The 69,701-nt window shown below is 48.2% G+C and overlaps 2 protein-coding genes across 4 annotated transcripts; one reads left to right on the top strand and one right to left on the bottom strand.

Annotated features, from left to right (window-relative positions):
- Positions 1-6,844: 6,844 nt before the first annotated feature.
- MTRR (5-methyltetrahydrofolate-homocysteine methyltransferase reductase) lies at positions 6,845-33,696 on the bottom strand. 2 transcript variants are annotated; one of them, XM_064160714.1, is made up of 15 exons: positions 33,539-33,694; positions 31,555-31,727; positions 28,898-29,051; positions 26,899-27,016; positions 25,418-25,748; positions 24,608-24,730; positions 22,457-22,610; positions 20,673-20,761; positions 17,571-17,751; positions 16,790-16,832; positions 13,402-13,588; positions 10,716-10,834; positions 8,763-8,855; positions 8,495-8,674; positions 6,845-7,160 (listed from the first exon to the last, which is right to left on the bottom strand). In XM_064160714.1, exons 2-15 carry the CDS (start codon positions 31,696-31,698, stop codon positions 7,016-7,018), a joined length of 2,061 nt encoding a protein of 686 aa, XP_064016784.1. In that variant the 5' UTR covers positions 31,699-31,727; positions 33,539-33,694; the 3' UTR covers positions 6,845-7,015. The 2 variants fall into 2 exon arrangements, with proteins under 2 accessions (XP_064016784.1, XP_064016785.1); XM_064160715.1 differs by having other exon boundaries at positions 7,077-7,160; positions 8,626-8,674; positions 33,539-33,696.
- A 182-nt stretch (positions 33,697-33,878) lies between these two features.
- On the top strand, positions 33,879-43,861 carry FASTKD3 (FAST kinase domains 3). Of its 2 annotated transcripts, none has more exons than XM_064160812.1 (7): positions 33,879-34,167; positions 35,220-36,680; positions 38,012-38,097; positions 39,038-39,200; positions 40,671-40,740; positions 41,466-41,580; positions 43,594-43,861. In XM_064160812.1, the coding sequence occupies exons 2-7, from the start codon at positions 35,249-35,251 to the stop codon at positions 43,705-43,707; spliced, it is 1,980 nt and encodes a 659-aa protein (XP_064016882.1). In that variant the 5' UTR covers positions 33,879-34,167; positions 35,220-35,248; the 3' UTR covers positions 43,708-43,861. The 2 variants fall into 2 exon arrangements, with proteins under 2 accessions (XP_064016882.1, XP_064016883.1); XM_064160813.1 differs by having other exon boundaries at positions 33,879-34,155.
- The last annotated feature ends 25,840 nt before the right edge of the window (positions 43,862-69,701 follow it).

A 69,701-nucleotide genomic window follows, 5' to 3' on the forward strand; every position in this document is an offset into this window, starting at 1 on the left:
CGACCAGAGTTTGTGGCACTGGAAATATTTCACTTTCAAATTGTGCAGACCTTACTCATAGTTATCAACACCCCCATATAAATGATCGACCTTGCAAGCCCACGGGGATGGTTTTGAGCTTCACTCTGTTGTCACAACCTGTCAGGCAGCCAGTTGTTAGGGAGCAGATCAAAGCCATGCAGTTGGGTGGATTTGAAGGTCTCAGGGCTGAAAACTATGAAATAATAAAAAAAAAATGGTAACTGCTGCAGCTGGAGTTATTGAGAGTAGAATTTGCCATCATTCTGAAGCACAAGGTGAAAATAGAGAATGTAATGACATGATAAATGTGCCTGATCGTATCTGTGACAGTCTTTTGATCTTCAAAAGCCTGGAGGGCTGGAGTTTTGCTGATAAAGCTTGCTGTAATTGCTTCGTGTCATTCACGTGGCCTCTAAGAGCTGAGCAGGCTGCAGGTGATATTTTGATGTGTGCTGGTTTGAAGCTAGCTGGAATGTTTTGATGAGAAGAATTAGACTACAGGCTGTGAAAGAGGAAACAAGGGTGATGTCTACTTCACTCATAGGCTTGCTGAGAGGTATAAGAGCAAGAATCCAAACATAGATAAGGGAGTTGCTCTTTGTCTGGGCTCTGGGCTGCATTTCTCTCTAACCTCACTCTCCATCTCTCTGATTAATCTACTTTGCTTCCTAACCCCCCTGGCTGACCTCTATTTTTCCTTGGGGCACAGAGCAACATCTGGGGTAAGGTAGGGGAGTGGGAGAAGGTGGAAGGGTGGTTGGGAGCCCCTCCTGGGGACTCAGGTTTCTGGGAGGGCTGCTGTGTTTCTGTATCACCTTTTACCTTGTCTATCTCTGTCTATAACTGTATCTACTGTAAATATCTGCTTGGATATTGAGCTAAGCTGCAAACAGAAGCTTCATTCAATTCCCAGAGCTGGCTGAGTGTAGTCTGGGTGCTTTCCAAAGTGTGTATGTGGGGGGCACACCCAAACCATCACAATGTGGAAAACTGAAGCTTCTGGGCCTTCTGATCACCTTTGCATCCAAAACCACAGGGGAAAAAAAAATGTGCTTCAACCACTACAAACACAAGCATAGATAACACAGAGTTACTCTCTGGCTTTTGGACTGCATGCACTTCTCTAACCTGCCTGACTAATCCATCTGCTTTCTAACCCCCCTGGCCTTCCCTTCAAAATCACCTTGCACATAAGGCAAAGTCTGGGATAAGTTAAAGGAGTGGGAAGAAGCTGGAAGGGTGGTTGGGAGCCCCTCCTGGGGACTCTGGTTTCTGGGAGGGCTGTTGTGTTTCTGTATTACCTTTTTAACTTGTATATTTCTGTCTATAGCTCCAGATCTTCATAGATGATCTGGATGAGGGCATGGAGTCAGTCATCAGCAAGTTTGCAGATGACACCAAGCTGGGGGCAGATGTGGCTGGGTTGGAGGGCAGAAGGGCTCTGCAGCAGGACCTTGACTGCCTGCACAGATGGGCAGAGTCCAAGGGGATGGCTTCAATAGCTCCAAGTGCAGGGTGCTGCACTTTGGCCACAGCAACCCCATGCAGAGATACAGGCTGGGGTCGGAGTGGCTGAGAGCAGCCAGACAGAGAGGGATCTGGGGGTGCTGATTGATACCTGCCTGAAGATGAGCCAGCAGTGTGCCCAGGTGGCCAAGAGAGCCAGTGGCATCCTGGCCTGCATCAGGAATGGTGTGGCCAGCAGGAGCAGGGAGGTCATTCTGCCCCTGTACTCTGCACTGCTTAGACCACACCTTGAGTGCTGTGTTCAGTTCTGGGCCCCCCAGTTTAGGAGGGACATTGAGATGCTTGAGCGTGTCCAGAGAAGGGCAACGAGGCTGGGGAGAGGCCTTGAGCACAGCCCTACGAGGAGAGGCTGAGGGAGCTGGGATTGGTTAGCCTGGAGAAGAGGAGGCTCAGGGGAGACCTCATTGCTGTCTACAACTACCTGAGGGGAGGTTGTGGCCAGGAGGAGGTTGCTCTCTTCTCTCAGGTGGCCAGCACCAGAACAAGAGGACACAGCCTCAGGCTGTGCCAGGGGAGATTTAGGCTGGAGGTGAGGAGAAAGTTCTTCCCTGAGAGAGTCATTGGACACTGGAATGGGCTGCCCGGGGAGGTGGTGGAGTCGCCGTCCCTGGAGCTGTTCAAGGCAGGACTGGACGTGGCACTTGGTGCCATGGTCTGGCCTTGAGCTCTGTGGTAAAGGGTTGGACTTGATGATCTGTGAGGTCTCTTCCAACCTTGGTGACACTGTGATACTGTCAATACCTGCTTGTATCTTGTGCTAAGCTGTAAACATAAAGCTTCATTCTTTAATTTCCAGCTCAGCTGAGTCTAGTCTGGGTGGTCATCAGCTCTCACCCTAGTTCTTAAGTGTGGGGGTCAGGTTACACTCAAACCATCACACTGTGAGATGGAAACCTACAAGAAGTACTGTCTTGAGGAGTGTTATTGTCACTGTAGAGCAAAGAAAAACGAACTTACAGTCCTCCAGTAAATGCTAACACATGTTTTCTCTGACTAGACGAGGGAGGAATGAGCAAGCACAGCAGCACTGCTGTTGTTTACTCCCAGCAGCAGTGGTAGCCAGTTTTTAGGGCACAAATAAGAGCTGATTAAACAAGCACTCACTGGGAAAATATGGAGTCTGGAAACAATCATTCATGTGGACAAAAAAAAATGATTCCTGTGTTCATCTTAAGACAGGTTTTAGTAAGTTTTACAGACTCTGCTGCCATGGAGGTCACTTCTTTTAGTAGTGGTGTGATAGTTCTGGCTGAAAAAAGTGTGTGTGCAGTAACTGTTTGTGCCTGTTAAAGGAATGTGGTTTAACTAATTGGAATTCTCAAAAGGTGAGGGCTGATTCTGCCCCTCTGCTCTGCTCTGCTGAGACCCCACCGGGAGTACTGCAGCCAGTTCTGGAGCCCCTGGGACAAGAGGGATGTGGGGATGCTGGAGTGTGTTCAGAGCAGGGCCAGGAGGATGCTCAGAGGGCTGCAGCAGCTCTGCTGTGAGCACAGACTGAAAGAGTTGGGGCTGTGCAGGCTGGAGAAGAGGAGGCTCCCAGGTGACCTTCTTGTGGCCTGCCAGGATCTGAAGGGGGATACAAAAAAGCTGGGGAGGGACTTTTGAGGCTGTCAGGGAGTGCCAGGAGTGGGGGGAATGGAGCAAAGCTGGAGGTGGGGAGAGTCAGAGTGGAGGTGAGGGGGAAATTGTTGAGCATGAGAGTGGTGAGAGGCTGGAATGGGTTGCCCAGGGAGGTGGTTGAGGCCCCATGGCTGGAGATGTTTAAAGCCAGCCTGGATGAGCCTGCTCTAGGGTAGGGTGTCCCTGGGCATGGCAGGGGGGTTGGAACTGGCTGCTCCTTGTGGTCCCTTCCAACCCTGATTCTGTGATTCTATGAAATGGACATTTCAGATAGGCATAAAAGAAGTTTGTGTCCAAGCATAAATCCTAATAATATTCATTTTGGTTTAAACTATTCCTGTGGCTTCAAATTTATCTCTGAGTTCCATGTCCCACACAGCTGGTAAAAGGAGAGACTGTGCATGGCTCCTCCTGTCAGTTCAGTGGGTGTTCTTCTCCATGCTGTGGCTTTCAACTCCTGTCAATGCAAGTATCTGCTTGCAACACTCAGGGTGCTGCCTTAAATCCTTGTGTTTCACCCCTCCTTGCTCAGCCTCCTGCTACAGATGTCAGAAACTCAGTCAAGACTTCTCCTCTGGAAGTCCTCAGCTACATAGAATTGGAGGTGTCCCAATGATACCCACATGTGATTTGACAGTGGTACACATCACATGCTCCAACAACTGTTTTACTACCTCCTTCAATGGCAAAAAAAAACCAAAACAAAACAAAATAACTCTTCAGGAATGAAAACACTGAAAAGTAGAATCTTGCATGAATCAAATGTTGTTTTTTTCCTAGCCCATGAACTCTCAAGAAAGAATTTGACAGCTTTCATAGTGACCTTCAACTATGACAGCTTGAAACCTTGGACATTACACTGCCAAGAGTTGCCAGCCTTAAATCATTTGTAAGTGCTTTTGGTGTTTATTGTACCATGACATTGGGCTCAGAACCTCCTTCAGGAGCCACAAGTCCTGTCCTGTCAATGTTGGCAGCTGCACTAAGTGCTGCTGCTGCTGCAAATTCTTCACTGCTTTCCAACAGTCTAATCCAGGTGGGTGGTTGTCAGCTCTCTACATGGTGCTGCCAGCCAGGGAGGAATATAAAACTAACCTGAGCATTTGGTTCTGGCCTCATGTGGCCAGAATTGATTTGTGCCTGAAACTTCTTAAGCCTGTGTATTTGACACACTTCAGTGTTTGGGATCATCTGCTAAACAGATGTAAAGATATCTTTAGGTTTAGGGAGAACATGAAACCAGTGTTAAGTTGTGCCAGGGGAGGTCTAGGGTGGATATTAGGAGGAAGTTGTTGTCAGAGAGAGTGATTGGCATTGGAATGGGCTGCCCAGGGAGGTGGTGGAGGCACTGTCACTGGAGGTGTTGAAGCAAAACCTGGCTGAGGCACTTAGTGCCATGGTCTGGCTGATTGGACAGGGCTGGGTGCTAGGTTGGACTGGCTGACCTTGGAGGTCTCTTCCAACCTGGTTGATTCTATGATTCTATGACTTAACACTTTTTCTGTCCTACCTCTTTGTACTCCAAATGGCCCTTTTTAGAAAGAAGACCAAATACTTCAACAATTTCCTTTTCAACTGTTTGATTTTTGCAGTGGACCATCATATGTAAAGACAGATTCTTTCAAAATACTGTTGACTGGCCAGGGCTGGGTGCTAGGTTGGACTGGATGATCCTGGAGGTCTCTTCCAACCTGCTTGATTCTATTCTGTTCTATGATTCTATCTTCAACTGAAAAAAAGATACTAAACACTTTTTCAGATTAATAAACCAAGTACTGTTTCTCCAGCAATCAAATTCAACCCAAGTGGTGAGTTTGCTCAAGAATTTCACCACATTCTGGAGATAGGGATGTGGAGATGCTGGAGTGTGTCCAGAGCAGGGCCAGGAGGATGCTCAGAGGCTGCAGCAGCTCTGCTGTGAGCACAGACTGAAAGAGTTGGGGCTGTTTGGTCTGGAGAAGAGGAGGCTCCCAGGTGACCTTCTTGTGGCCTTCCAGGGTCTGAAGGGAGACTACAAAAAATCTGTGGAGAGACTTTTTAGGCTATCAGGGAGTGCCAGGAGTGGGGGGAATGCAGCAAAGCTGGAGGTGGGGAGATTGAGAGTGGAGGTGAGGAGGAAGTTGTTGAGCATGAGAGCAGTGAGAGGCTGGAATGGGTTGCCCAGGGAAGTGATTGAAGCCCCATGGCTGGAGGTGTTTAAGGCCAGGCTGGCTGAGGCTGTGTGCAGCCTGCTCTAGGGTAGGGTGTCCCTGGGCATGGCAGGGGGGTTGGAACTGGCTGCTCCTTGTGGTCCCTTCCAACCCTGATTCTGTGATTCTATGAAATGGACATTTCAGATAGACATAAAAGAAGTTTGTGTCCAAGCATAAATCCTAATAATATTTAGTTTGGTTTAAACTACTCCTGTGGCTTCAAGTTTGTCTCTGAGTTCCATGTCCCACACAGCTGGTAAAAGGAGAGACTGTGCAACATGACTCCTCCTGTCAGTTCAGTGGGTGTTCTTCTCCATGCTGGGGCTTTCAACTCCTGTCAATGCAAGTATCTGCTTGCAACACTCAGTGTGCTGCCTTAAATCCTTGTGTTTTACCCCTCCTTGCTCAGCCTCCTGCTACAGATGTCAGAAACTCAGTCAAGACTTCTCCTCTGGAAGTCCTCAGCTACATAGAATTGGAGGAGTCCCAATGGTACCCACATGTGATTTGACAGTGGTACACATCACATGCTCCAACAACTGTTTTGCTTTCCTTTTAGTACCCCCCACAGCTGGGGGGAGGTAGGAACTCCATGATCCTCGTGGTCCCTTCCAACCCTGACTGATCCTATGACATCCTGCAGTAAACTTTCTGTGCCACATTCTGAACATTGATTCATTTTGGCAGTCACTGCCCGTGTGGAAGCTGAAAGAGAGGCAAAGCCTCTGAGGAAGCATGGAGGAAGTGTTGAAATAAATTTTGGCCAGTCAGTAATGCATTTGATGATGCAGAAATCAGTGTGCAACATATTTACTCTGTGTAAATGTGTTATGTGTTACAGAAAAAAGTACAAGTTGTAAGCATACAATTATACAAATGCCTATGTTATTACTTTCTCCATTACACCAATCTTAAAATGAGAGTAGCAAGGCACTGAGAGAGTCCATTTGTAACATCATTAAACTCTCACACACTTCAAAGGGCAGCCTCATTTGTTGCTGTTTAAAAGGTTTCATGTTCCTCCTTGAAATGTCAATTAAGAAAGCTAAGATTTGGGTGACTATTTCAACAACAACTTTCAGCTAAAAAGGTGTGTGAAACAAAATCCATTGTGTTACAAAGGCATAGGAAAGGTTAACTGAGTGCTGTGTCCAGTTCTGGGCCCCTCAATTCAAGAGAGATGTTGAGGTGCTGGAAGGTGTCCAGAGAAGGGCAACAAAGCTGGTGAGGGGCCTGGAACACAAACCCTATGAGGAGAGGCTGAGGGAGCTGGGGGTGTGCAGCCTGCAGAAGAGGAGGCTCAGGGCTGACTTCACTGCTGTCTACAACTACCTGAAGGGAGGCTATAGCCAGGTGGGGTTGGGCTCTTCTGCCAGGCAACCAGCAACAGAAGAAGGGGACACAGTCTCAAGCTGTGCCAGGGGAGGTCTAGGCTGGATGTTAGGAGGAAGTTGTTGGCAGAGAGAGTGATTGGCATTGGAATGGGCTGCCCAGGGAGGTGGTGGAGTTGCCATTACTGGAGGTGTTGAGGCAAAGCCTGGCTGAGGCACTTAGTGCCATGGTCTGGTTGCTTGGCCAGGGCTGGATGCTAAGTTGGACTGGATGATGTTGGAGGTCTCTTCCAACCTGCTTGATTCTGTGACTCTGTGAACTATTCAGCTCCAAACATCCTGCAAATATCGTTTAGCTTCTCGAAGCGCAGCCAGGCTTTTCATTGCTTCTAATTTGTCAGCTTCCATTTCCATGCTTAAAACGTCCACTACAGCATCACTTACACCATCAGCCATGTGCTTCTTATCCCTAAAAAAGAAGAAAAAGAGAAGGGTAATGCATAGTTATGCATTTTTGTTTTCAAAAGCTGCAAAAGAAAGATAATACTGGAAAAGAGGCTCTCAAAAACCAACCCAAACAAGAACACAGCTCATAGATTTGATGTCAAGATTCTCACTTGAGTTTTCACTTAGCTCTGCAATAACAGTAACCAGAGTTTAATTAAATACTAAAAAAGAAAAGATCTATTAAGTGATTAAAGCAATCAGTGGATCTGAGTGGTTGCAAGTGGTTAGCTGTGGTTATACTGCCAAGATGTTGTTAGGAAGAATGAACAGGCAGCTGCTTTGAGCATCATACTGGCACTTCCTTTCAGACAGCTCTAAGTATTCTTAAAGCATCAAACTTCAGAGAATCAACCAGGTTGGAAGAGACCTCCAAGCTCATCCAGTCCAACCTAGCACCCAGACCTGGCCAATCAACCAGACCATGGCACTAAGTGCCTCAGCCAGGCTTTGCTTCAACACCCCCAGGCACAGCAACTCCACCACCTCCCTGGGCAGCCCATTCCAATGCCAATCACTCTCTCTGCCAACAACTTCCTCCTAACATCCAGCCTAGACCTCCCCCACAACTTGAGGCTATGTCCCCTTCTTCTGTTGCTGGTTGTCTGGCAGAAGAGGCCAACCCCATCTGGCTGTAGCCTCCCTTCAGGTAGTTGTAGACAGCAATGAGGTCCCCCCTGAGCCTCCTCTTCTGCAGGCTGCACACCCCCAGCTCCCTCAGCCTCTCCTTACAGGGCTGTGCTCCAGGACCCTCCCCAGCCTTGCTGCCCTTCTCTGGACACCTTCCAGTATCTCAACATCTCTCTTGAACAGAGGAGCTCAGAACTGGACACAGCACTCAAGGTGTGGCCTGAGCAGTGTTGAGTACAGGGGAAGAACCTCCCTTGTCCTACTGGCCACACTGTTTTTGATACAGGCCAGGATGCTATTGGCTTTCTTGGCCACCTGGGCACACTGCTGCCTCATCTTCAGCTACTCTCTTCCAGCACCCCTAGGTCTTTTTCTGCCTGGCTTCTCTCCAGCCACTCTGTCCCCATCCTGTAGCACTGCTTGGGGTGCAGAACTCTGCACTTAGCCTTGTTCAATCTCATCCCCTTGGCCTCTGCCCACCCATCCAGCCTGTCAAATTCCCTCTGCAGGGCTCTCCTACCCTCCAACAGCTCCACACCTGCTCCTAGCTTGGTGTCATCTGCAAACTCACTGATGCTGGACTCAATCCCCTCTTCCAGATCATCAATAAAGATACTGAACAGGACTGATAACTCTCTTTCTGAGACAGCCCATCTCCATTCTACTCACCCACATACATAGAAGTAACCTCTCTCTTTCAGCAGGACTCTGGCAACATCCTTAGCATAAAGCCTAATGACATCTTGCACATATTTAGGTGGAGCCACTTCTGCAGCTGAAGATTCTCTCGAGAAACAAACCTTAAGATGAGTTAAGGTGCCATTTTCAAGAAAACATCTCAGCTCCTCCCTGCAAGGCAACAAAAACTGTTAGCAATGTCTCAGAGATAAGCACTGCCTCAGGCAGATACAAAATGCATGCCAAAGAGTGAACTTGCTTGAACAAATAGTCTCGATCCTGATGCCGACACCCAAAAAACAGCCACGTCTCTCCAAATTCCCAATCAGTGTGTTCTTCCCTGAGCTTCTGCCTACAGAGATTAAAAAAAAACAACCCAATAAATTCAATCCTGTTTTGCACTTTGGCCACAACAACCCCAAGCAGCGCTACAGGCTGGGGACTGAGTGGCTGGAGAGCAGCCAGGAGGAAAGGGACCTGGGGGTACTGATAGACAGTAAGCTGAAGATGAGGCAGCAGTGTGCCCAGGTGGCCAAGAGAGCCAATGGCATCCTGGCCTGCATCAGAAACAGTGTGGCCAGTAGGACAAGGGAGGTTATTCTTCCCCTGTACTCAGCACTGCTCAGGCCACACCTTGAGTGCTGTGTCCAGTTCTGGGCCCCTCAATTCAAGAAAGATGTTGAGGTGCTGGAACATGTCCAGAGAAGGGCAACAAAGCTGGTGAGAGGCCTGGAGCACAAATCCTATGAGGAGAGGCTGAGGGAGCTGGGCCTGTTTAGCCTGGAGAAGAGGAGGTTCAGAGGTGATCTTATTACTGTCTACAACTACCTGAAGGGACATTGTAGCCAGGTGAGGGGTGGCCTCTTCTCCCAGGCAACCAGCAATAGAACAAGGGGACACAGTCTCAAGTTGTGCCAGGGTAGGTATAGGCTGGATATTAGGAAGAAGTTCTTCACAGAGAGAGTGATTGGCATTGGAATGGGCTGCCCAGGGAGGTGGTGGAGGCACTGTCCTTGGGGGTCTTCAAGAAAAGACTGGCTGAGGCACTTAGTGCCATGGTTTAGTTGACTGGATAGGGCTGGGTGATAGGTTGGACTGGATGATCTTGGAGGTCTCTTCCAACCTGGTTGATTCTATGATTCTATGATTCTACCAAAAGCAGAACCTAAAATGCCTAAAGTTAATTCTCATTTGAATGATTGGTTTCATGGAACCCCTGGATTGGCAGAAATGTGAAGCAACTTAATGTAAACTACAGTCAAATCCTCCTTATCTGATTTAGTTGAATACTCATTTTTGGCCCAGGGGAAAATGAATCAAGATGAAATGAGGATTTTTGCTACATTGGAATGGTAAAGACTGACACTTTCAAACTGCATGAAACAATCCTGACTGCTGAATAAGGAATCAAAGAATCATAGGATTATAGAGTCAAGTGAGTTGGAAGAGACACACCTGCTTTATTGCTTCTTTGCTGTAGATTGTGCTTTAAATAACTTCATACTCAAAACTATTCATAGAATCATAGAATCAGTCAGGTTGGAAGAGACCTCCAAGATCATCCAGTCCAATCTAGCACCCAGCCCTTGCCAATCAACCAGACCATGGCACTAAGTGCCTCATCCAGGCTTTGCTTCAACACCTCCAGGGACGGCAACGCCACCACCTCCCTGGGCAGCCCATTCCAATGCCAATCACTCTCTCTGACAACAACTTCCTCCTGACATCCAGCCTAGACCTCCCCTGGCACAACTTGAGACTGTGTCCCCTTGTTCTGTTGCTGCTTGCCTGGCAGAAGAGACCAACCCCACCTGGCTACAGCCTCCTTTCAGGTAGATGTAGACAGCAATGAGGTCTGCCCTGAGCCTCCTCTTCTCCAGGCTGCACACCCCCAGCTCCCTCTGCCTCTCCTCATAGGGTTTGTGTTCCAGGCCTTTCCCCAGCAACAGAGATAAAGGATCTGATTTCTTATTACTGTTCCTACAGTTCACCCAATTCCTCATGTATCCACCATAGAGATTCAATGCAGTCAAATGAAAGTGTAAGTTTTATTGATGTAATTGAAAAGCAATGCTCACTAGAAATTAGCAAGGCTGTTTCAGCACACTACTGTCAGAAAAAGCAAAATGGGAAATACAAAACTAAACTGCACTTGTATGCAAAGCCCAATGCTGCACTTTTTTCAACATAAAAAGGCTGCTTAACCACATACCTGTGCTGTAGGAAACCAATAAATGGTGCAATTCCTGTTCCTGGACCAACCATCATGAGTGGGACAGATGGGTCTTCAGGTAAGTGGAAAGCATTGTTTGGACGAGCAAAAATAGTTACCTGAGATAAAATCAGAGTACAATCCAAAAAAGCTTCAATTAGAACCTTAGTGATCTAAGATAAAATTAGAATACAATCCAATAATTAGAATTATTAAAGTTAGAACCCAATCCAATCTTAGTTATCTAAGATAAAATTAGAATACAATCCAATAATTAGAATTATTAAAGTTAGAATCCAATCCAATCTTAGTTATCTAAGATAAAACTAGAGTACAATCCAATAATTAGAATTATTAAAGTTAGAATCCAATCCAACCTTAGTTATCTAAGATAAAATTAGAACACAATCCAATAATTACAATTATTAGAGTTAGAATCCAATCCAACCTTAGTTATCTAAGATAAAATCAGAATACAATCCAATAATTAGAATTATTAAAGTTAGAATCCAATCCAACCTTAGTTATCTAAGATAAAATTAGAGTACAATCCAATAATTAGAATTATTAAAGTTAGAATCCAATCCAGTCTTAGTTATCCGAGATAAAATTAGAGTACAATCCAATAAAGCACCAATTAGAATCTTATATATCTAAGATAAAATTAGAATCCAATCCAGTCTTAGTTATCTGAGATAAAATTAGAATGCAATCCAATAATTAGTTATTAAAGATAAAATCCAATCCAACCTTAGTTATCTAAGATAAAATCAGAATACAATCCATAAAAAGCTTGAATCAGAATCTCAGTTATCTAAGAAAAAATTAGAGTACAATCCAATAATTGGAATTATTAGAGTTAGAACACAATCCAATCTTAGTTATCTAAGATAAAATTAGAACACAATCCAATAAAGCTTCAATTAGAACCTTAGTTATCTAAGATAAAATCAGAATACAATCCAATAATTAGAATTATTAAAGTTAGAATCCAATCCAATCCAATCTTAGTTATCTAAGATAAAATTAGAGTACAATCCAATAATTAGAGTTATTTAAGTTAGAATCCAATCCAATCTTAGTTATCTGATATAAAATTAGACTACAATCCAATAATTAGAATGATTAAAGTTAGAATCCAGTCCAATCTTAGCTATCAAAGATAAAACCAGAATGCAAGCCAATAAAGCATGAATTAGAATCTCAGTTATCTAAGACAAAATTAAATTACAATCCAATAATTAGAATTATTAAAATTAGAATTCAATCCAATCTTAGTGATCTAAGATAAAATTAGAATCCAATACAATAATTAGAATTATTAAAGTTAGAATCCAATCCAATCTTAATTATCTAAGATAAAATTAGACTACAATCCAAAAAAGCTTGAATTAGAATCTTAGTTATCTAAGATAAAATTAGAGTACAGTCCAATAATTAGAATTATTAAAATTAGAATCAAATCTAATCTCAGTTATCTAAAGTTAGAATACAATCCAACAAAAGCATGAGAGTCTTAGATATCTAAGATAAAATTAGAATCCAATCCAATAAAGCATCAATTAGAACCTTAGTTATCTAAGATAAAATTAGAGTACATTCCAATAAAGCATCAATTAGAACCATATTATCTAAGATAAAATTAGAGTACAATCCAGTAAAGCATCAATTAGAACCTTAGTTATCTACATAAAATTAGAATGCAAGCCAATAATTAGAATTATTAAAATTAGAACACAATCCAATCTTAGTTATCTAAAATAAAGTTAGAATAATATCCAATAAAGTATGAATTAGAATCTTAGTTATCCAAGATAAAATTAGAGTACAATCCAATAAAGCATCAGTTAGAATCTTAGTTATCTACATAAAATTAGAATACAATCCAATAATTAGAACTATTAAAATTAGAATACAATCCAATCTTAGTTATCTAAGATAAAATTATAATACAATCCAATAATTAGAATTATTAGAGTTAGAACACAATCCAACCTTAGTTATCTAAGATAAAATTAGAGTACAATCCAATAATTAGAATTATTAAAGTTAGAATCCAATCCAATCTTAGTTATCTAAGACAAAATTAGAGTACAATTCAATAATTAGAGTTAAGTCAGAATCCAATCCAATCTTAGTTATCTGAGATAAAATTAGAATACAATCCAATAATTAGAGTTATTAAAGTTAGAATCCAATCCAGTCTTAGTTATCTGAGATAAAATGAGAATACAATCCAATAATTAGAGTTATTAAAGTTAGAATCCAATCCAATCTTAGTTATCTGAGATAAAATTAGAATACAATCCAACAATTAGAGTTATTAAAGTTAGAATCCAATCCAATCTTAGTTATCTGAGATAAAATTAGAATACAATCCAATAAAGTATGAATTAGAATCTCAGTTATCTAAGATAAAATTAGAATACAATCCAATAATTACAATTATTAGAGTTAGAACACAATCCAACCTCAGTTATCTAAGACAAAATTAGACTACAATCCAATAATTAGAATTATTAAAGTTAGAATTCAGTCCAATCTTAGCTATAAAGTAAGGTCAAACTAGAGGATGAATGTGTTTCTTGCCAAAATACCTGCATCAGAGCAGAGAAGAAAGAAACCTGCAGCTGTTTCAAACGTGCCTAAGTTTAACAGTTAAAGAATTTAGAGCTAATAGCCATACCTTTTCAGTTGAACAGCTTCCTCCTTTTGTATCCACAGTGTCTTTATTGGGGTGCAGTAGAGGTGCCACTAACTCAGCAAGCCACCCTGTACATACTCCCTTCCTTGAGACGCGTCTAGTGGGACAGACAGGGAACTCCACAATATTAAAGACAAACCACAGCTTTCCTGGCCAATACAAGTTTGAACTGCAAAGAGAAGAGCATAAAAAACCCTCACAAGATCTGAGAAATGGCTGTAGAATCTTACAGCAGGCCCATTTGCAGCCAAAAGCAACTCAATTGCATCAAGATGCTGCCCAGGGAGGTGGTGGAGTTGCCATCCCTGGAGGTGTTGAAGCAAAGCCTGGCTGAGGCACTTAGTGCCATGGTCTAGCTGACTGGACAGGGCTGGGTGCTAGGCTGGACTGGCTGAGCTTGGAGGTCTCTTCCAACCTGCTTGATTCTATGATTCTCAGAATTCATCTGACTGTGATACTGATAGGTAATTAGGAAACATCTTGAGGTTGGACTCCGTGGTCAGTGGTCACAGCAGAGACCCCAAATTCAATTCCTACCAGATTCACAAATGTGTGAGCTTGTTCTTGAGACTCTGTAAGAGTCTAAATCATCTCTCCCTTGTTCATCAACCACGATAAATATTGCCATCATCTTCTGCCAGGCAACCAGCAACAGAACAAGGGGACACGGCCTCAGGTTGTGCCAGGGGAGGTCTAGGCTGGATGTTAGGAGGAAGTTGTTGGCAGAGAGAGTGATTGGCATTGGAATGGGCTGCCCAGGGAGGTGGTGGAGTTGCCTTCCCTGGAGGTGTCGAAGCAAAGCCTGGATGAGGCACTTAGTGCCATGGTCTGGTTTATTGGACAGGGCTGGGTGCTGGGTTGGACTGGATGATGTTGAAGGTCTCTTCCAACCTGTTTGATTCTATGACTCTATGGTCATCTCTCCCTTGTTAATCAACAAAGACAAGAATTGCCTTTGTTACCCTCCCGGGCTCAGCCAAGGTGCCTGGCTGGCCGAATGCTCAGGTATGCAAACCAACAGAGGGACAGTGCCTTTCTGGACTTCCCAGACCTCAGCCTGGCTTGCATGCCCAGACTGTGCATGCCTTACATCAGCTACCCCAAAGAGAGAAGGCTTCTGTGTATAGAATCATAGAATCAACCAGGTTGGAAGAGACCTCCAAGATCATCCAGGCCAACCTATCACCCAGCCCTATCCAGTCAACCAGACCATGGCACTAAGTGCCTCAGCCAGGCTTTGCTTGAACACCTCCAGGGACGGTGCCTCCACCACCTCCCTGGGCAGCCCATTCCAATGGGAAATCACTCTCTCTGTGAAGAACTTCTTCCTAATATCCAGCCTATAACTACCCTGGCACAACTTGAGACTGTGTCCCCTTGTTCTATTGCTGGTTGCCTGGGAGAAGAGGCCACCCCCCACCTGGCTACAATGCCCCTTCTTGGAGTATGGAGAGGTAAGCAGCGCAGGAAGGGGGCAGATGCTGTCCCCGCCCGGTGCTGCCACCAGACCCCTGTGAATGGAGGAATAGACAGGAAGATTTCCATGGGGAGCTGCACCTGGACATCAAGCTGAAAAACTGTATAAAAAGACAGGAGCAATGCCTGCCAAAGTGTGCACCTCCACCAGAGCACCTCCAGATGAGCAGCTCCACTGGAGGAACAACTCCCACAGAAGAACTCCAGAAGGAACTCTGAGGAACTCCACAGAACATCTCTGGGCCACACATGTGTCTCTCTCTGTGCTAGTTTGAAGCTAGCTAGAATGTTTTGGTGAGAAGAATTAGATTACAGGATGAGAAAGGAAAACAAGGGTGGTGTCTACTTCGCTCATAGGCTTGCTGAGATGGATAAGAACAGGAAATAAAAACATAGATAACCACTCTTCTGCTGCTGGTGAGCTCTGAGCTGCATCTTACTCTCTAACCTCACCCTCTGTTTTGCTTTGGCTAATCCACTTTGCTTCCTAACCCCCTGGCCAAACCTCCATTCTTCCCTGGGACTGGGGTAAGGTTGAGAAGGGCAGGGGGAAGATGAAGGGGTGGTTGAGAGCCCCTCCTGGGGACTCAGGTTTCTGGGAGGGCTGTTGTGTTTTTGTATTACCTTTTACCTTGTCTATTTCTGTCTATAACTACATCTACTGTAAATATCTGCTTGTGTATTGTGCCAGCTGTAAATATAAAGCATCATTCCACTTCCAGAGCTGGCTGAGTCTAGTCTAGGTGATTTCCAAAGTGTGGGGGGGGCAGGGAAAACCCAAACCATCACACTCTCTCTCCCCCTCCCCATTTTTGGCTGCTGGTAATATAATGCCTGCTCTTTTCCTTCCCTGTTTCTTCACTTTTTCTCCGTTGTTCCCTCTCTCTTTCTGTCTTCTCTTTGTTTTGTTCAACTTTATCCTTTAATAAATAGTTCTGTGGTGCTATCTGGTCTCAAAACTTTAACCTGCCAGATATCTGCTGGGCCTTTAATATAGCAGAGAAGAGGCAGTCTAGAAGGTCCTTAGAGTGCGTGGAGGACAACTTCTGCCACGTCAGCCTACCAGGGGTGCAGCCCTGCTTGCCCTGCTGCTTGCACCTTAACTTCACAACACAGAAATATCTAAGAACAAATTTTGCTCCTCTGAACAGAGATATTGTTAATTTCTGTTCTCCAGGCCTTGACAGACACTACTGGGCTTGCCAGACACCCAACAAAACCACCTCTTTGAAACAGTCAAACTGTGATTCACAGTATCACAGTATCATCAAGGTTGGAAGAGACCTCACAGATCATCAAGTCCAACCCTTTACCACAGAGCTCAAGGCCAGACCATGGCACCAAGTGCCACGTCCAGTCCTGCCTTGAACAGCTCCAGGGACGGCGACTCCACCACCTCCCCGGGCAGCCCATTCCAGTGTCCAATGACTCTCTCAGGGAAGAACTTTCTCCTCACCTCCAGCCTAAATCTCCCCTGGCACAGCTTGAGGATGTGTCCTCTTGTTCTGGTGCTGGCCACTTGAGAGAAGAGAGCAACCTCCTCCTGGCCACAACCTCCCCTCAGGTAGTTGCAGACAGCAATGAGGTCTCCCCTGAGCCTCCTCTTCTCCAGGCTAACCAATCCCAGCTCCCTCAGCCTCTCCTCGTAGGGCTGTGCTCAAGGCCTCTCCCCAGCCTCGTTGCCCTTCTCTGGACACGCTCAAGCATCTCAATGTCCCTCCTAAACTGGGGGGCCCAGTGCTGAACACAGTACTCAAGGTGTGGTCTAACCATGGGGAAAAGTCATTTTTTTCCTCAGGTTTTAGCACTCATTTCTCTCTTTCTATTGTAACACACACACAAGGACAAAACGTACTTAAATTAGTAAGGAGATATAATTGGAGTCTTTCATTACCTTGATGCTGAATAGGATCTGGCTTGTAATTTAGGAAGATGCTCTGAAGAAAGAAAAAAGGCATGTTACAAAATCCTGACTGATTATTGGGTTCACCACAATGAAAATGAAACCAGCATGAGTGTTACCAGTACAAACAGATCACTGCTCATGTTAACCTGTCCTGGAAGGCTAATAGGCCTGTTAGATGTCCTGCCTTGCCCCACCCTTCTGCTGATGGGGGAAACAAGGGTGGGAGGAAAACAAAAGTTTGGGCCATTATGTCCCCTCCCAAAGTGATAAACAGGTACCCACAGGTGTTTAAGTACTTGTTGGTGTCTTGCCCAACAAAGGGTGAGCAAGCCCTGGGGTCACCTAATATGGTCAGTTTAGCAAATGCCATTTTGATAGGTGAATCTCTGTGGCCAGAGGAGCCTTTGCACTCAGGCAAGTAATGTAAATTGAGCTGAGTTGCAGAATGACCTCCTTGGTCCTGCTGGCCACACCATTCCTGATGCAGGCCAGGATGCCACTGGCTCTCTTGGCCACCTGGGCACATTGCTGGCTCATGTTCAGGTGGGTATCAATCAGCACCCCCCGATCTCTTTCTCTTTGGCTGCTCTCCAGCCACTATGACCCCAGCCTGTATCTCTGCATGGGGTTGTTGTGGCCAAAGTGCAGCACCCTGCACTTGGAGCTATTGAACCCCATCCCCTTGGACTCTGCCCATCTGTCCAGGCGGTCAAGGTCCTGCTGCAGAGCCCTTCTGCCAAACCCAATTAAACCTAAATCAATCATTTACCAATTAACAGGTTAAGTGAAGGCTTGCAGCTTGGAAAAGCATGCAGCAGATCCAGCAAGCAAACGTTAGAATCTCTGATAAAGCGTGTGTAATCCGAGGCTCCCTGTCTGCTGCACAGCTCTTGAAGCCTCCTTTTTTCTCCTGCATCACTGGTACACTCAACAAGAGCTCGTAAAAATGCCTGCAGGGAAGAAAAGAAGAGGGAAGGGTAAACAAGTTTGGCCATTTGGGAAAATAGTCATAGAATCATAGAATCAACCAGCTTGGAAAAGACCTCCAAGGTGAAGGTGGGCCCCACCTATCCAGCCTGGCCAGGTCCCTCTGCAAGGCTCTCCTACCTTCCAACAGCTCCACACTTGCTCCTAGCTTGGTGCCATCTGCAGACTTACTGAGATGGACTCAATCCCCTCGTCCAGATCATCAATAAAGATGTTGAAAAGGACTGGGTGGAAAAAAAAATGGTTTGTTTGAAGAGAGGAAGCAGTCACCTGAGAGGTTAATGAAAAATACAATTTCTTTCCTAATGCTCAGTTTTGCCTACTGTGTAATATCAACAATTTTCTTTTCCTCTTTGGCTACTGTTCTGATGTCTGGGACCAGCCAGCAGGCCAAAAAAACCCACTTTGCCAGAATGAGGAGACAAATAAACATGAACAGCTAATTTCCTCAAAAATTCCACATTTATGAGTCTTCTGATTGATGGATTTGCACTAATTTAACAGCTCCACAAGGCAAATTAATTCAAGAGAGAAAAGCATTTGCTAAGTACCAGAAGCCAGGATAAGAATCATATATGGGATTAAAAGGCAAAAGTATGGTATTTAATGATTCATTTAAATCATAGAATCATAGAATCAACCAGGTTGGAAGAGACCTCCAAGATCATCCAGTCCAACCTAGCACCCAGCCCTAGCCAATCAACCAGACCATGGCACTAAGTGCCTCAGCCAGGCTTTGCTTCAACACCTCCAGGGACAGCAACTCCACCACCTCCCTGGGCAGCCCATTCCAATGCCAATCACTCTCTCTGACAACAACTTCCTCCTAACATCCAGCCTAGACCTACCCTACCACAACTTGAGACTCTGTCCCCGTGTTCTGTTGCTGCTTGCCTGGCAGAAGAGCCCAACCCCACCTGGCTACAGCCTCCCTTCAGGTAGTTGTAGACAGCAATGAGGTCACCCCTGAGAGTGTCATGGTGGCTTACTCTATATGTACTCTACTATGTTGTCATGATGGTTTACTCTATGCTTTATGCCAACACAATATTATTGCCATCATTTCAAGGGACAATTAAATTGAGCATGGTAAGATAAAGTAAAAAAGCAGATGCAAACAGCTACAAGTTTTGTTCCAAAAGAAAGGTGGAAATAGCCACAGTGCATTAAAAGTCACCCAAATCAGATGTGCAATCAGATGATAAATTCTACCAAAAGAGTACTTGAAAAGTAATTGGAGTGTGCTCAAACACTGAGCTTTCAGAGCAGCCAGGCAGAAAGGGACCTGGAGTGCTGGTTGATAGTAGGCTGAAGATGAGGCAGCAGTGTGCCCAGGAGGCCAGGAGAGCCAATGGCATCCTGGCCTGCATCAGGAACAGTGTGGCCAGCAGGACAAGGGAGGTTCTTCTGCCCCTGTACTCAGCACTGGTCAGACCACACCTTGAGTACTGTGTCCAGTTCTGGGCTCCTCAATTCAAGAGAGATGTTGAGGTGCTGGAAGGTGTCCAGAGAAGGGCAACAAAGCTGGTGAGGGGCCTGGAGCACAGCCCTGTGAGGAGAGGCTGAGGGAGCTGGGGGTGTGCAGCCTGCAGAAGAGAAGGCTCAGGGAGGGGCCTACTGCTGTCTACAACTACCTGAAGGGAAGCTGTAGCCAGGTGGGGTTGGGCTCTGCTGCCAGGCAAGCAGCAACGGAACAAGGGGACACAGTCTCAAGTTGTGGTGGGGTAGGTCTAGGCTGGATGTTAGGAGGAAGTTGTTGGCAGAGAGAGTGATTGGCATTGGAATGGGCTGCCAAGGGAGGTGGTGGAGTCACTGTCCCTGGAGGTGTTGAAGCCAAGCCTGGATGAGGCACTTAGTGCCATGCTCTAATTGAGTGGATAGGGCTGGGTGCTAGGTTGGGCTGGCTGACCTTGAAGGTCTCTTCCAATCTGGTTGATCCTATGAATAGTTTTGAGCATGGAGTTACGTAAAGCACACTCTACACTGAAGAAGCAATAAAGCAAGTATGTTCTGAAAACAGGATTGGGCAATACAGGACACAGCCAGCACTCTTTGCCCTTTCTTATGGCTGAGTGAAAAAAGATTGCAGTATTTCATAGTTTGCCAGATAAAATAAACAAAGTGAAATTTGTCAGAATAAAGAACAAACAGCAGCAGACAAACTGACAGCCCTTACTCACCAAGAAACGTGGTATCACAGTATCACAGTATCAGCAAGGTTGGAAGAGACCTCACAGATCATCAAGTCCAACCCTTTACCACAGAGCTCAAGGCCAGACCATGGCACCAAGTGCCACGTCCAGTCCTGCCTTGAACAGCTCCAGGGACGGCGACTCCACCACCTCCCCGGGCAGCCCATTCCAGTGTCCAATGACTCTCTCAGGGAAGAACTTTCTCCTCACCTCCAGCCTAAATTTCCCCTGGCACAGCCTGAGGCTGTGTCCTCTTGTTCTGGTGCTGGCCACCTGAGAGAAGAGAGCAACCTCCTCCTGGCCACAACCTCCCCTCAGGTAGTTGTAGACAGCAATGAGGTCTCCCCTGAGCCTCCTCTTCTCCAGGCTAACCAATCCCAGCTCCCTCAGCCTCTCCTCGTAGGGCTGTGCTCAAGGCCTCTCCCCAGCCTCGTCGCCCTTCTCTGGACACACTCAAGCATCTCAATGTCTCTCCTAAACTGGGGGGCCCAGAACTGAACACAGCACTCAAGGTGTGGTCTAACCAGTGCAGAGTAGAGGGGCAGAATGACCTCCCTGCTCCTGCTGGCCACACCATTCCTGATGCAGGCCAGGATGCCACTGGCTCTCTTGGCCACAATGCAAGAACAGATCTGTCCGTGGCCATACAGGATAGAATTACTAAGGCTTTAAGAGAAGAAATACATATACACCTTTTTGGGAACGGCTCTTATTTCCAGACACCAGGTTAGAATGAATTTCAGAGTGCTTCTTTCAGGGATGTGTTGTGGATGAGTTGCTCCTGGTTAAGTGAGAGAAAAAAAACAACAAAACCAGTTAACAAAACAAATGCATGTGTTAACATCCAAAAGTGGTATCACAGAGTGCTTGTTCCTTCATGATATGTAAGAAGGCTAAACTGCAAGCGATTCTGAAGGTTTGAGACCCATCTGGTTAGTGGAAACTATAAATTAAAACACCAAGACAGTTTTCCAATTGAAGTATCAAGGACAATTTTCATGTGAAAACTCCAAACTTAGCAGGAAAGAAAATCATAGAATCATTGAATCGAGCAGATTGGAAGAGAGCACCAAGCTCATCCAGTCCAACCTAGCACCCAGCCCTAGCCAGTCAACCAGACCATGGCACTAAGTGCCTCAGCCAGGCTTTTCTCCAACACCTCCAGGGACGGTGCCTCCACCACCTGCCTGGGCAGCCCATTCCAATGCAAATCACTCTCTCTGTGAAGAACTTCCTCCTAACATCCAGCCTAGACCTACCCCAGCAGAACTTGAGACTGTGTCCCCTTGTTCTGCTGCTGGTTGTCTCCAGAGAAGAGGCCACCCCTCACCTGGCTACAATGTCCCTTCAGGTAGTTGTAGACAGCAACGAGGTCACCCCTGAGCCTCCTCTTCCCCAGGCTAAACAATCCCACCTCCCTCTTGTTAGGAGATAAGAAATACATAACTAATGTATCCTAGCAATTAGTGTGCAATCCTAACGTAGTCCTAACGTAAATGGATGCAACTAATCAGAGTCTAACATGATTTGTAACCCTGTTATGTAGCCTTCTGATAGAAAGCATATAAGCCCATGCTTGGGTGTAATAAAGTAGAACTTGCTTCTATCAAGCAAGTTGTGGTTGTTTAGCCTGGAGAAGAGGAAGCTCAGGAGTGACATCATTGCTGTCTACAACTACCTGAAGGGACACTGTAGCCAGGTGGGGGGTGGTCTCTTCTCCCAGGCAACCAGCAGTAGAACAAGGGGACACAGTCTCAAGTTGTGCCAGGGAAGGTCTAGGCTGGATGTTAGGAGGAAGTTGTTGTCAGAGAGAGTGATTGGCATTGGAATGGGCTGCCCAGGGAGGTGGTGGAGTCTCCATCCCTGGAGGTGTTCAAGCAAAGCCTGGATGAGGCACTTAGTGCCATGGTCTGGTTGACTGCATAGGGCTGGGTGCTAGGTTGGTCTGGATGAGCTTGGAGGTCTCTTCCAACCTGGTTGATTCTATGTTTCTATGATTGTATGATTCTATGATTCTAACCTTTCTCCCCATCTCTTACCCTATTACCAATGGTAACTGGCCTGTGGCAGCCAGATATGCTGACATCCCATCTATCCCTTCATGGAATTAGCTAGGGTGCAGGTAAGGCTTCCAGCATGGGTTTAGGAAGGGCAGGTCCTGCCTGACCAACCTAATCTTCCTTTTAAGATCATGTCACCTGCCTGGTGCATGTGGAGCATGCTGTGGCTGGAGTCTACCTGGACTTCAGCAAAGCCTTTGACACTGCCTGCCACAACAAGCTGCTGGCCAAGCCAACTCACTCATCTATGACAAACCCAGCAGCAGTATTCTGTGTCCTCTCTTTTTTAATGTATTTCTGTAACTTCTGACATGCCTCCAAGAAATCACAGCTGCATCCCAAACAATAAAAATGTTCAAAACTATGTATACCACCTACTATAGAAAGGAGTTCACAACCAGTGCCCCACACCATACCTTTCTTTTTAGTGCCCTGCTTCACTTTTACAGAAACAAAGCACTCTCCTTTTTCAGAAAGTCCCAAGATATGAAGAAGTTCTTCCACTTCATTGGCACTGTTGGGACATATGATACAGAAAGCATCTCCAGGCTGGTAGTCAAAGACTGTATCCTGTTTTAAAAGAGGAGATTGTTTCTATTAAGTTGCATCACAAAACCAAGGCCAACAGCATCCCCACTCCTCACAACAATCTTCCTACTGTAACAGCCACATGAAGCCACAATTTTATGACTGTGTCCTAGCCCTTCACTGTTTCTTTTCAGGTTTAACCTCACATCTTTCTTTATCTGGTTTAAATGTTTAGGCACTTTTTAGTAAGAACTGCTGAGCAGTCTACACAGAAGGAAAACAAACACATGCTGAGAGGATGATCTTCCCTGAATAAACTGAACTAGTCTTTACACCTAGGATTACAGGGTTGACAGTTTGAGCAACATATTAGCAACTCAGAGCAAATGAATGTGTGATGGTTTGGGTGTTCCCTGCCCTCCCACACTTTGGAAATCACCCAGACTACACTCAGCCAGCTCAGGAAATATGAATGAAGCTTATAGATCATAGAATCATAGAATCATAGAATCAAGCAGGTTGGAAGAGACCTCCAAGATCATCCAGTCCAACCTAGCACCCAGCCCTATCCAATCAACCAGACCATGGCACTAAGTGCCTTATCCAGTCTTTTCTTGAAGACCCCCAGGGACGGTGCCTCCACCACCTCCCTGGGCAGCCCATTCCAATGCCAATCACTCTCTCTGTGAAGAACTTCTTCCTAACATCCAGCCTATACCTACCCTGGCACAACTTGAGACTGTGTCCCCTTGTTCTATTGCTGCTTGCCTGGCAGAAGAGGCCACCCCCCACCTGGCTACAATGCCCCTTCAGGTAGTTGTAGACAGTAATAAGATGACCCCTGAGCCTCCTCTTCTCCAGGCTAAACACCCCCAGCTCCCTCAACCTCTCCTCATAGGATTTGTGCTCCAGGCCCCTCACCAGCTTTGTTGCCCTTCTCTGGACATGTTCCAGCACCTCAACATCTTTCTTGAATTGAGTGGCCCAGAACTGGACACAGTACTCAAGGTGTGGCCTGACCAGTGCTGAGTACAGGGCAAGAATAACCTCCCTTGTCCTACTGGCCACACTGTTCCTGATGCAGGCCAGGATGCCATTGGCTCTCTTGGCCACCTGGGCACACTATATATATATATATATTCATATATTTACAGCTTAGCTCAATATCCAAGCAGATACTTACAGTAGATACAGTTACAGACAGAGATAGACAAGGTAAAAGGAAATACAGAAACACAGCAGCCCTCCCAGAAACCTGAGTCCCCAGGAGGGGCTCCCAACCACCCTTCCACCTTCTCCCACCCCTCAACCTTACCCCAGATGTTGCCTTGTGCCTCACAGAAAAATGGAGGCTTGGCCAGGGGGGTTAGGAAGCAGGTGGATTAATCAGAGAGATGGAGGGTGAAGTTAGAGAGAAATGCTGCTCAAAGCCCAGGCTGTGCCTGAACTCTCAAATGCCTTATCTATGTTTACACTCCTGTTCTTACACGTCAGCAAGCCTATGAGTGAAACAGACAGCACCACTCTTTCTCAGCCTGTGATCTAATCCTTCTCACCAAAACACTTTAGCTAGCTTCAAACTGGCACAGAATGGCAGTGGCAGAAACAGTGCTCAAGAGCTAATGATTCTTCTGACTTCATTACACTTGCCACAAGAAACAGTCTGAGCTTACACTTTCTGAATACCCCCCAAATGGTATACTTACAACCTGGAAGGCTGTCAGTTTCCAGTATTCCCTGTCTGACATTCTCCCATGCAAATTCCCTTTGACACAATGTCCACAAAATGACAAACACATTCATTTGACACTTCATTTCTGGTTTGATTTCCATGGAGTCCTATCTTTCAGTAAGCAAAACAAACTTTGCTGCTACAAAACACGATCAGCCTAAGCTGACATTCTTCGGTATAAGGAACTTTTCTTTTCTTTTCTGACCAGTCAAATAAATATTCTTTCCCCAAGTTATGGTATGTAACACACAGGATATCACTCTTTACTTTGACCTGCTAGAGTAAAAGCCTGATGGCACTAACTTACAGCAATATCAAGCTCTAAGAGCAACGCTGTTTTTATGGCATCTTCTCTGGTGAGCTGAACTGCTTTTGTAACTGGCACTTCAAAGGTTGATCCCTCTGAAATCAGTGAGGATGGATGTGGATTCTGAAAGAGAGGACACAAAAACTCACAGTAAGAATGAAAATCAGCTTACTATGACACATAGGGATTAGCACTGGTACCATTGTTTGGAAACAAACTCAATAAGGGAGAAGATGAATCACAGAATCACAGAACTCACCAGGTTGGAAGAAACTTTCAAGCTCATCCAGTTCAACCTATCACCCAGCCCTATCCAGTCAACCAGACCATGGCACTAGCCCTATCCAGTCAACCAGACCATGGCACTAAGTGCCTCATCCAGATAACCTCTGCTAAGGCAAGCTCCTGGCAAAGTTGGCAGTTCATGGCTTGGACAGATTCACTCTAATATGGGTCAAGAACTGGCTGGAAGGCTGGGTCCAGAGAGTGGTGGTGAATGGTGCCACATCCAGTTGGCAGCTGGCACTGGTGGTGTGCCCCAGGGATCAGTGCTGGGCACAGTCCTGTTCAACATCTTTACTGATGATCTGGACAAGGGGACTGAATCCAGCCTCAGCAGGTTTGTAGATGACACCAGACTAGGTGCAGGTGTAGATCTGTGGGAGGGTAGGAGAGGCCTGCAGGGGGACCTAGACAGGCTGGATGGGTGGGCAGAGGCCAATGGGATGAGATTCAACAAGGCTAAGTTCAGGGTTCTACACTTTGGCCACAACAACCACAGAAGGTCATCATTCAAAGTAAAGTTCTTACCTCACCGTGGGCGTCCTGAAACTGCACCTCTATATATTCTGGTGGCAAGGCAGGCACATTAAGTGCAGACTGAGAGACAGGAGGGACAGAATGAACAAGTGAAGGTTCACTGTCTGTAGTTGGAGCCACAACAGAACTCCTCACACCTTCATCTTCTATTTTCAAGCTCTCTACTTCGGAGCTTAAGTGCGTTTCAGGCGGGGCCGCAGAGAGAGGGCTAGAAACAGCATCCACAACACTGCTCATGCCTCCCTTTTCTTTCTGCAGTAGAAATGCCTCCTTGAGAGCAAGCCAAAGTCCATCAATCCAAGGATCAACCACTAATTCCAAACTGGGAAGGGATAAAAACCAAACAAACAAGGAGAAAGGAATGGATGAATGATTGTGACTTGCTGGGCTGTACATTTACAAGTAACGAAAAGAACACCACAGCTACAAAGAGTAAGCTACAAAGAGTAAGAAAGTTCCATTTTTAACACAGAGCTGCAGCTGTTTGTTAAAACTCTATTTTCATTTAGTATTACTGCAGAGTAAGTTTATGGAGTCTAAAGTATCACAGTATCACAGTATCCCCAAGGTTGGAAGAGACCTCACAGATCATCAAGTCCAACCCTTTACCACAGAGCTCAAGGCCAGACCATGGCACCAAGTGCCACGTCCAGTCCTGCCTTGAACAGCTCCAGGGACGGCGACTCCACCACCTCCCCGGGCAGCCCATTCCAGTGTCCAATGACTCTCTCAGGGAAGAACTTTCTCCTCACCTCCAGCCCAAATTTCCCCTGGTGTAGCTTGAGGCTGTGTCCTCTTGTTCTGGTGCTGGCCACCTGAGAGAAGAGAGCAACCTCCTCCTGGCCACAACCTCCCCTCAGGTAGTTGTAGACAGCAATAAGGTCTGCCCTGAGCCTCCTCTTCTCCAGGCTAACCAATCCCAGCTCCCTCAGCCTCTCCTCGTAGGGCTGTGCTCAAGGCCTCTCCCCAGCCTCGTTGCCCTTCTCTGGACACTCTCAAGCATCTCAGTGTCCCTCCTAAACTGGGGGGCCCAGAACTGAACACAGCACTCAAGGTGTGGTCTAACCGGTGCAGAGTACAGGGGCAGAATGACCTCCCTGCTCCTGCTGGCCACACCATTCCTGATGCAGGCCAGGATGCCACTGGCTCTCTTGGCCACCTGGGCACACTGCTGGCTCATGTTCAGGTGGGTATCAATCAGCACCCCCAGATCCCTCTCTGTCTGGCTGCTCTCCAGCCACTCCAACCCCAGCCTGTATCTCTGCATGGGGTTGTTGTGGCCAAAGTGCAGCACCCTGCACTTGGAGCTATTGAACCCCATCCCCCTGGACTCTGCCCATCTGTCCAGGCGGTCAAGGTCCCTGTGAGGTGCTGACTACTCAGATTCCACTGATTTCAAAGAGTTCAAAACTGTATCCAATTTCTGATGGAATCACGGCAAGAAGTAACATCCAAACTCTTTCAGCTCTTACCCTACACAGTCATCTGCTAAGCCTGTGTTATAGAAGCGCTGGGCACCAAGCTCTTGGAGTCGTTGGTCTACTGTCTTCCCACCATTACAAAAGAATGTGTACTCAGAGTCTCCCAGACCTAACAAATTCAAGGAAAGAGGAATCAGGTCAGACACCCTCCCAGGCTCCACACACTGCTGCAAAGACAACACAGGATTGTGATGGTTTGGGTGTTACCTGCCCCCCATACACTTAAGAAAATCACCCAGACTAGACTCAGTCGCTGGAAATTGAAGGAATGAAGCTTTGTATTTACAGCTTAGCACAAGATACAGGCAGAGAGTTACAATATCTACAGCTAAAGACAGAAATAGACAAGCTAAAAAGGTAATACAGAAACACAACAGCCCTCCCAGAAACCAGTCCCCAGGAGGGGCTCTCCACCAGCCTTCCACCCTCTCCGCACCCCTCTACCTTACCCCAGAGTTTGCCTTACATTCAAGTTAAGCTTGGAGTTTCAGCCAGGGGAGTTAGGAAGCAGATGGATTAGTTAGCAAGTTAGGGAGAGAAGTGCCTGCAGCCAGAGCCCAGAGAAAGACTCCCTTATCTGTGTTTATGTTGTTTTTATCATAGGATGTTAGGGGTTGGAAGGGACCCAAAAGAGATCATTGAGTCCAACGCCCCTACCAGAGCAGGAATATCATCATTATCCATCTCAGCAAGCCTATGAGTGAAGCAGACACCACCACTGTTTCCTTTTCACAGCCTATCATCTAATTCTTCTCACCAAAATATCCTATCTAGGCTCAAACTAGCACAAGGGTTTTCTTGCAGGCAAACAGAAGAACCTGATACACCAAAGTGTGTATTACCAGGACACTTCTATGACCTACCAAAAAAATGCTGTTTGTTCCAAAGCAGAGCTGAAAAAGTGGTTCCCCCTTCACTTTGCTTTCAGAATCATAGAATCATAGAATCAACCAGATTGGAAATGACTTCCAAGATCATCCAATCCAACCTGTCACCCAGTCCTATCCAATCACCTAGTTGATGGCACTAAGTGTCCCATCCAGCAGTGGTCAAGCCACACCTTGAGTGCTGTGTCCTGTTCTGGGCTCCTCAATTCTATGCTGCTAGAGATGAAACATAGCATCTCTTGCAATCTTTGCTTATGTTTTCTCATAACACTACTATTTTATTAAACTTGAAATGCTGGGAGATAAACTGAAGCCTGTAGGGAGCAGTCAAAGGAGTTTAGCTTGCTTCTAATGGCAGAAAGCAGACTAAGGAGTGACTTAATAGCAGCCTACTTGAGGCAAAACCTTCTTGGTAGAAGACTATACAACAGGAGGCAAAATCCACTGAGTGCAACCTGATACATTTAGATTTCAATACTGGTCAGGCCACACCTTGAGTACTGTGTCCAGTTCTGGGCTCCTCAATTCAAGAGAGATGTTGAGGTGCTGGAATGTGTCTGGAGAAGGGTGACAAAGCTGGGGAGAGGCTTGGAGCACAGCCCTGTGATGAGAGGCAGAGGGAGCTGGGGGTGTGCAACCTCAAGGAGGCTCAGGGGTAATCTCATTGCAGTCTACAACTACTTGAAGGGAGGCTGTAGCCAGGTGGGGTTGGTCTCTTCTGCCAGGCAAGCAGCAACAGAACAAGGGGACACAGTCTCAAGTTGTGGCAGGGGAGGTCTAGGCTGGATGTTAGGAGGAAGTTCCTGCCAGAGAGAGTGATTGGCATTGGAATGGGCTGCCCAGGGAGGTGGTGGAGTTGCTGTGCCTGGAGGTGTTCAAGAAAAGCCTGGATGGGGCACTTAGTGCCATGATCTGGTTGACTGGACAGGGCTGGGTGCTAGGTTGGACTGGATGATCTCAGAAGTCTCTTCCAACCTGGCTGATGCTATGGTTCTATGAACAAGCATTTAAAAATAACAAACCAACTTCTTCACAAGTTAACAACAAACAAATTCTTCACTTACAGACAGTTGTTACAACAAAATAGAAAATCCTCAAATCACCTAGCAATGCATACTGGAGATGTGCAAAATGATCAGGTGGCAAGGTCCTGTCTTGAATTTTCTTTACAAGCTTGCGGGCAGTGTCTGGCGGATCCCCGGTACCGGTAGTGGAAATAACAATGACTACAGGAGCTTCTTCGGTTTCCAGCTCATACTAGAAGTAAAAGAACAGGTAAGTCACAAGGTGCTATATGATACCCACTTCTGGCATTAGATATTATCTTCTACCCTTCCTTATCCCAAAGGTACACAGAAAAATGGATGTTAGGAGGAAGTGGTTGGCAGAGAGAGTGGTTGGCATTGGAATGGGCTGCCCAGGGAGGTGGTGGAGTCACTGTGCCTGGAGGTGCTCAAGAAAAGCCTGGATGGGGCACTTAGTTACATGGTCTAGATGACTGGATAGGGCTGGGTGCTAGGTTGGCCTGGATGATCTTGGAGGTCTCTTCCAACCTGGTTGATTCTATGATTCTATCAATCTATCTGTCTGGATGTGTTCCTCTGTGATCGGCGTTAGATAGTATTGTCCTGCTGTGGCAGGGGCGTTGGACTGGATGATCTCTTTGGGTCCCTTCCAACCCCTAACATCCTATCATTCTATGATCTCATTTTAACTGTAATGAACTACAAAAAGGTTTTCAAACCATTTTGGGGATGCAGCTTATGATTTTGGTTGGAGTTTTCAAGACCAGATTTGGGCTCTGGACAGCCTGATCTAGTGTGAGGTGTCCCTGCCAGTGCCAGAGGGGTTGGAAGTAAATGATCCTTGTTGCCCCTTCCAACCTTGTGATGGTTTGGGTGTTCCCTGCCCCTCCACACTTTAGAAATCACCCAGATGAGACTCAGCCAGCTCTGGAAATTGAATGAAGCTTATATTTACAGCTTAGCTCAATATACAAGCAGATATTTACAGTATACACAGTTATAGACAGAGATAGACAAGGTAAAAGGTAATCCAGAAACACAACAGCCCTCCCAGCAACCTGAGTCCCCAGGAGGGGCTCCCAACCACCCTTCCACCTTCTCCCACCCCTCTCAATGCTACTCTAGTCCCAAGGAAGAACAGAGGCACTTAGTGTCATGGTCTAGCTGACTGGAGAGAGCTGGGAGACAGGTTGGGCTGGATGATCTTGGAGCTCTTTTCCAACCTGGTTGATTCTAAGATAAGCTTCTAGAAGTTCTACAGTTGCAGTAAAGGGTAAGCAGAAGCTTAAGTGATGATGTCTACAAAACTTCTCCAAGTAATTTTTTCCCTTGGTGCTCAGTTCTCACATTCTCAATTCAGCACATCTTTCCACCTCATCACTAACTTCTAGTTCTCAGTTGTCTTGCCACACTTTACAAAATAGATTTATTCGAGTGGCAGGCCAATAACAGGGCTGGAGGTATCCTGATTACTGCCTTCCTGAAACCAATCTCCAAACCTGTCAAATGCAGTAAGAATGAAATGAAAGAATATAACGAGAATCTTCTTATTCCCTGCTGCCTGCAGAGAAGTCTTTGCAGCACTTTGCTGCCTAGTGAACATTCATTCCATAGCAGAAGTCCAGCTACCCAACACACAGTGCATCTTCAAGAAATCAACTACTTAAAAAGGAATTATTCTCATAAACTTCTCAAGTTTTCAAGTGCATAACCTACCCCTCTTTTAGGTGTTATTTTCTGCTCATCTTACATAGAACCATAGAATCACAGAATCAAGCAGGTTGGAAGAGACCTCCAAGCTCAGACAGTCCAACCTAGCACCCAGCCCTGGCCAATCAAACAGACCATGGCACTAAGTGCCTCATCCAGGCTTTGCTTCAACACCTCCAGGGATGGTGACTCCACCACCTCCCTGGGCAGCCCATTCCAATGCCAATCACTCTCTCTGACAACAACTTCCTCCTAACATCCAGCCTAGACTTCCCCTGGCACAACTTGAACTGTGTCCCCTTGTTCTGTTGCTGGTTGCCTGGAAGAAGAGCCCAACCCCACCTGGCTACAGCCTCCCTTCAGGTAATTGTAGACAGCAATGAGGTCTGCCCTGAGCCTCCTCTTCTGCAGGCTGCACATACCCAACTCCCTCAGCCTCTCCTCACAGGGCTGTGTTCCAGGCCCCTCCCCAGCCTTGCTGCCCTTCTCTGGACACCTTCCAGCACCTCAACATCTCTCTTGAATTGAGGATCCCAGAACTGGACACAGCACTCAAGGTGTGGCCTGACCAGTGCTGAGTACAGGGCAAGAATAACCTCCCTTGTCCTACTGGCCACACTGTTTCTGAGCCAGGCCAGGATGTCATTGCCTCTCCTACATAAATAGTTATCACGAAGTCACTGCATTGTCATAGAATCATATAATCATAGAATTATAGAATCAAGTAGGTTGGAAGAGACCTCCAAGATCATCCAGTCCAACCTATAGCACCCAGCCCTAGCATCTAGACCGTGGTACTAAATGTCATTAGAGGAGAGATCAAAGGAATACTGTTCTGCCTTGATAGAAGGCTATTAAGTGCCTGTGAGTATTGGTTCAAATTACTGATTCAGAAGAAGCAAAAAATTTAACCTAGGTGTGTGTATGAGTTCAGCCTTCAGCTATTAAGAGTTGCCACTTGAGACCATAAAGGAAAAATGCATTTTTAAAGTACCTATTTCTCAAAACAGCACAGAGCATCTCACCTTGTCCATTTCACTCATGCAGTGCATTTCAGCTTCAAGCCCACGGGCCCCTGCTTGCTGCCATATCTCCTCAGCTATGGCTTTCGCCTGCCCTTTTTGTGTTGCATAGAGGAGCAAAAATCTCCTTTTTAAATCACAGCACATTTCCTTCAACAGAGCCCTTTTTACAGACACTGCAGGGAAAAAAAAAAAACAAGAAGCAAAAAAAGAGTCATTTGTTTGGCAAACAGAAGATGAGAATTTTGTTTCCTTTACTAGATTAAAAGATCATAGAATCACAGAAACATGGAATCAACCAGGTGGGAAGAGACCTTCAAGATCATCCAGTCCAACCTAGCACCCAGCCCTAGCCAGTCAACCAGACCATGGCACTAAGTGCCTCAGCCAGGCTTTGCTTCAACACCTCCAGGGACAGCGACTCCACCACCTCCCTGGGCAGCCCATTCCAATGCCAATCACTCTCTCTGACAACAACTTCCTCCTAACATCCAGCCTAGACCTCCCCTGGCACAACTTGAGACTGTGTCCCCTTGTTCTGTTGCTGGTTGCCTGGCAGAAGAGACCAACCCCCACCTGGCTACAGCCTCCCTTCAGGAAGTTGTAGACAGCAATGAGGTCAGCCCTGAGCCTCCTCTTCTGCAGGCTGCACACCTCCAACTCTTTCATTCTGTCCTCAGAGCAGAGCTGCTCCAGCCCTCTGAGCATGTCCCTGCTGGACACACTCCAGCATCTTCACATCCCTCTTGTCCCAGGGGCTCCAGAACTGGGTGCAGTACTCCAGGTGGGGTCTCAGCGAGCAGAGGGGGAGAATCACCTCCCTGGCCCTGCACAACCTCAGACTGTGTCCCCTTGTTCTGTTGCTGCTTGCCTGGCAGAAGAGCCCAACCCCACCTGGCTACAGCCTCCCTTTAGGGAGTTGTAGACAGCAATGAGCTCTGCCCTGAGCCTCCTCTTCTGCAGGCTGCACACCCCCAGCTCCCTCAGCCTCTCCTCACAGGGCTGTGCTCCAGGCCCCTCCCCAGCCTTGCTGCCCTTCTCTGGACACCTTCCAGCACCTCAACATCTCTCTCGAACTAAGGAACCCAGAACTGGACCCAGCACTCAAGATATTTTAAAGGCCACCAGTACAGGTGTTTAATTTGGAAACGAGCCACCTGCTGAACAGAAGCCATTTCTTACAGCAAAGCTTTCTAGGGCAGGTTGCAAAGGACTCACCACACTGATCACTTGTGCTGTACTGCACAGCTGCAGCGATGCTGCCCTATCCCTAATATCAACCATCTACTTTGTAACAATACAACAGCAAAACTGATTTTGTTAAAACATATGCTACGACTCCACCACCTCCCTGGGCAGCCCATTCCAATGCCAATCACTCTCTCTGCCAACAGCTTCCTCCTAACATCCAGCCTAGACCTGCCCTGGCACAACTTGAGACAGCAAACGTCTAGAGCACCTTTACACACTCTAAGCAGGGCTGTGGGAACGTTACTTCAAAGCCATGCAGCTATTCTCATGTCATCTTTTCAACAGTTAGCAACTCAACCAAAATCATAGACTCGTAGAATCAAACAGGGTGGAAGAGAGCTCCAAGCTCTGCCAGTCCAACCTAGCACCCAGCCCTGGCCAATCAACCAGACCATGGCACTAAGTGCCTCAGCCAGGCTTTTGTTAATCATAGAATCATAGAATCAATCAGGCTGGAAGAGAGCTCCAAGCTCATCCAGTCCAACCTAGCACCCAGCCCTGGCCAATCAACCAGACCATGGCACTAAGTGCCTCATACAGTCTCCTCCTGAACACCTCCAGGCACAGCAACTCCACCACCTCCCTGGGCAGCCCATTCCAATGCCAATCACTCTCTCTGACAACAACTTCCTCCCAACATCCAGCCTAGACCTCCCCTGGCACAACTTGAGACTGTGTCCCCTTGTTCTGTTGCTGCTTGCCTGGCAGAAGAGCCCAACCCGCACCCACGGCGCACCTGCGGGAAAGGCTTCCGCTGCAGGACGCACTTCTCATCCAGACCTCACAGCCACCAGCCGGCTCCCGAGACTGCCGCCCGGGAGCCTCCACAGCCGCCCGGGAACCGCCGCGCCGGGCCAGGCTCCGACAGCAGCGAAGCAGCGGCGGGTTCGTGTGAGCCCTGCAGGGCAAAGCGACGCCCGGACGTAGGTAATGAGGGAGCGCCGGGAGCCTCCACAGCCGCCCCGGAACCGCCGCGCCGGGCCAGGCTCCGACAGCAGCGAAGCAGCGGCGGGTTCGTGTGAGCCCTGCAGGGCAAAGCGACGCCCGGACGTAGGTAATGAGGGAGCGCCGGGAGCCTCCACAGCCGCCCCGGAACCGCCGCGCCGGGCCAGGCTCCGACAGCAGCGAAGCAGCGGCGGGGCCGGATGCGCCCTGCAGGGCAAAGCGACGCCCGGACGTAGGTAGTGAGGGAGCGCCGGAAGGGGCCGGCAGGCCGCGCAGTGCCCGGCATGGCGGCGAAGGTGAGGCTGTATGCGCTCCTGCACTCGGCACCCGGGCGCGCCAGCTGTGCCCAGCGACAACGGGAGGAAGAGAACGGAGATGGAAAGACGCCTCGGGCCGCGGCTGGCAGCAGTGAGCATTAGGGTAGGAGGGACGCACCTCAGCCCACGGCGGCGCCTCCAGGGCCTGCCCGTGGCTCTTGGCGGAGGGAGGTGCTGGGCCTGTAACAGAAAGCGGAGCCCCGAGCGCTGCCGTGCAGTTGCTGCCCCGAGCGCTGCCCCGCTGTTGCTGCCCAAAACGCTGCCGCGCAGTTGCTGCCCCGAGCGCTGCCGTGCAGTTGCTGCCCCGAGCGCTGCCGTGCAGTTGCTGCCCGGAGCGCTGCCCCGCTGTTGCTGCCCAAAACGCTGCCGCGCAGTTGCTGCCCAAAACGCTGCCGTGCAGTTGCTTCCCCGAGCGCTGCCGCGCTGTTGCTGCCCCGAGCGCTGCCGTGCAGTTGCTGCCCGGAGCGCTGCCCCGCTGTTGCTGCCCAAAACGCTGCCGCGCAGTTGCTGCCCAAAACGCTGCCGTGCAGTTGCTTCCCCGAGCGCTGCCGCGCTGTTGCTGCCCGAAGCGGTGCCCCGCAGTTGCTGCCCCGAGCGCTGCCGCGCAGTTGCTGCCCGAAGCGGTGCCGTGCAGTTGCTGCCCCGAGCGCTGCCGCGCAGTTGTTGCCCGAAGCTGTGCCGTGCAGTTGCTGCCCAAAACGCTGCCGTGCAGTTGCTTCCCCGAGCGCTGCCGCGCTGTTGCTGCCCGAAGCGGTGCCCCGCAGTTGCTGCCCCGAGCGCTGCCTCGCTGTTGCTGCCCAAAACGCTGCCGTGCAGTTGCTGCCCCAAGCGCTGCCTCGCTGTTGCTGCCCAAAACGCTGCCGTGCAGTTGCTGCCCCAAGCGCTGCCTCGCTGTTGCTGCCCAAAACGCTGCCCCGCTGTTGCTGCCCCAAGCGCTGCCCCGCTGTTGCTGTCCCGTTCCGCGTCCCGTCTGCGGGACGAGACGAGTGGCAGAGGTGCGGTGTTGCAGCCTGTCGACGCAGCGCTTTTTGTTGCACTGCTCTGCGCAGGTGGTCTTAGGAGAGGGATCAGCCCGGTCGCGTTGAGCGGCTGAAAGGTCTTTTTGCTGGCGCTGTTGCCCAAAGTCCCTCCTGATACGTGCTTTTCTTTCTTCAGGTATCCTTTGAGAACGCACTTAATCCAGAATGGCTTTGATTAGCAGAAAAGGTTTCCAGTTCTGTTCATCAAATGCACCCACAAGCAGGTCCCTTTTGATGACCCTAAACAAAAGGTTGAGCTTCCTCTGTGGGCAGCAGAAGCCTGAGAACCGTATCTCCATCGCCACGAGGATGGTGTGCTTCAAAGATAAACCTCAGTCTGTGCTCTGCAGAAAAAAACATGTGCAGCTGCAGAGACAGCCTTTTTCTGTTCATGAGACTCTGCCTCTCTGTGGGGACACTGGGAGCAATGCTAAATCTAACGCTCTGTGGATGGATGAGGAAGTATTTTTCAAGAAGCTGAACAGCCTTTGTACATCAGAAGAGATTTTCTACTTCCTTAGCTCTCTGGAAGTTATGTCTGATACTATGGCATCAGGTGCCCTGCAGAGGGTTTCTGAAGTTGAGGTGGATGACAGCGGTCTGAAAAACCCAGGGGTGTTAGAGAATGAAGTTTTTAGGGCATTATGCTTCCAGTTTGAATTTGGATCCTCAAAACTGTCCAGCAGTGGCCTGCTGAACGCATTGCAAGCGTTGATGAAGCTACGTGTAGCTCCCCAGAGCACACTGATAGCGAGCTTGCTTTCAGAGGGTGAGGAAAGGCTAAGGAAGGGACAGTTGTCAGCTCAAAATCTCTGTGCTCTTGGCGAGAGTTTGCTTGAGTTGAAAAGTCCAAGTTATGCAACGCTGGAACAAATTGTGAACCAGGTGCAAGAAAAGGACGTTGAAAAGTGGAGTCCCAGGGAAATGGTGTTGGTTTATAAGATACTGCAGGTGACTGTCAGGGAAGGGAAACACCACCAAGACTTGCTAAACAGAATGAACAATGTCACTTTAACTATAGTTTCTCAGCTAAGCCCAAAGTACACAAGCACGATACTGAATTCACTGGTTGTTCTTAATCAGACCCAGGCAGTTCCCTTAGTCACAGCACTCTGTAAACATTCTGTGAAGCATATTCCATATTTCATAGGTGATGAGCTGGTAGATATATTGGATGCCTTCCTCTACTTTGGATGTCGGGAGCAAATATTCACAGAGGCGCTGGAAATGTACGTTCCCAAGTCTGTCTTTGCTCTGCATCCCCAGACAGTCAGCAAAGTCATGCAGTATTGCTGCCAAAAGCAGATCCTTTCTAAGCCAATCTTTGATGCAGTGGCAGAAAGTTTCATTGCTGGTGGTGACAAGTTAACTGCTGAGCAGATTGCTGGGTACATCGTGCCATTCGGGACCCTTAATTATCTGCCTCCAAGTGCTTCTTCCTTGTTTAGAAAGCTTGAAACCATACTGCATGCTCGTCTTAGTCACTTTCAGCCTCACACCTTGCTGAACCTGCTGCACTCTTGTGTTCTTATGCAACGTTACCCATTGAATTTTCTGCCTAAAGTATTTAGACCCTATTTTCTGCAACAGCTTCAAGGTAAGACTTGGTGTTTCTTTGGTGCACTGCATGTAGTTTTGGTCCCAGTTATAGGAAAAACAGATGAGGACAGGCTGCAAAGTGTTCAGAGAAGGGCTGACAGAATGCTCAGAGGACTGGAGGAGTCCACATAAAGGCAGGGTGAGAGAACTGTGTTTGTTCAGCCTTAGGGGAGACCTTATCACCATGCATCAGTGTACAAAGGGTGGCTACCAAGAGGATGGAGCCTCTCTTCTTACAAGGAATCCCACAGAAATGATGAGGGGTGATGGGGACAAGTTACTGCTGGGGTGATTCCCACTGAAGAAAATGTTTCACTGTGAGAACAGTTAGACACTGGGATCATCTTCCAAGGGAAGCAGTGGATTCCCCTACATTGGACAGTTATAAGGCTCAGCTTGAGAGGCTGCTGAGCCAGCTCATTTCAGCTAGACAGTTACCTAGAAAGGTTGGACCAGATGATCTCTGAGGTCTCTTCCAACCTAGCACACTGATTCTGTGATTCTGTGATGCTCTGCATTTAATTCTGTGAAGTCATCTGTTGTCAAGCACAAATTTCTTACCACTTTTCATCTGTCAGATCAGCAGTGACATGATTAAGGTGGGCTCCTCAATTCAAGAGAGATGGTGAGGTGCTGAAAGGTGTCCAGAGAAGGGAGACAAAGCTGGTGAGGGGCCTGGAGCACAGCCCTGTGAGGAGAGGCTGAATGAGCTGGGGTTGTTTAGGCTGGAGAAGAGTAGGCTCAGGGGTGACATCATTGCTGTCTACAACTCCCTGAAGGGAGGCTGTAGCCAGGTGGGGTTGGTCTCTTCTCCCACGCAAGCAGCAACAGGAGAAGGGGACACATTCTGAAGTTGTGCCAGGGAAGGTCTAGGCTGGATGTTAGGAGGAAGTTGTTGGCAAAGAGAGAGTGATTGGCATTGCAATGGGCTGCCCAGGGAGGTGGTGGAGTCTCTGTCTCTGCCAGTGTTCAGGAAAAGCCTGGATGAGGCACTTGGTGCCATGGTCTGGTTGATTGGCCAGGGCTGGGTGCTAGGTTGGACTGGCTGATTTTGGAGCTCTCTTCCAACCTGGCTGATTCTGTGATTCTATGAAGGTCCTGCTGGCAGTGTTATTTTTCACACTGGTATTTCTCTAAGAAATGCCCTTATTTTTCTGTGTCATTTCACAACTGATCTCTCTGTTCATTCAAACATTCATCAAGAGTGATACTGATTAAATAGCTCCTCTGCACATTAAACTGAGTAGCTTTCCCTAGCTTCTGTGTGGTGGTTTGTGTAATGCTACTTCATTAAAGGTACATATGAAAGTCTAAATGTTCTTGTTTCAGCTCAGCCACCTGGTTTGGACAGAACTGTTACCTATCAACTAATCCATATGTTTCTGACTGTTACCCTGGAGTGCCCATTTTATAAGGTATGGTATGTAAAAAAACTAGAACAGATATTAATGAGAGGTGGTAAGGTCATTACAGCCCTGTTGATAATTAGTTGAGGACTGGGCATCAAAGCTGGTGAGAAGCCTGGAACAGCCCTATGAGGAGAGTAGAGGGAGCTGGGGGTGTGCAGCCTGCAGAAGAGGAGGCTCAGGGCAGAGCTCATTGCTGTCTACAGCTACCTGAAGGGAGGCTGTAGCCAGGTGGGGTTGGGCTCTTCTGCCAGGCAAGCAGCAACAGAAGAAGGGGACACAGTCTGGAGTTGTGCTGGGGGAGGTCTAGGCTGGATGTTAGGAGGAAGTTGTTGTCAGAGAGAGTGATTGGCATTGGAATGGGCTGCCCAGGGAGGTGGTGGAGTTGGTGTTCCTGGAGGTGTTGAAGCAAAGCCTGGCTGAGGCACTTAGTGCCATGGTCTGGTTGACTGGCTAGGGCTGGGTGCTAGGTTGGACTGGCTGATGTTGGAGGTCTCTTCCAACCTGCTTGATTCTGTGAAATAGTGATTCTATGAAATAATTTTTTGTCTTTGATGAAAACACAAAGCATTCCCACCTGTTAGATTGACCTAAAGTTATCTCTGTATGTAACAGAACTCTTTGTTCAAATTGGTTTTGTGTATTTCTGAGTATTTTTCCAACAACTCTTCTTTATTCCTGTTTGGATTGGAGCACAAAAGAGGTCAGGCACTTTTGATTGTGGCCTCACTGAAGAGAAATGGAAACAGTTATGCATTTTTCATAAGTGTGATAGCATGGAAGTTTGTCAAGGTTTTGGGAATTCTAAGTTTGTGACAGATCATAGCTCAGACTGGAAGTTTCTCAATAGATACAACTTTCCTATGCACAGAGTACACCTTGCTACATTCATTTGTGGTAATTACCTCCCTTTTTCTGCTGTTTAATTTGGTTTTCTGTCATTATGTAGGGTCCCAAACTTCTTCCAAAGTACCAAGTAAAGAGCTTTGTCATGCCTCACAGTTCTCTGGATGTCCACCTCCTCGGAAGAGTGAAGGCTGGATTGCTTCACTTACTGAAGAAGAGAGCATATTTTGCATCAAAGGTATCAACACCATATTTCTATATTGTTGGTGAGTAACATTTCTTTAGTGTTAAAACCTGTCCTTATGCTGCCAAAAATTTAGTCTCTGTTATTGTCCAGAAGTAAAAATGAGTTTGTTGATTGTAATGATTGTCTGGATTTTATTACCTTTGTGAGCATTCTGCATTGTTCAACTAACAGAAAAAGTAAACTGGAATACACAACTGTAGAAGGTTGTCCTCCAAAATAAAAAGCCTTTGACACTGTCTGCCACAGAAGGCTCCTGGCACAGCTGGCAGCTCATGGCTTGGACAGATTCACTCTGATATGGGTCAAGAAGTAGCTGGAAGGCTGGGCTCATAGAGTGGTGGTGAATGGTGCCACATCCAGTTGGCAGCTGGCACTGGTGGTGTGCCCCAAGGATCAGTGCTGGGCACAGTCCTGTTCGGTATCTTTGTTGATGATCTGGGTGAGTGGATTGAGTCCAGCATCAGTGAGTTTGCAGATGACACCAATCTAGGAGCAGGTGTGGAGCTGTTGGAAGGTAGGAGAGCCCTGCAGAGGGACCTGGCCAGGCTGGATGGGTGGGCAGAGGCCAATGGAATGAGATTGAACAAGGCCAAGTGCAGGGTTCTACACTTTGGCCACAACAACCCCAAGCAGTGCTACAGGCTGGGGACTGAGTGGCTGGAAAGCAGCCAGGCAGGAAGGGCCCTGGGGACACTGATAGATAGTAGCTGAAGCTGAGCCAGCAGTGTGCCCAGGTGGCCAAGAGAGCCAGTGGCATCCTGGCCTGCATCAGGAGCAGTGTGGCCAGTAGGACGAGGGAGGTTCTTCTTAACCTGTACTCAGCACTGCTCAGGCCACACATTGAGTGCTGTGTCCAGTTCTGGGCCACTCAATTCAAGAGAGATGTTGAGGTGCTGGAAGGTGTCCAGAGAAGGGCAACAAGGCTGGTGAAAGGCCTGGATTGATGCTTGGCATTGCCTCGACCCAGATGCAGGACTTTTCACTTGGTCTTGTTGAACCTCATTAGGTTGGTGTGTGCCCACCTCTCCAGTCTGCCCTGGTCCCTCTGGATGAATCCCTTCCCTCCAGCCTGTCTGCTGCACCACACAGCTTGGTGTCATCAGCAAACTTGCAGGATTTGGCCTAATGTGGCTTGCAAATTGAGAAACTGAATACAAAATAAAGGGACGAGGCAGAGAAAGAGTTTCTCTTCCCCAAACATTTGAAGTGAGCCCCTGACTAGCCCAGCAAAGTGTCATTTAAATACATTATGGTTTTTAGTAGAATACTACTTTGGTGTTGGCATTGTGAAAGGCTGAAGTGTTACTGATTGTCTTTAATCTGTGTTAAATAGTCTGAACACATCTTTTGCAGGCTTCTGTGACTCAGACAAAACCTACCACAGTAGTGTTTCATTTCATAAAACAATTAGCTGTAAGATAATGAAAATGACAGTAAACAGTTCATGATGTGAACATTGTTTTTAGTGGTCTCTTTTCATTTGTGCTAGATATTGAGATTAAACTAGATGAAGAAGGTTTTGTATTGCCTGCTGCCCAACGTGAAGAGGTACACAAAAGGTAAGAGAATAAAAGAAACCACTTGTGAAATGTAAACATTGACAGCACCCAGGGGGAAACCTCAGTCTTATCTTGAACACCTCCTGGGATGGTGACTCCACCACCTCCTTGGGCAGCCCATTCCAATGCCAATCACTCTCTCTGACAACAACTTCCTCCTAACATTCAGACTAGACCTCCCCTGGCACAACTTGAGACTGTGTCCCCTTCTCCTGTTGCTGCTTGCCTGGCAGAAGAGCCCAACCCCACCTGACTACAGCCTCCCTTCAGGGAGTTGTAGACAGCAATGAGCTCTGCCCTGAGCCTCCTCTTCTGCAGGCTGCACACCCCCAGCTCCCTCAGCCTCTCCTCACAGGGCTCTGCTCCAGGCCCCTCACCAGCTTTGTCGCCCTTCTGTGGGCGATACCTCAGCATCCCTCATGAATTGAGGAGCCCAAAACTGGACACAGGACTCAAGGTCTAGCCTGACCAGTGCTAATTTTTGTTTAGAGCATATCAGTAAGCTTTTCAGATCACTTTCAGAAATCTGCAGGTTTTTCCCCTTCTGCTCTTAAATTTAATAAGGTTAAATTGTCCTGGCCCAGGTAGCTCTCATTTTAAACATCCACTTCTAGGAGGTATTTATTATCTCATGCTTCTTAGGAACTGCAGTAGTTGTGGTGATTAAAATGAACACTTTTTTTTGTTGTTGTTTTTTAATTCCTCCATTTGTGCTTGACTTTTAGAATTGCCCTCTGTGTTGATGGCCAAAGTAGATTTTGCATTAATAGCCATAATCTGCTGGGAGAAGAAGCTATTAAACAGAGACATCTTCAGTTACTTGGTTATGAAGTTGTGCAGGTAAAGTCCAAATACAGTGGTTTGCTTTTGCTCTAAGTGAAGAAGTGAAAAATTACAAAGCTTAAAACTGTAGTGGCAATTACTTCCCAAGGCATATGTAGTCTTATCCTTTCTATATTATGTTCTCTCTGCCTGTCTTTTGCCTTACTGAGAGTGTTACAGAAATTCATTTTTCTTTCTTGGATCACTTAATGTATTCCACTGGACAGTTTTAGGACTCATCTTGACAGGTTCAGCTCATTTCAACTCTACTATTACTCAGAGAGGATGGACCAGATGATCCTCGAGGTCCTTTCCAACCTGTCATTCTGTGATTCTGCCTTTGCTTTCTGCCAAATAGTGGCTGTTTGGAAGATCACTGCTCTGCAGTGATTAAGGTTCAAATATTGACTTAAAGAATCATAGAACCATAGAATCAACCAGGTTGGAAGAGACCTCCAAGATCATCCAGTCCAACCTAGCACCCAGCCCTATCCAGTCAACCAGACCATGGCACTAAGTGCCTCAGCCAAGCTTTGCTTCAACACCTCCAGGGATGGTGACTCCACCACCTCCCTGGGCAGCCCATTCCAATGCCAGTCACTCTCTCTGAAAACAACTTCCTCCTAACATCCAGCCTAGACCTCCCCCGGCACAACTTCAGACTGTGTCCCCTTGTTCTGTTGCTGCTTGCCTGGGAGAAGAGGCCACCCCCCACCTGGCTACAATCTCCCTTCAGGTAGTTGTAGACAGCAATGAGCTCTGCCCTGGGCCTCCTTCAGGCTAAACAACTCCAGCTCCCTCAGCCTCTCCTCATAGAGTTTGTGTTCCAGGCCCCTCACCATCTTTGTTACCCTTCTCTGGACGCCTTCCATCACCTCAACATCTCTCTTGAATTGAGATGCCCAGAACTGGACACAGCACTCAAGGTGTAGCCTGACCAGTGCTGAGTTGTCTAAGAGTTCAGTAGAAAGTTTAAATTAAATATTTCTTTCTTTTAAAAAAGATCTGAATTTGGGGTTAAAAAAAGAAAAAACCAAACAACTGCTTTGAATTGCAAATAGTATTTTCACAACAGAGTATATCCTTTATTTTGCCTGTTGCATTAATAGGGGTGTTTTTATCTTTAAACATACTTTGGACCTCAGCAGTTACAGGTTTGGGGTTCTTTAATAATCATCTGTTAGATGATTATAATCATTAGATGATTTATAATCATCTATTGCATAAGCCTAACTGTAGTGAATATCACTCTTTTACAATCATCTCTATTCAGGTTATTTGCAGATCTATTGTATGTTTAGGATCACTGCATCACAAGATGTTAAGGGTTGGAAGGGACCCAAGGAGATCATCCAGTCCAACCCCTCTGCCAGAGCAGGACAATCCTATCTAACACAGATCACAGAGGAACACATCCAGACAGGCCTGGAAAGGCTCCAGAGAAGGAGACTCCACAACCTCTCTGGGCAGCCTGTACCAGTGCTCTGAGACACTTACAGGAAAGAAGTTCCCCCTTTTGTTGAGGTTTAACTTTTTTTACTGCAGTTTACACCCATTGCTCCTTCTCCTATCCCAGGGAGCAGTGAGCAGAGCCTGACCCCCCTCTCCTGGCATCACTCAGATACTTAGAAACATTTATCAAATCCCCTCTCAGTCTTCTCTTCTCCAAGGCAGTGCCCTCCAGCCCCCTAATCATCCTTGTGGCCCTCCATTGGACCCTCTCCAGCAGATCCCTGTCCCTCTTAAACTGGGGAGCCCAAAACTGAGCACAGTATTCAAGATGAGGTCTCAACAGGACAGAGTAAAAGGGAAGGAGAACCTCCCTTGATCTGCTGGACACACTCTTCCTAATACACCCCAGGATCCCATTGGCCTTCTTGGCCACAAGGGATGCTGAGGTGTATTAGGATGAAATGTTCAGTTGTAAAACAGACAAATGTCTGATGTGTGACTTTTAAATTTGCTTAATAAATCTCACTCAGTTACATACTAAAAGGTATTTCCAACAAACATTTTTTGTTCTGCTTCCAGATTCCCTTTTTTGAGATAGAGACTCTACAGAACTGCAGAGAAATGGCAGAATATCTCCACAAAAAACTATTTCCTCTCATACATAGAGACTCAACTGCCAACACTGGAGAATAATACTCAATCACAAGTTGACCTCCTGTACTATCAAGTGTAAATATTGTGCATGGAAGAAATAACTCAAAATAATTTGAGCTTCTGAGTGCAAGTCCCTCCAATATTTGGAACAATCAATGTGTGAAGGGTAATAAAAAGCAACATATTTTCTTAAGGATTGTGCCAGTATTTATTATAAGTTAACAGATTTAAGTGCCAAACAGTGCTGCCTTTAATCTTGGTATTTTCACTGGATCTAACTCACAACAGCAGATGGACACATTCAACTATTCAAAGGTACTGGCTGGTCTGAAGGTACAGAATGTGCCATGCTACCTATTTGTTCTGGGGTTGTGATGGTTTGGGTGTTCCCTGCCCACCCACACTTTGGAAATCACCAAGACTAGACTCAGCCAGCTCTGGAAATGGAATGAAGCTTATATTTACAGCTTAGCACAATATTCCAGCAGATATTTACAGTAGATACAGTTATAGACAGAAATAGACAAGGTAAAAAGGTAATCCAGAAACACAACAGCCCTCCCAGAAACCTGAGTCCCCAGGAGGGGCTTCCAACTGCCCCTTCACCTTCCCCTTACCCCTCTCAACCTTACCCCAGTGCCAAGGAAGAATGAAGGTTTGGCCAGGGGGTTAGGAAGCAAAGTGGATTAGTCAGAGAAACGGAGGGTGAGATAAGAGAGAGAGAGGTGCAGCTCAGGGCTCCCCATCAGGAGAAGTGAGACTCCCTTATCTATGTTTTTATACATCTCAGCAAGCCAATGAGTGAGGTAGACAGCACCCTTTTATTCCTTCCACAGCCTATAATCTAGTTCTCACCAAAACATTCTAGCTAGCTTCAAACTAGCACAGGGGTACTCCAGATTCCTTTCTTCCCCTCGCCCCTCTCAGTTTGAATGGGAGAAGAAGGCATGAAAACTGCTTTCCCCTGCCCACCCTATGGGCTTGAGGGGGGCAGCAAAAGGTGCCTTACTGCCCCACTGGAATTGGGCTGATGGTTGGCTGGGTTTTTGCACCCTGTATAAAATGGTAAATGGACACTTTGTCTAGAAAAGCTTAAAGCAATGCAAAAGAGAAGTTCCTGCCTTGAGAGTTTGCACCAGCCGGGGTTTGAGCAGGGTTGAGTAGAACTGAACAGTCTGAGAAATAAGGAGACTAGGCAGGGTAAGGCTAGGGTCACTCTGCTAAGAAGCACAGCTGCAGGGAAGTGGCCTTGGGGAGGCTAGAAGAGAAGCTGGGAAGGTTGGCTGCTATCTGTAGTGGTGCGGTGCAAGGGGGCCTTGAAGGGGGACAGGCTGTCAGCCCTGGGAATCAGAATCATAGAATTAAGCAGGTTGGAAGAGAGCTCCAAGCTCAGCCAGTCCAACCTAGCACCCAGCCCTGGCCAATCAACCAGACCATGGCACTAAGTGCCTCATCCAGGCTTTGCTTCAACACCTCCAGGGACAGCAGCTCCACCACCTCCCTGGGCAGCCCATTCCAATGCCAATCACTCTCTCTGCCAACAACTTCCTCCTAACATCCAGCCTAGACCTCCCCCAGCACAACCTGAGACTGTGTCCCCTTGTTCTGTTGCTGCTTGCCTGGCAGAAGAGCCCAACCCCACCTGGCTACAGCCTCCCTTCAGGTAGTTGTAGACAGCAATGAGCTCTGCCCTGAGCCTCCTCCAGGCTGCACACCCCCAGCTCCCTCAGCCTCTCCTCACAGGGCTGTGCTCCAGACCCCTCCCCAGCCTTGCTGCCCTTCTCTGGACACCTTCCAGCACCTCAACATCTCTCTCGAATTGAGGAGCCCAGAACTGGACACAGCACTCAAGGTAGCTTTCATTGAAGTTTCCCTGCACAAGAAGCACCTTACAGACATTTTTACTCTGCATGACTCTGTCCATGTCACCTTAACTTTTCATGCTGTAATTGTTCACATCTCACAATTCTTGTAAGTGATCATAGAGTTATAAAATGGCCTGAGTTGGAAGAGACCACCAAAAGTCATCTGGTCCAACCCTCCCTGCAGTCAGCAGGGACATCCTCAACTAGATCAAGTTGCCCATAGGCCTGCCCAGCTTCAATTAGTCATTCCTCAGTGAAGTTATTCCAGGTGGAACAGGCAATAATTAGTGTTAAGCCTTGTGCTTGGCATTTTCTCACCCACAAGGTCAAATATGCTTTTTTTTCCTTGCTTGCTGTTAGCTCAATGGGATGGAATTTGAAGAAGAGATGGGAACCACTCAGATCCCCTGCACATAAGCAGTCTTCTGCTGACCTCTAATGGTGAAGATAAATCTGAGGCTAACGGCAGACAGCTCAGTGTGTACAGCTCAGCAGCAAAATGGCATAGAGCAGTAGCACTGAAATAGTGCATCCAGCCTGCCCACAGCATTGATTATAGAATAGAATCAGAGAATCAACCAGCTTGGAAGAGAGCTCCAAGCTCATCCAGTCCAACCAGCACCCAGCCCTGGCCAATCAACCAGACCATGGCACTAAGTGTCTCAGCCAGGCTTTGCTTGAGCACCTCCAGGGACGGTGACTCCAACACCTCCCTGGGCAGCCCATTCCAGTGCCAATCACTCTCTCTGACAACAACTTCCTCCTAACATCCAGCCTAGACCTCCCCCAGCACAACTTGAGACTGTCCTCTTGTTCTGTTGCTGGGTAACCTGTACCAGTGTCTCTCCACCTTCATGCCAAAGAATTTCTTCCTAACGTCCAGTCTAAGCCTCTCCTCTGCCAGCTCAAATCTATTCCTTCTTATCATAGAATGATAGAATCAGCCAGGTTGGAAGAGACCACCAAGGTGATACAGTCCAATCTACCACCCAGCCCTATCCAATCAACTAGACCATGGCTTGTCCTATCACTACAAGTCCTTTCAGAAAGCCCCTTCCCAGGTTCCTTGAGCCTGCAGTGTGAGTGCAGCTCAGACAGCAACCCTGGGCTGGGCTGCAGCAAGAGCAGTGTGGGCAGCAGGGCAAGGGAGGGGATTCTGCTCCTTGGCTCTGCTCTCCTCACACCCCACCTGCACTCCTGGGTGCAGTTCTGGAGCCCCCAACACAAGCAGGACATGGAAGTGTTTGAGCCAGTCCAGAGGAGGCCCTGAAGATGCTTAGAGGGCTGCAGCAGCTCTGCTCTGAGGACAGGCTGAGAGAGTTGGGGCTGTGCAGCCTGCAGAAGAGAAGGCTTCCAGGAGACCTTGGAGTGGCCTTGCAGGATATGAATGGGGCTACAGGAAGTCTGGGGAGGGACTATTGACAAGTTATTGTAATGAGGATGAGGAGGAATGGGTTTGAAGTGGCAGAGGAGAGATTGAAAGTGGATATTAGGAAGAAGTCTTTTTGCAGTGAGGGTGGTGAGACATTGACACAGGTTGCCCTTGGTTTGGAAGGGATCTTCAATCACATTCTGTGCTTCTGTGCTCCACAACCTCCCTGGAGGTGTTCAAGGACAGGTTGGATGAGTCCTCTCCTCACTTACCTTCTCCTCTCTTCCTTTAGCTTCTCCTCTCTTCCATTAACTTCACTCTTCCTCTACCTTCACCTCATTTCCTTTACCTTCTCGTCTCTTCCATCAGCTTCTCTCCTTCACCTTCTCCTCTCTTCCATCACCTTCTCTCCTCCTTTACCTTCTCCTCCCTTCCTTTTCCTCATTGTTCTCTACAGCTGCCTGAAGGTAGGTTGTGGCCAAGTGGGAGTCAGTCTCTTCTGCCAGACAAGCAGCAGCAGAAAAAGCCTGGCTGAGGCACTTAGTGCCATGGTCTGGTTGATTGGACAGGGCTGGGTGCTGGGTTGGACTGAATTAGCTTGGAGGTCTTTTCCAACCTGCTTGATTCTATGATTCTATGAATCTATGATTCTGTGGGTTTATGATTATATGATCCAATGATTCCATGATTTTACAGTTCTATGATTCTATGACTCTATTATTCCATGATTCCATGACTCTGTGACTCTATGATTCTATGACTAAGCCACCCCTAACCTTCTGCACTTCTCTGATGCTGCCAACTCAACACTTTGATTTCACCCCTCGTTGGCTCCAGAAGATGGTGCTGCTGCATTTCAGTTTAGAATCTGTGGCCACAGAAACAGTTCCTCTCCAGCTCAGCTTTCCTTGAGCTGTAAATTATTGAGGGTACCTTTGTAAGGGGAGCTGTTAATGCAGCTCCACTCCCCAGGCTTTCCATTTACACAGCATCTGCATAGCATTTCCATGCGAGAGCTTAGCGAATGCACTGCTCCAGCAAACCTGCACTAATAGAACCTGAGGTGTTACAGAAGCCTAAGTTATCTTCTTACCACCAGGACAGGCATATTAGATGAAAAGGAAGCCAAAGCAGCATTTTCTTTCACTCAATGAGAGAGCAGCAAAGTTGATTGTTTAATAGTATTTGTAAGCTCTGCCCTTGTGCTCATTCTTTATGGAAGGGGAGGGAGGGTTTGCCATAACTTGCTAGGAGCAGGTGTGGAGCTGTTGGAGGGTAGGAGAGCCCTGCAGAGGGACCTGGCCAGGCTGGATGGGTGGGCAGAGGCCAATGGGATGAGATTGAACAAGGCCAAGTGCAGGGTTCTGCACTTTGGCCACAACAACCCCAAGCAGCACTACAGGCTGGGGATAGAGTGGCTGAGAGCAGCCAGGCAGAGAGGGACCTGGGGGTGCTGGTAGAGAGTAGCTGAAGCTGAAGCAGCAGTGTGCCCAGGTGGGCAGCAGAGCCAATGGCATCCTGGGCTGGCTCAGGAGCAGTGTGGGCAGTAGGACAAGGAAGGTTCTTCTGCTCCTGTGCTCAGCACTGCTCAGGCCACACCTTGAGTGCTGTGTCCAGTTCTGGTCCACTCAATTCAAGAGAGATGCTGAGGTGCTGGAAGGTGTCCAGAGAAGGGCAGCAAGGCTGGAGAGGGTCCTGGAGCACAGCCCTGTGAGGAGAGGCTGAGGGAGCTGGGGGTGTGCAGCCTGCAGAAGAGGAGGCTCAGGGCAGAGCTCATTGCTGCCTACAGCTACCTGAAGGGAGGTTGTAGCCAGGTGGGGTTGGTCTCTTCTGCCAGGCAAGCAGCAAGAGAACAAGGGGACACAGTCTCAAGTTGTGCCAGGGGAGGTCTAGGCTGGATGTTAGGAGGAAGTTCCTGCCAGAGAGAGTGATAGGCATTGGAATGGGCTGCCCAGGGAGGTGGTGGAGTCCCCATCCCTGGAGGTGTTGAAGCAAAGCCTGGCTGAGGCACTTAGTGCCATGGTCTGGTTGACTGGATAGGGCTGGGTGCTAGGTTGGACTGGCTGAGCTTGGAGGTCTCTTCCAACCTGGTTGATTCTCTGATTCTATGATTCCACCACCCAACACCTTCTCATTAACTAAGCCATGGCACTAAGTGCCTCATGCAGCCTCCTCTTAATCACCTCCAGGGATGGAGACTGTTTGCAGTGAGGGTGGTGAGACACTGGCACAGGTTGCTCAGGGAGGTTGTGGAGCACAGAAGCACAGAATGTGATCTTCGATCAAAGGGCTGGAAAGGCTCCAGAGAAGGAGGCTCCACACCCACACACTCAAGATGTTCTTCCTCATTTTGAGCTGCAACTTCCTGGGCTGCACTTTCCATCCTTGCTTCTTGTCCCATGCCAGGGCACAAGTGAGCAGAGGATGTCCCTGTCCCTCCTTTCCTGCCCCCAGCCCTCAGCTCTTGACAGGCATTGCTCAGATCCCCTCTCAGCCTTCTCCTCTGCAGACTAAGCAGCCCCAGGGCTCTCAGCCTCTCCTTAGCAGGCAGTGCTCCAGTCCCTGCAACACCCTTGCAACCCTCCCTTGACCTCTCTCCAGCAGGAACCTGTCCCTCCTGAACTGGGAGCAATATTGCATGTGGGTCCTCAGCAGGGCAGAGCAGAGGGGCAGGAGAATCTCCCTCCATCTGCTGGCCACACTCTTCTGAATGCCCTCCACGACCCCATTGGCCTCCTTGGCCAGCAGGGCACATTGCTGTGCCACGCAGCACTTGGTGCCCAGCAGGATTCATCTGCATAACGCTCAGACAACCTCACTAATCTCTGAAGTGAGAATGAGCAAACTTCACAGAGATCAGATTGGATGTGCCAGAGTTGGAGAGCAGAGAAGGAAAATTAAATGTCAATATTTGTTCCTCCCATCATTAGGAGACATTTGCTCTGGTACTCTGGCACAGTATCCAGCAGCTGCTTGAAAGTTTTTGAATCAGATGTGAAAGCAGCACGTGGGAGCCATACCTAAAGCTGCTCCAAGAGAGTTCTCTTTGCTCCACTGAAGTGTTAAATAATCCTGTGGCCAGCAGGACAAGGGAGGTTCTTCTGCCCCTGTGGCCTAACATCCACTTTCAATCTCCCCTCTGCCACTTTAAACCCATTCCTCCTCACCCTCTCATTACAAGACCTTCTCGTAGTCACTCCCCAGCCCTCCTGTAGCCCCATTCAGACACTGCAAGGCCACTCCAAGGTCTCCTGGAAGCCTTCTCTTCTGCAGGCTGCAGAGCCCCAACTCTCTCAGCCTGTCCTCACAGCACAGCTGCTGCAGCCCTCTGAGCATCTTGGTGGCCTCCTCTGGACTGGCTCCAACACTTCCATGTCCTGCTTGTGTTGGGGGCTCCAGAACTGCACCCAGGAGTGCAGGTGGGGTCTGAGGAGAGCAGAGCCAAGGGGCAGAATCCCCTCCCTTGCCCTGCTGCCCACACTGCTCTTGCTGCAGCCCAGCCCAGGGTTGCTGTCTGAGCTGCACTCACACTGCAGGCTCATGCTGAGGTTTTCATCATCCAAGATGTTTCTCCTCATGGGAGAGGTTAGGATAGGACATCCAACTCAGAGTCCCCTGAAGATTGGACACTTGCACGGGCTGTGACATAGCCCTGGGGAGTGATTGATAATGAATCAGAATTAGTGAGTAAATGCTTTAATGCCTCTGTAATTCTCTATAGCCTTCTGCCATAGAGCTGAAAGGGCTTGAGCCCATCTACTGGGCAAGCAGCATATTGACCCCAAGCAGTATTTGGCCATGGGGAAAACTCTCTCTGTTTATAGTTTGAATGTTTGCTAGTTATTAACAAGCTACTGTTTGATATTGTTCCTAGAATGTCTTCCATAACCCTGTAAGAACCCCTCCACAACAACTCTGATTTGTGGTTTTTTTCCATCCAAATGATGTGATCCATAAGCTTGGAGTCAAAAACCCTCCTCTCCCTTGAAATATGCTGCACCTATCCCTTCCCAAATGTCCTTACTCCACTTCCTCCCCAGAATATTCAGTTGCTAAAGTGTCTGCTTAATGCTTGTGTCCTTTTCTCCTTCCTCCCCCTTTCAGAGATCTTGTAAATATTTGTCTTCTTCCAGGCTTACTCCTTGTTGGTTCTAAAGCTTAGCTCTTAACAGCTCTGAGACAGCCTCCTAGGTTTGCAGAGTAATTTTCAGCCCTTTTCATGGCTTCCAGCTGCTTTGAGAACATTGTCTTTAGCTGAGCAGTCCATGCACCAGCCTTGCAATATTCTACTTTGTGCTCTTCCTCCTTTATTTCCTTTCTGTTGTGTCAATCTGTAGCTCCAGTCACAGGCTGAGGCTGATGGAATAGAGGGCACCTTTAAATGTCTTGCTTGTAAGGAGCAAATGAGGCATTCAGAGTCCAACCCATGGTCACAGTTGCCTGACATGGAAGATTTGGGTTTACAAGGTTCTCAATTCAACCTTTTCTTTTGCTAAGCTCTTAGTCCTGTCCCTTTGGTCCTGCCCTTTTGATCCTGCCCTTTTAGTCCTGTCCCTTTAGTCCTGTCTTTTCAGTCCATCCCTTTTGGTCCTCTCCTTTTGGTCCTGTCCCTTCGATCCTGTCCCTTTGGTCTTGCCCTTGTGGTCCTGCCCTTTTGGTCCTGTCCCTTTTGATCCTCTGCTTTTAATCTTGCTCTTTTAATCCTGTCCTTTTGGTTTTATTCCCTTTAGTCCTCTGCTTTTGATCTGGTCCATTTTGGTCCTCTGCTTTGGTCCTGCCCAATTGGTCCTGTCCCTTTGGTCCTGTCCTGTCCTTTTGGTCCTGTCCTTTTGATAATGCCTTTTATTCCCTGTCCCTTTGGTTCTGCCTTTTTGGTCCTCTGCTTTTGGCCCTGCCCTTTTGATAATGCCTTTTATTCCCTGTCCCTTTGGTTCTGCCCTTTTGGTCCTCTGCTTTTGGCCCTTTTGGCCCTTTTGATAATGCCTTTTATTCCCTGTCCCTTTGGTTCTGCCCTTTTGGTCCTCTGCTTTTGGCCCTGCCCTTTTGATAATGCCTTTTATTCCCTGTCCCTTTGGTTCTGCCCTTTTGGTCCTCTGCTTTTGGCCCTGTCCTTTTGATAATGCCTTTTATTCCCTGTCCCTTTGGTTCTGCCTTTTTGGTCCTCTGCTTTTGGCCCTGCCCTTTTGATAATGCCTTTTATTCCCTGTCCCTTTGGTTCTGCCCTTTTGGTCCTCTGCTTTTGGCCCTGCCCTTTTGATAATGCCTTTTATTCCCTGTCCCTTTGGTTCTGCCCTTTTGGTCCTCTGCTTTTGGCCCTTTTGGCCCTTTTGATAATGCCTTTTATTCCCTGTCCCTTTGGTTCTGCCCTTTTGGTCCTCTGCTTTTGGCCCTGCCCTTTTGATAATGCCTTTTATTCCCTGTCCCTTTGGTTCTGCCCTTTTGGTCCTCTGCTTTTGGCCCTGTCCTTTTGATAATGCCTTTTATTCCCTGTCCCTTTGGTTCTGCCCTTTTGGTCCTCTGCTTTTGGCCCTGCCCTTTTGATAATGCCTTTTATTCCCTGTCCCTTTGGTTCTGCCCTTTTGGTCCTCTGCTTTTGGCCCTGCCCTTTTGATAATGCCTTTTATTCCCTGTCCCTTTGGTTCTGCCCTTTTGGTCCTCTGCTTTTGGCCCTGTCCTTTTGATAATGCCTTTTATTCCCTGTCCCTTTGGTTCTGCCCTTTTGGTCCTCTGCTTTTGGCCCTGCCCTTTTGGTCCTGCCCTTTTGGTCCTCTGCTTTTGGTCCTGACCTTTTGGTCCTGTCCCTTTGGTCTTGCCCTTGTGGTTCTGTCCTTTTGGTCCTCTGCTTTTGGTCCTGTCCCTTTGATCCTGACCCTTTGGTCCTATCCTTTTAGTTGTGTCCCTTTGGCCCTGTCCTTTTTGTCCAGAGAAGGGACAGGAGGATGCTGAGAGGGCTGCAGCAGCTCTGCTGTGAGCACAGACTGAAAGAGTTGGGGCTGTGCAGACTGGAGAAGAGGAGGCTCCCAGGTGACCTTCTTGTGGCCTTCCAGGATCTGAAGTGGGCTACAAAAAAGCTGGGGAGGGACTTTTTAGGCTATCAGGGAGTGACAGGAGTGGGGGGAATGGAGCAAAGCTGGAGATGGGGAGAGTCAGAGTGGAGGTGAGGAGGAAGTTGTTGAGCATGAGAGTGGTGAGAGGCTGGAATGGGTTGCCCAGGGAGGTGGTTGAGGCCCCATGGCTGGAGGTGTTTAAGGCCAGGCTGGCTGGGGCTGTGTGCAGCCTGCTCTGGGGTAGGGTGTCCCTGGGCATGGCAGGGGGCTTGGAACTAGACGCTCCTTGTGGTCCCTTCTAACTCTGATTCTATGCTTCTGTCATTCTATGATGCTATGATTCTATGATGCTAGGATGCTATGATGCTAGGATGCTAGATGCTATGATTCCATGTTTCCCTTCCAACCTCCTGTGATTCTGTGGTTGTTGTAAACAGGAATATACTAATTGAAAGAGAAATAACCCTGCAGATCTCTGAGAGTCTCCAATGCCAGCTCTGAAAGAGGAATTTAACTACAAGGAGAGGAAACCTTGGTAAGATTTGCTCTGCTCTTAGTTTTTGGTGCTAAGGCTACAGCAATTAAAATGAGCATATTCCTAAGGGGCCTCATTATATGCTGGATAGTTTGTCCTGAAGGTTCAAATCAGATAGAATAAATTGATGAGCAAATCTCATTACTCCTTTGGAGTGGAGTAGGAGAGAAAATTTAAACACACATAGTGAGTAAATGCTGAGCTGCAGACATTTAGTGCTGAGCTTATTGGATGGGCACAGCATAAGGCTTTGTTAAACCATAGAACAACGTCAGGGGCTGGAAGAGACCTCAAATGATTGTCTGCTCCAGCCCCTCTTGCCAAAGCAGGATCACCCAGAGCAGATCACACAGGAACACATCCAGGTGGGTCTTGAATATCTCCAGAGAGATCACACAACTGTTTTGGTTGGAAAATTGCAAGGACTGGAATGAGCTGCCCAGGGAGGTGATGGAGTCACTCACCCTGGATATGTAAGCACTGGAATGAGCTGCCCAGGGAGGTGATGGAGTCACCCACCCTGGATATGTAAGCACTGGAATGAGCTGCCCAGGTTGGTGGTGGAGTCACCCACCCTGGATATGTAAGCACTGGAATGAGCTGCCCAGGGAGGTGATGGAGTCACCCACCGTGGATATGTAAGCACTGGAATGAGCTGCCCAGGGAGGTGATGGAGTCACCCACCGTGGATATGCAAGCACTGGAATGAGCTGCCCAGGGAGGTGATGGAGTCACCCACCGTGGATATGCAAGCACTGGAATGAGCTGCCCAGGTTGGTGGTGGAGTCACTCACCCTGGATATGTAAGCACTGGAATGAGCTGCCCAGGTTGGTGGTGAAGTCACCCACCCTGGATATGCAAGCACTGGAATGAGCTGCCCAAGTTGGTGGTGGAGTCACCCACCCTGGATGTGTTTAAGGGTAGTTTGGATGTGACACTTGGGGCTATGGTTTAAGGGCGAATCTTGTAGAGTAGGTTTCTACCTTGGACTTGATGATCTTGGGAGACTTTGCCTACCTAGATGTGGCTGTGCTTTCTGTGCAAGCAGAGAGTGGAGGAGCAGAAGCCTTTCCAACAGGTTGCCACGAGGTAGCTCAGTATTAGCTTACATATTTCCTTTCTTCTCAGCTCATTCTCAACAGCATCTGTCACAACTTCCACCTTTGAAAGCATTCATCTGGTGAGAACTATGTATCTGTGTAATTGCCTGTCAGGCTGAGTAATTTATTTAATGGCTAAGGCTCAGAGATTCTCAATTAATTGTTTGGAAGATTAACAGAATCTGCTACATGTTAAACAAAATAACAATATGGATGTTTGGGGACCTTCCCAGATAGCATCTCAGAACCAGTTGGAATTTTGTCAGCATCCCTAATAAAAAGCTGGAAATTCAAGTGCTGAAATCCCAACCTGTCTCCAGAGGAGGAGGAGGAATGATTGGCTGCCAGATTACAAAAGGAAACTAAAGGATGGTGGAACACTGCCACAGGTTGCTCAGGGAGGTGGTTGTGGCCCCATCCCTGGAGATATTCAAGGTGACTTCAGTGTCTGTCAAGAGTTAATAAGCAGCTGGACAAAGTCAAAGATTTATAGGATCAGAGAATCATAAAATCAAGCAGGTTGGAAGAGAGCTCCAAGCTCATCCAGCCCAATCTAGCACGCAGCCTTGTCCCATCAACCAGACCATGGCACTAAGTGCCCCATCCAGGCTTTGCTTGAGCACCTCCATGGATGGCGACTCCACCACCTCCCTGGGCAGCCCATTCCAACCCAGACCATTCCATGATTCTTTAGAGGTCCCTTCCAACCCAAACCATTGTATGATTCTTTGGGGCTCCCTTCTAACCCAGATCATTCCATGACTCATTGGAGGTCCTTTCCAACCCAGACCATTCTATGCTTCTTTGAAGCTCCTTTCCAACCCAGACCATTCTATGCTTGCTTCTTTGAAGCTCCCTTCCAACCCAGACCATTCTATGCTACTTTGAAGCTCCCTTCCAACCCAAACCATTCTTTACTTCTTTGGAGATCCCTTCCAACACAAACCATTCTATGATTCTTTGGAGGTCCCTTCCAGCCCAAACCATTCTATGGTTTTTTGAAGGTCCCTTCCAGCCCAAACCATTCTATGGTTTTTTGAAGGTCCCTTCCAGCCCAAACCATTCTATGATTCTTTGGAGGTCCCTTCCATCCCCAACCATTCTATACTTCTTTGGAGGTCCCTTCCAACCCAAACCATTCTATGATTCTTTGGAGGTCCCTTCCAGCCCAAACCACTCTATACTTCTTTGGAGGTCCCTTCCAACCCAGATCATTCTATACTACTTTGGAGATCCCTTCCAACCCAAACCATTCTATGACTCCATGAAAAGCCTGACTCCAGGTGCTACCAGAACAAAACCTTGCAGTAGGCAGTTTCAAAACCTAAGCATTTAGCTAGGGATGACCTGGTTAATTCCAAGTGTTGGTTACCAAGTGCCTCAAGGATATTCTGGGTTAAGTACTATTCCATCCCTTTGTGCTCCTACAGCTCATTCTGCTGAGTGGAAGGCTGATTCTCAGGGATAGGGGGAGGCAATTACCAGCCCATGGCAAGCTGGCAACACTCAGGCAGTTGACATTTGCATTCAATCTTGGCCATGTGAATGTCTCTTCCTAGCTGTCTCTCGTGCTCTCAGAGGCAGTCAGCTAAGCAGCGTGGGAATGGATCCAGGCTTTGCTTCTCATGGAGACAGGATGCTCTTGATGAGCTGCTTCTGCCAGGGCAGCTTCTGCCCTCTCTTTTGCCAGGTGCTGTTTGAACTGCAAAAGCATTTGAAGTTTATTGTTTTTCTTCCCTTTTCCTTTCCCTATGTTTCCTCTTTCCCCCCTTTCCTCCCCTCCTTTCCTCCCTTCCCTCCTTTTCTCCCTTCTTCTCTTTTCCTGCTTTCCCCTTTTTCCACTTTTTCTCTTTCCCTCCTTTCTTTCCTTTTCTCTTCTTTCCCCCTTTATTCCTTTTCCCCTATTTCCCCTTTCTCCCCTTTTTCCCCTTTCCCCCTTTCCCCTCTTCATCCACTTTCCCCTCTTCATCCACTTTCCCATTTGTCCTCTTTTTCCCCTTCCTCCTCTTTTTCTCTATTCCTCTTTTTCTCTTTTCCTCTTTTCCCCCTTTTCCACCCTTCCTCCACCTTTTCCCTTTACCATTTCCCCCTTTTCCTTCTTTCCCCCATTTTTCCATTTTCCACCCTTTCCCCACCTTGTCTCTTCTCCCCCTTTCCTCCTTCCTCCTTTCCCCCCTTTCTCCTTTCTCCCTTTTCTCATCTTTTCCTCTGCCCCCTCTTTACCTTTTTCCCCTTTTCCTTTTTCCACCCTTTTCACTTTCACCACTTTTCCTTTCCTTTTCTCTTTTCCCCTCCCCCTTTATCCCTTTTACTCTTTCCCCCTTCCCCCTTTTTTCTCCTTTCCTCTTTCTCCTTCCTTTTCCCCTTTTAATCTTTTCCCCCTTTCACTCTTTTCCCCCTTTCCCCTTTTTTTCTCCTTTCCCCTTCCTCCCCTTCCTCCTCCTTTCCTCTATTCCCCTCTTTACCTTTCCCCCCTTTTCTGCTTGCCCTCTTATTTTTATTTTTCCATTTTTCTTTTTCCACCCTTTCCACTTGCCCAAATTTCCCCTTTCCCTTCCCCTTCTTCATTTTCTCCTTTTTCCTTGTCCCTTTTACCCTTTCCCTCTTCCCCCTCTCTTCTCCCTTTCTCCTCTTTCTCCTCCTTTCCTCTATTCCCCTCTTTACCTTTCCCCCTTTCCTGCTTCCTCCCCATTTTTTCTTTTCCCTTTTCCTTTTTTCACTCTTCTCACTTTCCCCAATTTCCCCTCTTTCCCTTTTCCCCTTTCCCCTTTTCCTCTTCCTTTTTTTTCTTTTTCCTCCTTTCCCCCTCTTACACCTTTTCCTTCTTTTTCCCCTTTCCCCTTCTTTTCTTCCTTCCCTCCCTTTTCCCCTTTTCCTCCTCCCCCCCTTTTCCTCCTTCCCCCTCTTTCCCCCTTTCCCTCCTTTTCCCCCTTTCCCCCTTTTCCTCCATTTGCCCCTTTCTCCCTTTTCCCTTTTCCTCTTCTTCCCTTTTCTCCCCTTTCCCCCTTTCCCCCCTTTTACTCCTTTCTCCCCTTATAATCTTTCCCCCCTTTTACTCCTTTCCTCCCCTTTCCCCTTCTTTTACTCCTTTCCCCCCTTTTACTCTTTGCCCCCCCTTTTACTCCTTTTCCCCTTCTTCCCCCCTTTCTCCCTTTTCCTCCTTTTCCCCCTTTTCCCCCTTTCCCCCCTTTCTCTTCCTTTTCCTCCTTCCCTCCCTTTCCCCCTTTTCCTCCTTTTGCCCCTTTCTCCCTTTTCCCTTTTCATCTTCTTCCCTTTTCCCCTTTCCTCTTCTTCCCTTTTCCCTTTTCCTCTTCTTCCCTTTTCTCCCCTTTCCCCCTTTCCCCCCCTTTTCCTCCATTCCCCCCTTTTCCTCCTTTTCCTCCTTTTCCCCCTTTCCCCTCCTTTTCCTCCTTTCCTCCCTTTCCCCCTTTCCCTTCCATTTCCTCCTTTCCTCCCTTTCCCCCTTTTCCTCCTTCCCCCCCCCTTTTCCTCCTTTTGCCCCTTACTGCCTTTTCCCTTTTCCCCTCCTTCCCTTTCCTCCTTTTTCCTTTCTCTTCTTTTCATCCCCACGGGTGTAATTTTTGTCCATCTGCCATCCCCTGCCCACCTCGGGACCTTGCCTGCCTCTGACATCACTCTCGTGTCTGTCTCCTGCATTTCAGGGCTGGTTTAAACTGTGCTGCCTATCTGACTGTTAGATTTTCCTCTCCTGGAGTGCTCCACTGCCTCTTCCCTGACTCACTCATTCTTAAGGTGTTCCACAGGATAAGGAGGTTTATTGAACTGTGACTTCTGTGGGACTTGTAAGTCCAAGAGGAAGCAGAGTGCCTGAGGTGTGCAGGGGAGCAGCTGAATTTATGAAGGACAGAGAAGCTGCAGCAGTTGGGCAGGACTTGGGCAGCCTTAAAGGGTTGCTCTGCGTGGCAGAAGGATGAGATTGGATTCCTCTAGATGGCAGCTTTTGACAAGCTTTGGTGTAGACATCAAAGGACCTAAAGAGCCTTCTAGGATAAATCACTCATCTTAAGCACCAGCTTCATTCCACTACCTTCTTTCAGTACCCCAGAGCTATGTGTGTGTACAAAACCCCTCTGGATAAGGATACTGAGCTTCAGACTCCACCAGCTCCCATTACCTTCTGCACCCCAATCAAAGAATGGTCTGGGTAGGAAGGGACCTCCAAAGCTCATCCAATCCAACCCAGCCCCCTCTGCACTCAGCAGTGGACATCCTCCACTAAATCATCAAGTTCAACCATCAACCCAAGACTGCCATGGCCATTAAACTATGTCCCAAAATGTCATGGCCACACATTTCTTGAGCACCTCCAGGTAAGGGAGGGGATTCTGCCCCTTGGCTCTGCTCTCCTCACACCCCACCTGCACTCCTGGGTGCAGTTCTGGAGCCCCCAACACAAGAAGGACATGGAAGTGTTTGAGCCAGTGCAGAGGAGGCCACCAAGATGCTGAGAGGGCTGCAGCAGCTCTGCTCTGAGGACAGGCTGAGAGAGTTGGGGCTCTGCAGCCTGCAGAAGAGAAGGCTTAGAGGAGACTTGCAGTGGCCTCCCAGGATCTGAATGGGGCTCCAGGAGGTCTGAGGAGGGACTCTTAACCAGGTCCTTTAGTGACAGGACAAGGGGCAATGGGTTTAAAGTGGCAGAGGGGAGATTGAAAGTGGATGTTAGGAAGAAGTTGTTTGCAGTGAGGGTGGTGAGACACTGGCACAGGTTGCCCAGGGAGGTTGTGGAGGACAGAAGCACCAAATGTGATCTTTGATCTCCTCACTTCCAGCCTAAATCTCCCCTGGCACAGCCTGAGGCTGTGTCCTCTCGTTCTGGTGCTGGCTACCTGAGAGAAGAGAGCAACCTCCTCCTGGCCACAACCTCCCCTCAGGTAGTTGCAGACAGCAATGAGGTCTGCCCTGAGCCTCCTCTTCTCCAGGCTAACCAATCCCAGCTCCCTCAGCCTCTCCTCGTAGGGCTGTGCTCAAGGCCTCTCCCCAGCCTCGTCGCCCTTCTCTGGACACGCTCAAGCATCTCAATGTCCCTCCTAAACTGGGGGGCCCAGAACTGAACACAGCACTCAAGGTGTGGTCTAACCAGTGCAGAGCACAGAGGCAGAATGACCTCCCTGCTCCTGCTGGCCACACCATTGCTGATGCAGGCCAGGATGCCACTGGCTCTCTTGGCCACCTGGGCACACTGCTGGCTCATGTTCAGGTGGGTATCAATCAGCACCCCCAGATCCCTCTCTGTCTGGCTGCTCTCCAGCCACTCCGACCCCAGCCTGTATCTCTGCATGGGGTTGCTGTGGCCAAAGTGCAGCAGCCTGCACTTGGAGCTATTGAACACCATCCCCTTGGGCTCTGCCCATCTGTCCAGGCTGTCGTGTTCCTGTGTGACCTGCACTGGATTCTCTGCTTCTGCTGTAGCAGAGCTTGGGCTGGGAGATCTCTAGTGGTTCACTCCAAACCCTAACATGCTGTAATCCTGTGTACAAAAGTCCTTCAGGCAGAGTGACTACATTTACAATCAGTGAAGGTGGTGAGACACTGGCACAGGTTGCCCAGAGAGGTTGTGGAGTCTCCTCTAGAACCTTTCCAGCCCTGTCTGGTTGTGTTCCTGTGTGACCTGCACTGGATTCTCTGCTCCTGCTCTGGCAGGGTTTGGATTGGGAGATCTCCAGAGATCCCTTTCAACCCCTAACATAGAATCACAAAAGCATCCAGCTTGGCAAAGCCCCTCAGGATCACCAAGTCCAACCCAGAACCCTACTCAACAAGATTCACCTCAAACCATATCCCTAAACACTGCATCCAAACGACCCTGAAACACATCCAGGGTGGGTGAGCTCCACCACCTCCCTGGGCAGCTCATTCCAGTGCTTGAATCCTGGGATCCTGTCATCCTGTGACCAAAGAGGGCAATTATGCTTTAGGAATTGAGGTTATTCAGTGTATGGAAGGATGAGGATATCACAGAGTCCATGGAAGGATCACACTCAAGAAGGATCACTCCCAAATGACTTTGATCCTCCTGAGTTTCAGCGTCTCAGGAGAAGCATAAATCAAAGGCTCTCAGCTATAAATGTAGCTTATGGAAGGATACAAACTTCACAACACGATGCTCTGCCAGCTTGTTTGGCATTCCATAATTTGGGATGACTTTGTTCTGACATCTCCTTGTCACACAGGATGGATGGGCCAGAGCCACAGCCCTGTCACCGGTGATGAATTCACGCTAGGCTTTAATCTTCCTCACTTGCTGTAACATCAAAGAGGAATAACACAGCCTGCAAGATGCTTTAGACAACTTATTAAAGAGAAGAGATCCACAGCTGACAGCCTGAGTGAGAATTGGATTGGTAATTGAAGGTCTACTTCCCTTCTCTAGGGGGTTTGGGCAGTTCACACAGAAAGGCTCGAGTGAACCAGGCTCTGAGACAGGATTCAGGGCTACAGGCTGGGGACAGAGTGGCTGAGGGCAGCCAGGCACAAAGGGACCTGGGAGTGCTGGGAGAGAGTAGGCTGAAGATGGGCCAGCAGTGTGTCCAGGAGGCCAGGAGAGCCAATGGCATCCTAGTTTAGATCAGGAACAGTGTGGCCAGCAGGACAAGGGAGGTTCTGCCCCTGTGCTCAGCATTGCTCAGGCCACACCTTGAGTGCTGTGTCCAGTTCTGGGCTCCTCAATTCAAGAGAGATGTTGAGGTGCTGGAAGGTGTCCAGAGAAGGGCAACAAAGCTATGGAGGGGCCTGGAGCAGAGCCCTGTGAGGAGAGGCTGAGGGAGCTGGGGGTGTGCAGCCTGCAGAAGAGGAGGCTCAGGGCAGAGCTCATTGCTGTCTACAACTACCTGCAGGGAGGCTGTATCCAGGTGGGGTTGGTCTCTTCTGCCAGGCAGCCAGCAACAGAAGAAGGGGACACAGTCTCAAGCTGTGCCAGGGGAGGTCTAGGCTGGATGTTAGGAGGAAGTTCTTCCCAGAGAGAGTGATCTGCTGCCAAAAGGCAGTGTCACTTCACTCAAAAGGCACTGTCACTTACAGAATCATAGAATCATAGAATCAGCCAGGTTGGAAGAGACCTCCAAGCTCATCTAGTCCAACCTAGCACCCAGCCCTACCAAAAGGCACTGTCACTTCACCCAAAAGGCATACAGAGCCTCCACTTGCTATTAACTTTTGTCCACTTCTAAGTTAGGCTCAATTTCAACTCAGGACTTCAAAGTGAAAGGCTCAAGACCTCAATTACTCAACTCGTGCTCCCTGTTCCTGCCAGAGTAAAGCACTTTGGCTGCTTTGTGTTTTTCCCCACCCCTATTGTTAAAGCTCTGCCCTATATTTCAGTGCAAAGAAATGGTTAGAGCCAGGTTTTAATATTCATCTCCCATCCTTATTTCACTAAGACAGCTGCAATTACTCCCTTCTTTCAAAAGCTAAGCTCTGCCAGAATGAATTTTTGGGTTGGGTGTGGGTTATTTTTTTTCCTTGTCTCTTGTCACCTTTTATAGCAAACTTAGAACTGCTCTTTTGAGAGACATCTTGGAGGGGGAGGGAAGGAAAAAAAAAGAAAGAAGCTTGCAGGATCCTTTGATGTTTCTCTGATTTCTTCTTCAGCTTCATCAGAGTGAGTTTGACTGGATTGGGATTCAAAGATGCAAGGACCTGGGTGAGGCACTTAGTGCCATGGTCTGGTTGATTGGACAGGGCTGGGTGCTAGGTTGGGCTGGATGAGCATGGAGGTCTCTTCCAATCTGCTTGATTCCATGATTCTATGATTGGCTAGGGCTGGGTGCTAGGTTGGACTGGATGATCTTGGAGGTCTCTCCCAACCTGCTTGACTCTATGATTGGACAGGGCTGGGTGCTAGATTGGACTGGGTGAGCTTGGATCTCTCTTCCAACCGACTTGACTCTATGATTGGCTAGGGCTGGGTACTAGGTTGGACTGGATGATCTTGGAGGTCTCTTTCAACCTGCTTGATTCTATGATTCTATAATTGGCTCGGGCTGGGTGCTAGGTTGGACTGGATGATCTTGAAGGTCTCTTCCAACCTGCTTGATTCTATGATTCTATGACCTCATTGTTCTATGGACATTGCTGTCCAGAGTAGTTTGATTGATCTATCAAGCAGCAGTTCCTCTATCAGTGGTGACCTATCCCTGGAAGTGTTCAAGAAAAGCCTGGATGAGGCACTTAATTCCATGGTCTGGTTGACTGGACAGGACTGGGTGCTAGGATGGACTGGATGAGTTTGGAAGTCTCTTCCAACCTGGTTGATTCTATGATTCTATGACTGCTCTGCTTCTGTAACAACAGGGCAAAGGCAGGGAGATTATTGACATTTCAGCATTGAACAAACAAAAAACAAAGTAGATTTTGGGATGCTGGCTATCAACATACCCTTTAGAACTGGTTTTGTTTGCCATTTCCACAGACACAGTGTAATTAACCTCAGAGCAAGGCATGAAGCCCATCAGCATCATTGCCAGAGCAGGACCACACAATCTAGCACAAGTCACAGAGGAACACATCCAGAGAGGCCTTGAAAGGCTCCAGAAGGAGTCTCCACAACCTCTCTGGGCAGCCTGTGCCAGTGCTCTGGGACCCTTACAGTAAAGAAGATCCCCCTTGTGTTGACGTGGAACATCTTTTGCTGCAGCTTACACCCATTGAACCTTGTCCTGTCCAGGGAGCAAATGAGCAGAGTCTGTCCCCCAGCTCCTGACCCCCAGCCCTCAGATATTGATGAGCATTGATTAAATCCCCTCTCAGTCTTCTCTTCTCTAGACTAAGCAGCCTCAGGTCCCTCAGCCTCTACTCATCAGGCAGTGCTCCAGTCCCCTCACCATCATCCTCATAGCACTAACACTTTCATGGAGCCATAGAATCATTTGGGTTGGAAAAAGACCTCTAAGATCATTGAGTTCAAGCTTCAACCCAACTCCAGCATGGCCATTAAACCATGGGCCCAAGTGTCATGGCTACATATTGTTGGAGGGATCTTGCCAGGCTGTACGGGTAGGTAGGGGCCAATGGAATGAGGTTGAACAAGGCCAAGTGCAGGGTTCTGTACTTTGGCCACAACAACCTCAAACAGCACTACAGGCTGGGGCCAGAGTGGCTGGAAAGCAGCCAGGAGAAAAGGGACCTGGGGGTACTGGTAGAGAGTAGCTGAAGGTGAGGCAGCAGTGTGCCCAGGTGGCCAAGGAGGCCAATGGTATCCTGGGCTGGCTCAGGAGCAGTGTGGCCAGCAGGACAAGGGAGGTTCTTCTGCCCCTGTGCTCAGCACTGCTCAGGCCACCCCTTGAGTGCTGTGTCCAGTTCTGGACTCCTCAATTCAAGAGAGATGTTGAAGTGCTGGAAGGTGTCCAGAGAAGGGCAGCAAGGCTGGGGAGGGTCCTGAAGCACAGCCCTGTGAAGAGAGGCTGAGGGAGCTGGGGGTGTGCAGCCTGCAGAGGAGGAGGCTCAGGGCTGACCTCATTGCTGTCTACAACTACCTGAAGGGAGGCTGTAGCCAGGTGGGGTTGGGCTCTTCTGCCAGGCACCCAGCAACAGAACAAGGGGACACAGTCTGAAGTTGTGCCAGGGGAGTTCTAGGCTGGATGTTAAGAGGAAGTTGTTGTCAGAGAGAGTGATTGGCATTGGAATGGGCTGCCCAGGGAGGTGGTGGAGTTGCTGTGCCTGGAGGTGTTGAAGCAAAGCCTGGCTGAGGCACTGAGTGCCATGGTCTGGTTGACTGGATAGGTCTGGGTGCTAGGTTGGACTGGCTGAGCTTGGAAGCATCTTCAACCTGATCGATTCTATGATCATGTGAGGAAAACAGCAGCAGTGACCTGTGAACTTTATGTGGTAAAGGAACAGTAGAATTCTCTGATCACATTCTGTGCTTCTGTGCTCCACAACCTTCCTGGAGGTGTTCAAGGCCAGGTTGGATGAGGCCTTGAGTGACCTGTTCTAGTGAGAGCTGTCCCTGCCTATGGCAGGTGGTTGAAACTGGCTGAGCTTTGAGCTCCCTTCCAACCCAAACCATTCCATGATTCCATCATTCCCTCCACAGCCCTTCTGAATGGGTCATATTTACCCTCTTTTAACCCTTCCTTCCCCTCACAATTATCTCTCCTAACCTGGGCTGCTCCCAGACCTCACATCCCAACTTGCAACTCATCTCTTCTCTAAGTAAACAGCTTTTCTGCCCAGCCTCTGCATTCCACAGTACCACTGATTTCAGTAAGTCCTCTCCATGCCCTGGCATATTTTAGGGCTTCTTGGATGCTTCCCAAGCATTGCTCCACTCTTTGATCCTCCCTGGACTCGCTGTCCTTGGGCTAAATCTTTGCATGGTCCCAGCAGTTGCCTCTTTACTTCATCCCACTCTGACAGCTGCTGTTTGCTTTGGGTTTTGTCTCCCCCATCAGTTCCCATAGAAACCTCTGTAGATGCACAGCAATTCCACTTGATGTTTGAGTTCTTTGTTGTTTGGAGACAGGACTGGGACCTCTAGGTGGAGAGGTTGCCCAGTCCTGCCTCCTGCCAAGCCTGAGCATGAGGGAGAAATGTGCCTACTCCATGAATGTCTACTCTCAGAGGGGCTGGGGTCAGCCTAGCTAAAGAATCACCAAGCTGCTGTGGTGCTCCTTTTATTTCTTAGGTGTGAGCCAAATCACAGTCCCTCTGCATCTGGGTGGAGGCAATCCCAAGCACCAACAAAGGCTGGGCAGTGCCTGGCTTGGCAGCAGCCCTGAGGAGAGGGACTTGGGGGTGCTGGTGGAGGAGATCAATCTGAGCTGTCAGTGGTGCCCAAAGAGCAACCAGAACCTGGTCTGCAGCAGGAGCAGTGTGGGCAGAAGGGTGAGGGAAGTGATCCTGCCCCTCTGCTCCACGCTGCTGAGACCCCACCTGGAGTACTCCACCCAGCTCTGGAGCCCCTGGAATACCAAAAGGCAAATGATTATCCAGATTCTCTTACTGGATTGATGGCAGAGTGTTTGGGAGTTGGATGACAGCATCCAGTTCTGGATCCACTACTACAAGAGGGATATGGAGGTGCTGGAAGGTGTCCAGCATGGCAGTGTGGGCAGCAGGGTGAGGGAGGGGATTATGTCTGTCTGCAGTGCTCTGCTGAGACCCCACCTGGAGCACTATGCCCACTTCTGAAGCACCTGGGACAGGAAAGGTCTGGAAGGTGTCCAGAGAAGGGCCAGGAGGATGCTCAGAGGACTGCAGCAGCTCTGCTGTGAGCAGACTGAAAGAGTTGGGGCTGTGCAGGCTGGAGCAGAGGAGGCTCCCAGGTGACCTTCTGGTGGCCTTCCAGGATCTGAAGGGGGCCACAATAAACCTGGGGAGGGACTTTTCAGGCTGTCAGGGAGTGCCAGGAGTGGGGGGAATGGAGCAGAGCTGGAGGATTAACTGTGTTTGGCATAAGTTATCTCTGTATTACGTGAGGGATGATGTGCAGAGCAACAATCATAGAATCAGAAAGTGGACAGGACTGGGGGGAATGGAGCAAAGCTGGAGGTGGGGAGATTGAGAGTGGAGGTGAGGAGGAAGTTGTTGAGCATGAGAGTGGTGAGAGGCTGGAATGGGTTGCCCAGGGAGGTGGTTGAGGCCCCATGGCTGGAGGTGTTTAAGGCCAGGCTGGCTGAGGCTGTGAGCAGCCTGCTCTAGGGTAGGGTGTCCCTGGGCATGGCAGAGGGGTTGGAACTGGATGGTCCTTGTGGTCCCTTCCAACCCTGACTGATTCTATGGTTTTATGATTTAGAACTCAAAAGATTTTGTGGCTTTCTTGCATGGGAGAGCATCCTCTTGGTCTTAGGTGAGAAGTGCACATTGGATCCTTTTAATGTGGCAAGTAAAGAGGTAAGAAGTGAAGAAGCAGGGAGTGTTCAGCCTGGAGAAGAGAAGGCTTCAGGGAGACCTTGGAGCAGCCTTCCAGGACCTGAAAAGGGCTACATTAAATATAGTGAGGGGCTTTTTATAAGGGCTTGCAAAGACAGGACAAGGGGGAAATGGTTTTAAGCTGGAGCAGCACAGTGTTTTATGACTTGCAAATCCAGTTTGAGCAGGAGGAGTAGTTTAAATCACATGGATCTGTTGAAGAGGGTCCAGAAGAAGGGTCACAAAGATGATCAGAGGGCTGGAGCACCTCTCCTAGAAGGAAAGGCAGAGGGACTTGGGGATGCTTATCCTGGAGAAGAAGCTCCAGAAGAAGAGAAGGCTCCAAGGAGACCTTAGGGAAGCCTTCCAGTAGCTGAAGGAAGCTACAGTAAAGATGGGGAGAAGTTTTTGTAAGGGCTTGTAGTTATAGAAAGGGGAGAAATGGTTTGAAACCAGAGTAGGGTAGATTGGGATTGGATGTGAGGAACAAGTTCCTTATTATGAGAGTAGTGAGACACTGGAATGGGTTGCCCAGAGAAGCTGTGGATGCAGGAATGGGTTGCCCAGAGAAGCTGTGGATGCAGGAATGGGTTGCCCAGAGAAGCTGTTGATGCAGGAATGGGTTGCTCAGAGAAGCTGTGGATGCAGGAATGGGTTGTCCAGAGAAGCTGTGGATGTTGGAATGAGTTGCCCAGAGAATCTGTGGATGCAGGAATGGGTTGCTCAGAGAAGCTGTGAATGTTGGAATGGGTTGCTCAGAGAAGTTGTGGACACTGGAAGGGGTTGCTCAGAGAAGTTGTGGATGCAGGAATGGGTTGCCCAGAGAAGTTGTAGATACTGGGATGAGTTGCCCAGAGAAGCTGTGGATGCAGGAATGAGTTGCCCAGAGAAGCTGTGGATGCAGGAATGGGTTGCCCAGAGAAGCTGTGGATGCAGGAATGAGTTGCCCAGAGAAGCTGTGGATGCAGGAATGGGTTGCCCAGAGAATCTTGGATAGGAAATCCTCAACAGTTCTATCAATGCCTATTTTCATCTGCCCTAGCTGAGGCTGTCAGGTGAGAATTCCCTCACTTGGGATCCATTCTTTGTGATTAAACTTCATTTTTTTCATGAGTCCATCAACCTCTCCCCCCCTCAAAAGGGAAAAAAAAAGGAAAGATGATGCAAATTCAATAATGGAAAAGAGAAAACACAACACAGTACAAAGGATGAGATGCTTAAATCTCTGAATGAACATCTGCAGATCCTGGGGGAGGGAAAAAAAATTGCTTCTAAGAGCTGACTCATTTTCAGAGCATTTGAAATGATAATTTCTTGGGTTTGTCTGCCTTTGCAGCAGGAGACAAAACACTTCTGGGCTTGTATTTGGTTGTTGGATTCTTGGTGGTGGAATTACTGCTGAAATATTTGCTTCTTCACTGATGCCAGGCTTTATTTTCTACAGTGTGAGTGTAAATATTTCTCTTTTCTCTCTATTCTGCCCTGCTGGAGTAGTGCATGAGATGGCAGTGCTGCTGGGCACCAAGTGCTGCGTGGTACAGCAGTGTGCCCTGCTGGCCAAAGGAGGCCAAGGGGGTTCTGGAGGGCACTCAGAAAAGTGTGGCCAGCAGATGGAGGGAGGTTCTCCTGCCCCTCTGCTCTGCCCTGCTGAGGACCCACCTGCAGTATTGCATCCAGTTCTGGGCTCCCCAGTTCAGGAGGGGCAGGTTCTGCTGGAGAGAGGTTGCAAGGATGCTGCAGAGACTGGACACTGCCTGCTGAGGAGAGGCTGAGAGCCCTGGGGCTACTTAGTCTGCAGAGGAGAAGGCTGAGAGGGGATCTGAGCAATGTCTCTCAAGAGCTGAGGGGGCAGGAAAGGAGGGACAGGGACAGCCTCTGCTCTCTTGCACCCTGGCATAGGACAAGGGGCAAAGGATGGAAAGTGCAGCCCAGGAAGCTGCATCTCAAGATGAGGAAGAACTTCTTGAGTGTGTGGTTGAGAGAGCCCTGGCACAGGCTGCCCAGAGAGGCTGTGAAGTCTCCTTCTCTGCAGCTTCTGCGTCCCTGTCTGGATGTGTTCCTGTGCCACCTGTGCTGGATCCTTTGCTCCTGCTCTGGCAGGGGTAGGCCTGGGACATCTCCAGAGCTCCCTTCCAACACCTCACATCCTGGGATCCTGTGAAGACAAATAAAGAGAGGAAACCTATAGAATTGCTGAGAACCATTCAGCATTAGACCACAAATAGAATTATAGGGAAGAAAGTGGAAGGATTCTCCTCTTTGTAGAGGATGAATTGTGCTGGCTTTGAAGAGGACTATACAAAGGAATAGAAGGGTGCTAAGTTCATCAGTATTTAGGTATTTACTCAGTACTTAAGTACTGAACAACTTACCCCTTAATGCTCCTTTTTACACTTATTTTCCTGGCAAGCAGCATTTACCCTCTGAAAAGAGGAGAAATCTTCCCCCCCCTTTTTCCCCCCCTTCACTCTAATTGTATTTGTTTCAGGAGCATTTGATTTAGGGAGAGGAAGAAGAGAGTTGAAATAATTCAGAAGAGAGGAAGCTGAAATTTAATAGAAGTGGAGAGGCAGAAGTGTGTCAGAGGGGGAAGAAGGCAGAGAAATGTGGATGGAAGTGGAGGAGCCTTGGAGAAATGCCTGGAAGGGGGAGGGGGAGAAAGGTATTAGTGGTGCTGGGAAACAGCAGGAGCCTGTCAAGCTGCACAGCAGGAGAGATAGGGAGGAAAATGTATTTGTACTTGAGGAGCTGGAAAGTGCAAGGTGGGAGCTTGTTGAGTGATAAAGAAATCTCTTGCACCATGCACTAAGCAAAACTCTGCTGTCCTGCCACGTTTTTGTTTGGGATTATGTGATCTAGGGATTGTGATCCTTCCATCAAAACAATTCCTTCTTTTCCAGTAGTTTTATAAGGATAGAAGAAAGTAGGAGCTTGGTTTGGATTTGTATCTAACAAAGGAGGGTTTGGGGAGCAGGGGAGTGGGTTACTGGTGTGGCTTCCTGTGGCTTCTTGAAATTACCACCACCCCCCAAAATAAAATCACCAGACTGGCTCAGAAGGTTTGGAAGCAAGTTACAGAATCACAGAATGTTAGAGGTTGGAAGGGATCTGCAGAGCTCATCCAGTCCAACCCTCCTGCCAAAGCAGGAGCATCCATGGTAGTTCACACAGGAATACATCCAGGTGGGTTTGGAAAGCCCCCAGAGAAGAAGACTCCACAACTTCCACAACCCCAGCCAGCATGA

Source organism: Pogoniulus pusillus, chromosome 21 (genome assembly GCF_015220805.1).
Source record: "Pogoniulus pusillus isolate bPogPus1 chromosome 21, bPogPus1.pri, whole genome shotgun sequence".
NCBI classification, from domain to species: domain Eukaryota; kingdom Metazoa; phylum Chordata; class Aves; order Piciformes; family Lybiidae; genus Pogoniulus; species Pogoniulus pusillus.

What these genes read in the sequence shown, in the direction of transcription:
- MTRR (XM_064160714.1), bottom strand. Translation starts at nt 31,698, where the DNA reads ATGTGCTGTGATTTAAAAAGGAGATTTTTGCTCCTCTATGCAACACAA. An exon ending in GCATGAGTGAAATGGACAAG is followed by an intron (nt 29,052 to 31,554) that starts GTGAGATGCTCT and finishes TTTTACTTCTAG; the next exon opens with TATGAGCTGGAAACCGAAGA. An exon ending in TCTTAGAGCTTGATATTGCT is followed by an intron (nt 22,611 to 24,607) that starts GTAAGTTAGTGC and finishes CTTTTAAAACAG; the next exon opens with GATACAGTCTTTGACTACCA.
- FASTKD3 (XM_064160812.1), top strand. Translation starts at nt 35,249, where the DNA reads ATGGCTTTGATTAGCAGAAAAGGTTTCCAGTTCTGTTCATCAAATGCA. An exon ending in TGGAGTGCCCATTTTATAAG is followed by an intron (nt 38,098 to 39,037) that starts GTATGGTATGTA and finishes GTCATTATGTAG; the next exon opens with GGTCCCAAACTTCTTCCAAA. An exon ending in TTGGTTATGAAGTTGTGCAG is followed by an intron (nt 41,581 to 43,593) that starts GTAAAGTCCAAA and finishes TTCTGCTTCCAG; the next exon opens with ATTCCCTTTTTTGAGATAGA.